General features: G+C 42.0%; 1 protein-coding gene and 1 long non-coding RNA gene across 3 annotated transcripts; both read right to left on the minus strand.

Annotated features, from left to right (window-relative positions):
* Positions 1-1317: 1317 nt before the first annotated feature.
* LOC127927784 (uncharacterized) lies at positions 1318-1743 on the minus strand. The gene is made up of 3 exons (XR_008129053.1): positions 1595-1743; positions 1451-1558; positions 1318-1414 (listed from the first exon to the last, which is right to left on the minus strand). It is a non-coding gene; the product is annotated as an uncharacterized LOC127927784 (long non-coding RNA).
* A 6681-nt stretch (positions 1744-8424) lies between these two features.
* Positions 8425-45642, minus strand: LOC118381227 (serine protease FAM111A-like). Of its 2 annotated transcripts, XM_052514463.1 has the most exons (6): positions 45478-45641; positions 36483-36551; positions 34965-35036; positions 25968-26039; positions 22532-22603; positions 8425-11831 (listed from the first exon to the last, which is right to left on the minus strand). In XM_052514463.1, the coding sequence occupies exons 2-6, from the start codon at positions 36504-36506 to the stop codon at positions 9858-9860; spliced, it is 2214 nt and encodes a 737-aa protein (XP_052370423.1). In that variant the 5' UTR covers positions 36507-36551; positions 45478-45641; the 3' UTR covers positions 8425-9857. The 2 variants fall into 2 exon arrangements, with proteins under 2 accessions (XP_052370423.1, XP_052370424.1); XM_052514464.1 differs by lacking the exon at positions 34965-35036 and having other exon boundaries at positions 45478-45642.
* Between the last annotated feature and the right edge of the window lie 17550 nt (positions 45643-63192).

The following is a 63192-nucleotide window of genomic DNA, read 5'->3' on the forward strand; positions in this document are numbered from 1 at the left end:
GGGTTATGTAATGTGTTAATCTATACAGTAGGACCTGGGTTATGTAATGTGTTAATCTATACAGTAGGACCTGGGTTATGTAATGTGTTAATCTATACAGTAGGACCTGGGTTATGTAATGTGTTAATCTATACAGTAGGTCCTGGGTTATGTAATGTGTTAATCTATACAGTAGGACCTGGGTTATGTAATGTGTTAATCTATACAGTAGGACCTGGGCTATGTAATGTGTTAATCTATACAGTAGGACCTGGGTTATGTAATGTGTTAACCTATACAGTAGGTCCTGGGTTATGTAATGTGTTAATCTATACAGTAGGACCTGGGCTATGTAATGTGTTAATCTATACAGTAGGACCTGGGTTATGTAATGTGTTAATCTATACAGTAGGACCTGGGCTATGTAATGAGTTAATCTATACAGTAGGACCTGGGCTATGTAATGAGTTAATCTATACAGTAGGACCTGGGCTATGTAATGAGTTAATCTATACAGTAGGACCTGGGCTATGTAATGTGTTAATCTATACAGTAGGACCTGGGCTATGTAATGAGTTAATCTATACAGTAGGACCTGGGCTATGTAATGAGTTAATCTATACAGTAGGACCTGGGCTATGTAATGTGTTAATCTATACAGTAGGACCTGGGCTATGTAATGTGTTAACCTATACAGTAGGTCCTGGGTTATGTAATGAGTTAATCTATACAGTAGGACCTGGGTTATGTAATGTGTTAACCTATACAGTAGGTCCTGGGTTATGTAATGAGTTAATCTATACAGAAGGACCTGGGCTATGTAATGTGTTAATCTATACAGTAGGACCTGGGCTATGTAATGTGTTAATCTATACAGTAGGACCTGGGCTATGTAATGTGTTAATCTATACAGTAGGACCTGGGTTATGTAATGAGTTAATCTGTACAGTAGGACCTGGGCTATGTAATGTGTTAACCTATACAGTAGGTCCTGGGTTATGTAATGTGTTAATCTATACAGTAGGACCTGGGCTATGTAATGTGTTAATCTATACAGTAGGACCTGGGCTATGTAATGTGTTAATCTATACAGTAGGACCTGGGTTATGTAATGTGTTAATCTATACAGTAGGTCCTGGGCTATGTAATGTGTTAATCTATACAGTAGGTCCTGGGTTATGTAATGTGTTAATCTATACAGTAGGACCTGGGCTATGTAATGTGTTAATCTATACAGTAGGACCTGGGCTATGTAATGTGTTAATCTATACAGTAGGACCTGGGCTATGTAATGTGTTAATCTATACAGTAGGACCTGGGCTATGTAATGTGTTAACCTTTACAGTAGGACCTGGGTTATGACCTACTGTATAGGTTATGTAATGTGTTAGCCCAGGACCTACTGTATAGATTATGTAATGTGTTAGCCCAGGTCCTACTGTATAGATTATGTAATGTGTTAGCCCAGGACCTACTGTATAGATTATGTAATGTGTTAGCCCAGGTCCTACTGTATAGATTATGTAATGTGTTAGCCCAGGTCCTACTGTATAGATTATGTAATGTGTTAGCCCAGGTCCTACTGTATAGATTATGTAATGTGTTAGCCCAGGACCTACTGTATAGATTATGTAATGTGTTAGCCCAGGTCCTACTGTATAGATTATGTAATGTGTTAGCCCAGGTCCTACTGTATAGATTATGTAATGTGTTAGCCCAGGTCCTACTGTATAGATTATGTAATGTGTTAGCCCAGGTCCTACTGTATAGATTATGTAATGTGTTAGCCCAGGTTCCATGTTCTCTGCCGGTTAAATGATCCGACACACCCCTGTGTGGTCACAGTCATGTGATCAGACACACCATTGTTTGGTCCACTTGCAATAAGAAGCAATAAGAAAGCTGTAATTGTCAACACAGTCATGTGATCAGACACATCATTGTTTGGTCACAGTCATGTGATCAGACACATCATTGTGTGGTCAGTCATGTGATCAGACACACCATTGTTTGGTCCACTTGCAATAAGAAAGCTGTAATTGTCAACACATTTATTGATTAGTCACTAGTTTTATACATGTTATCTTTTTCATTTAATGAGTTTAGTTTATAATAATTTCAAAATGATACAGAATCCCAATGTAAAAACAATTTACCACGTTATACAAGGAAATGATGAAGACATTCTCAGAAGAGTACAAAAGTATTGTTGAAACCAACATTGAAAAAGTAGAGCTATTATCTTTAACAAAAATGTGTGACAATTGAAACCAAAGACAAGCGATCAAAATTCAACAGTAACAAAAACGTAGAACACAATAGTACATTTTATGAATGATATGTTGACAGTTGTGTTGTGTGTGTTGTGTGTTACGTGTGTTGTGTGTTACGTGTGTTGTGTGTGTTACATGTGTTGTGTGTTACGTGTGTTGTGTGTGTTACGTGTGTTGTGTGTGTTGTGTGTTACGTGTGTTGTGTGTTACGTGTGTTGTGTGTTACGTGTGTTGTGTGTTACGTGTGTTGTGTGTGTTACGTGTGTTACGTGTGTTGTGTGTGTTACGTGTGTTGTGTGTTACGTGTGTTGTGTGTGTTACGTGTGTTGTGTGTTACGTGTGGTGTGTGTGTTACGTGTGTTGTGTGTGTTACGTGTGTTACGTGTGTTACGTGTGTTGTGTGTTACGTGTGTTGTGTGTTACGTGTGTTGTGTGTTACGTGTGTTGTGTGTTACGTGTGTTGTGTGTTACGTGTGTTGTGTGTGTTACGTGTGTTGTGTGTTACGTGTGTTGTGTGTTACGTGTGTTGTGTGTTACGTGTGTTACGTGTGTTGTGTGTGTTACGTGTGTTGTGTGTTACGTGTGTTGTGTGTTACGTGTGTTGTGTGTGTTACGTGTGTTGTGTGTGTTACGTGTGTTGTGTGTGTTACGTGTGCTGTGTGTGTTACGTGTGCTGTGTGTGTTACGTGTGTTGTGTGTGTTACGTGTGTTGTGTGTGTTACGTGTGTTGTGTGTTACGTGTGTTGTGTGTGTTACGTGTGTTGTGTGTTACGTGTGTTGTGTATTACATGTGTTGTGTGTTACGTGTGTTGTGTGTTACGTGTGTTGTGTGTTACGTGTGTTGTGTGTTACGTGTGTTGTGTGTGTTACGTGTGTTGCGTGTGTTACGTGTGTTGTGTGTTACGTGTGTTGTGTGTTACGTGTGTTGTGTGTGTTACGTGTGTTGTGTGTTACGTGTGTTGTGTGTTACGTGTGTTGTGTGTTACGTGTGTTGTGTGTTACGTGTGTTGTGTGTTACGTGTGTTGTGTGTTACGTGTGTTACGTGTGTTGTGTGTGTTACGTGTGTTGTGTGTTATGTGTGTTGTGTGTTACGTGTGTTGTGTGTGTTACGTGTGTTGTGTGTGTTACGTGTGTTGTGTGTGTTACGTGTGTTTGTGTGTTACGTGTGTTGTGTGTTACGTGTGTTGTGTGTTACGTGTGTTGTGTTTACGTGTGTTGTGTGTTACGTGTGTTACGTGTGTTGTGTGTTACGTGTGTTGTGTGTGTTACGTGTGTTGTGTGTTACGTGTGTTGTTGTGTTACGTGTGTTGTGTGTTACGTGTGTTGTGTGTTACGTGTGTTGTGTGTTACGTGTGTGTTACGTGTGTTACGTGTGTTGTGTGTTACGTGTGTTGTGTGTTACGTGTGTTACGTGTGTTGTGTGTTACGTGTGTTGTGTGTGTTGTGTGTTACGTGTGTTGTGTGTTACGTGTGTTGTGTGTGTTGTGTGTTACGTGTGTTGTGTGTGTTACGTGTGTTGTGTGTTACGTGTGTTGTGTGTGTTACGTGTGTTGTGTGTTACGTGTGTTGTGTGTGTTACGTGTGTTGTGTGTGTTACGTGTGTTGTGTGTTACGTGTGTTGTGTGTTACGTGTGTTGTGTGTTGTGTGTTACGTGTGTTGTGTGTTACGTGTGTTGTGTGTGTTACGTGTGTTGTGTGTTACGTGTGTTGTGTGTGTTACGTGTGTTGTGTGTTACGTGTGTTGTGTGTTACGTGTGTTACGTGTGTTACGTGTGTTGTGTGTTACGTGTGTTGTGTGTTACGTGTGTTACGTGTGTTGTGTGTGTTACGTGTGTTGTGTGTTACGTGTGTTGTGTGTTATGTGTGTTACGTGTGTTACGTGTGTTGTGTGTGTTACGTGTGTTACGTGTGTTGTGTGTGTTGTGTGTGTTACGTGTGTTGTGTGTTACGTGTGTTACGTGTGTTACGTGTGTTGTGTGTTACGTGTGTGTTGTGTGTTACGTGTGTTACGTGTGTTGTGTGTGTTACGTGTGTTGTGTGTTACGTGTGTTGTGTGTTACGTGTGTTGTGTGTTATGTGTGTTGTGTGTTACGTGTGTTGTGTGTTATGTGTGTTACGTGTGTTACGTGTGTTGTGTGTGTTACGTGTGTTGTGTGTGTTACGTGTGTTACGTGTGTTGTGTGTGTTACGTGTGTTGTGTGTGTTACGTGTGTTGTGTGTGTTACGTGTGCTGTGTGTGTTACGTGTGCTGTGTGTGTTGTGTGTGTTACGTGTGTTGTGTGTTACGTGTGTTGTGTGTGTTACGTGTGTTGTGTGTTACGTGTGTTGTGTATTACATGTGTTGTGTGTTACGTGTGTTGTGTGTTACGTGTGTTGTGTGTTACGTGTGTTGTGTGTTACGTGTGTTGTGTGTGTTTCGTGTGTTGCGTGTGTTACGTGTGTTGTGTGTTACGTGTGTTGTGTGTTGTGTGTTACGTGTGTTGTGTGTTACGTGTGTTGTGTGTGTTACGTGTGTTGTGTGTTACGTGTGTTGTGTGTTACGTGTGTTACGTGTGTTACGTGTGTTGTGTGTTACGTGTGTTACGTGTGTTGTGTGTGTTACGTGTGTTGTGTGTTACGTGTGTTGTGTGTTACGTGTGTTGTGTGTGTTACGTGTGTTGTGTGTTACGTGTGTTGTGTGTGTTACGTGTGTTGTGTGTGTTACGTGTGTTGTGTGTTACGTGTGTTGTGTGTTACGTGTGTTGTGTTTTACGTGTGTTGTGTGTTACGTGTGTTACGTGTGTTGTGTGTTACGTGTGTTGTGTGTGTTACGTGTGTTGTGTGTTACGTGTGTTGTGTGTGTTACGTGTGTTGTGTGTTCCGTGTGTTGTGTGTTACGTGTGTTGTGTGTTACGTGTGTTGTGTGTTACGTGTGTTGTGTGTTACGTGTGTTACGTGTGTTGTGTGTTACGTGTGTTACGTGTGTTACGTGTGTTGTGTGTGTTACGTGTGTGTGTGTGTGTTACGTGTGTTGTGTGTTACGTGTGTTGTGTGTTGTGTGTTACGTGTGTTGTGTGTGTTACGTGTGTTGTGTGTTACGTGTTGTGTGTGTTACGTGTGTTGTGTGTTACGTGTGTTGTGTGTGTTACGTGTGTGTTACGTGTGTGTGTGTGTTACGTGTGTTTGTGTGTTACGTGTGTTGTGTGTTACGTGTGTTGTGTGTTGTGTGTTACGTGTGTTGTGTGTTACGTGTGTTGTGTGTTACGTGTGTTTGTGTGTTACGTGTGTTGTGTGTTACGTGTGTTGTGTGTTACGTGTGTTGTGTTACGTGTGTTACGTGTGTTGTGTGTTACGTGTGTTGTGTGTTACGTGTGTGTTGTGTGTTACGTGTGTTGTGTGTGTGTGTTGTGTGTTACGTGTGTGTGTTGTGTGTTACGTGTGTTACGTGTGTTACGTGTGTTACGTGTGTTGTGTGTGTTACGTGTGTTGTGTGTGTTACGTGTGTTGTGTGTTACGTGTGTTGTGTGTTGTGTGTTACGTGTGTTGTGTGTTACGTGTGTTGTGTGTTACGTGTGTTGTGTGTGTTACGTGTGTGTGTGTGTTACGTGTGTTTGTGTGTTACGTGTGTTGTGTGTTACGTGTGTTGTGTGTTACGTGTGTGTGTGTTACGTGTGTTACGTGTGTGTGTGTGTTACGTGTGTTGTGTGTGTTACGTGTGTTTGTGTGTTACGTGTGTTTGTGTGTTACGTGTGTTGTGTGTTACGTGTGTTGTGTGTTACGTGTGTTTGTGTGTTACGTGTGTTGTGTGTTACGTGTGTTGTGTGTGTTACGTGTGTTGTGTGTGTTACGTGTGTGTTGTGTGTTACGTGTGTTGTGTGTGTTACGTGTGTTGTGTGTGTTACGTGTTGTGTGTGTTACGTGTGTTGTGTGTGTTACGTGTGTTGTGTGTGTTACGTGTGTTGTGTGTTACGTGTGTTGTGTGTTACGTGTGTGTTGTGTGTTACGTGTGTTGTGTGTTACGTGTGTTGTGTGTTACGTGTGTTGTGTGTTACGTGTGTTGTGTGTTACGTGTGTTGTGTGTGTTACGTGTGTTGTGTGTGTTACGTGTGTTACGTGTGTTGTGTGTTACGTGTGTTTGTGTGTTACGTGTGTTGTGTGTGTACGTGTGTTACGTGTGTGTGTGTGTTACGTGTGTACGTGTGTTGTGTGTTGTGTGTTGTGTGTTACGTGTGTTGTGTGTGTTACGTGTGTTGTGTGTTACGTGTGTTGTGTGTTACGTGTGTTTGTGTGTTACGTGTGTTGTGTGTGTTACGTGTGTTACGTGTGTTGTGTGTGTTACGTGTGTTGTGTGTGTTACGTGTGTTGTGTGTGTTACGTGTGTTGTGTGTGTTACGTGTGTTGTGTGTGTTACGTGTGTTGTGTGTTACGTGTGTTGTGTGTTACGTGTGTTGTGTGTTGTGTGTTACGTGTGTTGTGTGTGTTACGTGTGTTGTGTGTGTTACGTGTGTTGTGTGTTACGTGTGTTGTGTGTGTTACGTGTGTTGTGTGTGTGTGTGTGTTACGTGTGTTGTGTGTGTTATGTGTGTTACGTGTGTTGTGTGTGTTACGTGTGTTGTGTGTTACGTGTGTTGTGTGTTACGTGTGTTGTGTGTGTTACGTGTGTTGTGTGTGTTATGTGTGTTGTGTGTTATGTGTGTTGTGTGTGTTACGTGTGTTGTGTGTTACGTGTGTTGTGTGTTACGTGTGTTGTGTGTTACGTGTGTTGTGTGTGTTACGTGTGTTGTGTGTTACGTGTGTTGTGTGTTACGTGTGTTGTGTGTTACGTGTGTTACGTGTGTTGTGTGTGTTACGTGTGTTGTGTGTTACGTGTGTGTGTGTTGTGTTACGTGTGTTGTGTGTGTTACGTGTGTTGTGTGTGTTACGTGTGCTGTGTGTGTTACGTGTGCTGTGTGTGTTACGTGTGTTGTGTGTGTTACGTGTGTTGTGTGTGTTACGTGTGTTGTGTGTTACGTGTGTTGTGTGTTACGTGTGTTGTGTGTGTTACGTGTGTTGTGTGTTACGTGTGTTGTGTGTTACGTGTGTTGTGTGTTACGTGTGTTGTGTGTTACGTGTGTTGTGTGTTACGTGTGTTGTGTGTTACGTGTGTTGTGTGTGTTACGTGTGTTGCGTGTGTTACGTGTGTTGTGTGTTACGTGTGTTGTGTGTTACGTGTGTTGTGTGTTACGTGTGTTGTGTGTTACGTGTGTTGTGTGTGTTACGTGTGTTGTGTGTGTTACGTGTGTTGTGTGTTACGTGTGTTGTGTGTTACGTGTGTTGTGTGTTACGTGTGTTGTGTGTTACGTGTGTTACGTGTGTTGTGTGTGTTACGTGTGTTGTGTGTGTTACGTGTGTTGTGTGTTACGTGTGTTGTGTGTGTTACGTGTGTTGTGTGTGTTACGTGTGTTGTGTGTTACGTGTGTTGTGTGTTACGTGTGTTACGTGTGTTGTGTGTTACGTGTGTTGTGTGTTACGTGTGTTGTGTGTTACGTGTGTTGTGTGTTACGTGTGTTGTTACGTGTGTTGTGTGTTACGTGTGTTGTGTGTTACGTGTGTTGTGTGTTACGTGTGTTGTGTGTTACGTGTGTTACGTGTGTTGTGTGTTACGTGTGTTACGTGTGTTGTGTGTTACGTGTGTTGTGTGTTACGTGTGTTGTGTGTGTTACGTGTGTTGTGTGTTACGTGTGTTTGTGTGTTACGTGTGTTGTGTGTTACGTGTGTTGTGTGTTACGTGTGTTACGTGTGTTACGTGTGTTGTGTGTTACGTGTGTTGTGTGTTACGTGTGTTACGTGTGTTGTGTGTGTTACGTGTGTTGTGTGTGTTACGTGTGTTGTGTGTGTTACGTGTGTTGTGTGTTACGTGTGTTGTGTGTTACGTGTGTTGTGTGTTACGTGTGTGTTGTGTGTTACGTGTGTTACGTGTGTTGTGTGTGTTACGTGTGTTGTGTGTGTTATGTGTGTTACGTGTGTTGTGTGTGTTACGTGTGTTGTGTGTGTTACGTGTGTTGTGTGTTACGTGTGTTGTGTGTGTTACGTGTGTTGTGTGTTACGTGTGTTGTGTGTGTTACGTGTGTTGTGTGTTGTGTGTTATGTGTGTTGTGTGTTACGTGTGTTGTGTGTTACGTGTGTTGTGTGTGTTATGTGTGTTACGTGTGTTGTGTGTTACGTGTGTTACGTGTGTTGTGTGTGTTACGTGTGTTACGTGTGTTGTGTGTTACGTGTGTTGTGTGTGTTACGTGTGTTACGTGTGTGTTACGTGTGTTGTGTGTGTTACGTGTGTTGTGTGTTACGTGTGTTGTGTGTGTTACTTGTGTTGTGTGTGTTACGTGTGTTGTGTGTTACGTGTGTTGTGTGTTGTGTGTTACGTGTGTTGTGTGTGTTACTTGTGTTGTGTGTGTTACGTGTGTTGTGTGTTACGTGTGTTGTGTGTTACGTGTGTTGTGTGTTGTGTGTTACGTGTGTTGTGTGTTAATTGTGTTGTGTGTTACGTGTGTTGTGTGTTACGTGTGTTGTGTGTCCACCTTGCAACCAGGCCCCGACATCCGACTGCCACTGTGGGTAGAGTTAAGTCACAGGGCCGTTTTTAAAAACCTTTATTTAACTAGGCAAATCAGTTAAGAACAAAATCGTATTTAAAACGACAGGCTACCCCGACGCTGGGCCAATTGTCATGCAGCCTGGATTCAAACCAGGTACTGAAGTGACATCTCGAGCCCTGAGATACAGTGTCTTAGACCGCTGTGCCACTCGGGAGCCCAAATGATAGAATAACAAACGTTGTACGGAGTTCCACACGACTGTATGGGCTGGTTATGTAGATATATAGAGGGCTGGTTATGTAGATATATAGAGGGCTGGTTATGTAGATATATAGAGGGCTGGTTATGTAGATATATAGAGGGCTGGTTATGTAGATATATAGAGGGCTGGTTATGTAGATATATAGAGGGCTGGTTATGTAGATATATAGAGGGCTGGTTATGTAGATATATAGAGGGCTGGTTATGTAGATATATAGAGGGCTGGTTATGTAGATATATAGAGGGCTGGTTATGTTGATATATAGAGGGCTGGTTATGTTGATATATAGAGGGCTGGTTATGTAGATATATAGAGGGCTGGTTATGTAGATATATAGAGGGCTGGTTATGTAGATATATAGAGGGCTGGTTATGTAGATATATAGAGGGCTGGTTATGTAGATATATAGAGGGCTGGTTATGTAGATATATAGAGGGCTGGTTATGTAGATATATAGAGGGCTGGTGGTGAGGCAAGCTGGTCTTCAAGAGAAAAAACATGTACCTTTGTCTGAGATCAGGTAATCTACCCTGAAATGCCTGAAAGACACTAAGGTTAGTGCAACATACATACAGACATACATCAGCATTTGAAAACAGTGGCCAGGTAAACAAGCTGTCATACCTTGTCCATTACAAGGTAAAGAAACCAATGTGTCATTTTGTCATTTAGGTGGACTATCCTTAAATGGACATAGTTGTGTTGTTCTCAATACAACTACTGGATGTATTTGCAACACAATCTCCTATTACTCATCCATGGGCTCACAATCATCATCATCATCATCATCAGTCTTGTAACTTGATAAGTTTGTTTTTCAACATGAACTCTTTCAAAGCTTCATTTCCTACACTGTGGATCTTTTCCAGGACCTCGTTTTCTGAAATGATCCATTTTCTAAGAGGTTCTTTCATTAGACGGTTCTCATTTTCCTCAACTGTTTCCCAGACTGCTGTCAAAGCTGCACTGAATGAGGGCTTCCATTCTGTTACCAGGTATCTGATAAAATTGTAAATGAAATCACGCAAATGGAAGCCTGTCAAGGCTTCTCTGGTGAACGTGGCCAGTATTTCAACATTGTTTCTGTCCTTCATGTTGATCAGAAAGTTCTCCAGTATGGTATAGAGAGGGATGGCATACTCAATCACACTCTTCACTCCTTCACATATGTAGGGAAACCCTCCAGTGTGCATGGCTATCACCTGGCAGGATTCATCAAAGACTGGGGAGCCAGAAGCTCCATGGAAGAAGCAGGTGTCATAAGTCACTTCAGTGCTGCCTTCTTTCAGGAGCATGTCATACTTATCTTCATTCTCGTCTATGGATGTTTTGATCAACATATCTATTCTGTCATTTTTCCCAGTCTCTCTTTGGAAAGCCTCACCTCTTCTTTCTCTCTCAATAATGGTGGTGCGGTCCATTTGTTTCACTACTCCACCTGGGTGTCCAATGAGACAGACTCTACCTGTCTTTGAATCTGGGCTAGATCTACAGAGAAGACCGGTGGAGGTGTTACCGTCCTGAAGCTCTAGTACAGCAAAGTCCACATATCGACTGCAGGTGTCAAGTCCCCATTGAATGTCAATGACCTTTGGTTTCACCTGAATCACAGTCACATCTGAACCATCGGGATTTTCTTTTTTGAATGTGGCAGTTACATTGGTTAAGATCTGGTAATTTCTATCAACATTCAAGATTTGATCTTTAATAAACAAATGTGCATTTGTCAGAATGTAATGATCGAACAGCAGGAAGCCAGTGCCTTGCCCGACCCCGTCGACAGTGATCATACAGACTGAGTCACTCAGTTCCATCAGCTTCTTTACTGTGTAGACTTCAGAGAACCCCTCGGTGCTCTTTCCAAATTCCCCCCTTAAATGACTCAGTACCCCAGAATATTTATTCTTGTTGTACCTCTTCTTCATCTGTTTCACCAAATCAGCAAACTGGTGGCGAAGAATCTTCAAAATCTCAGCAGAATCTGGCACTGTGACTGGATGTTTCTGTTTGTTGGGGGGTTCCCCTGCAGCTGATGTTTCAGTGCTTGTGTTAGACATGGGGAGTTGTATGGAGTTAGTCTCATCTTCGTTCTGAAGGTTAGAGCCATCTTGTGGAGGGGCAGTTGGAGCCTGTGTGGCTTTTCTCTCTTCCAGGATAATTTTGAAGGTTCGTTTATCCAGACAGTCAACTTGTACATTCATCTCAACATACGTCGTTGTATATGATTCCGATTCGTAGAGAATGCAAGTTTTAACGAACACATCGTCATGGAAGCGTCCATCTCTTGTTAGTGCCGCCTCCACTGTCTCTCCACAGACGGCGTAGATGCAAAGAGGGCTAAAAGGTTCTAGTTTTTTGTTTTTGAGCAGTTGCTTGATTTTGGTTTTCTTACCACCTTTACATTCAATGTAAAAAATGACATAATGCTTATATTCTGCATAAATCTGTGTGTGTTCAGTTGTGGCCTCTCCACTATCGTTGGAAACGGTTGATATGGTGAGTTTTTCACCTTTCTTAATCAGATGACAAGGGAAGTGTGTTGCTATTGGTTTCTTTCCTTTCACTGTTTGTATAACAAGGTCTTGTCTTTTCACTGACTTCTTTTGTTGTCTTGTCTTCTCCATTACATTATTTTCCTTTAGTTCACAGAATTTGCGACTTGTTTCAAGAGCCTGTAACACACTGCCAAGGCTTTTACAGCTCACTTCATACTGGCCTTCTTTATCAAGGAATTTGAAGAAAAAGCTGTGAAGATGTCCATTCTGTGAGGAAATCAATGAAAATTACATTATTGATTTATTTACCTAGGCAAGTCAGTTAAGAACAAATTCTTATTTTCAATGACAGCCTAGTGGGTTAACTGCCTGCCTGGGCAGAACGACAGATTTGTACCTTGTCAGCTCGGGGGTTTGAACTTGCAACCTTCTGGTTACTAGTCCAACGCTCTAACCACTAGGCTACCCTGTCGCCCCTCATTATTATGAATACACGTACAGTGCCTTCTGAAAGTATTCAGACCCCTTGACTTTTTCCACATTTTGTTACGTTTCAGCCTTATTCTAAAATGGATTAAATAAAAAAGATCCTCAGGAATCTACACACAATAACCCATAATGATGAAACAAAAACAGGCGTAGAATTTTTTGGGGCAAATTTGTGGAGAAAAAAACAACAGAAATACCTTATTTACATAAGTACCTTGTTCATAGCGCTGGCTGCGATGGCCAAACTGGCCCTTCTTTGGACACTGTGTTAACTAACCTCCAAACGAGCTTCAATGCCATACAACATTACTTTTGTGGCCACCAACTGCTCTTAAACGCTAGTAAAACCAAATGCATGCTTTTCAACCGTTCGCTGCCTGCACCTGCCCGCCCGACTAGCATCACTACTCTGGACGGTTCTGACTTAGAATATGTGGACAACTATAAATACCTAAGTGTCTGTCTAGACTGTAAACTCTCCTTCCAGACTCAATTTAAACATCTCCATCTCCATATTTCGCAACAAAGACTCCTTCACTCACACCGCCAAACATACCCTCGTAAAACTGACTATCCTACTGATCCTCGACTTCGGCGATGTCATTTACAAAATAGCTTCCAATACTCTACTCAGCAAACTGGATGCAGTCGATCACAGTGCCATCCGTTTTGTCAAAAAAGCCCCTTATACCACCGACCACTGCGACCTGTATGCTCTAGTCGGCTGGCCCTCGCTACATATTCGTTGCCAAATCCACTGGCTCCAGGTCATCTATAAGTCTATGCTAGGTAAAGCTCCGGCTTATCTCAGCTCACTGGTCACCATAACAACACCCACCCGTAGCACGCGCTCCAGCAGGTATATCTCACTGGTCATCCCCAAAGCCAACACCTCCTTTGGCCGCCTTTCCTTCCAGTTCTCTGCTGCTAATGACTGGAACGAATTGCAAAAATCGTTGAAGCTAGAGATTTATATTTCCCTCACTAACTTTAAACATCAACTAACCGATCGCTGCAGCTGTACATAGTCCATCTGTAAATAGCCCATCCAATCTACCTCATCCCCATATTGTTTTTATTGACTTTTCTGCTCTTTTGCACACCAGTATTTCTACTTGCACATCATCATCTGCTCATCTATCACTCCAGTGTTTATTTGCTCAATTGTAATTACTTTGCTACTATGGCCCATTTATTGCCTCCTCACGCCATTTGCACACACTGTATATAGACTTAATTTTTTTATATTGTGTTATTGACTGTACGCTTGTTTATTCCATGTGTAACTCTGTGTTGTTTGTTTACTCCATGTGTTTACTCTGTGTTGTTGTTTACTCCATGTGTAACTCTGTGTTGTTGTTTACTCCATGTGTAACTCTGTGTTGTTGTTTACTCCATGTGTAACTCTGTGTTGTTGTTTACTCCATGTGTAACTCTGTGTTGTTGTTTACTCCATGTGTAACTCTGTGTTGTTGTTTACTCCATGTGTAACTCTGTGTTGTTGTTTACTCCATGTGTAACTCTGTGTTGTTGTTTACTCCATGTGTAACTCTGTGTTGTTGTTTACTCCATGTGTAACTCTGTGTTGTTGTTTACTCCATGTGTAAACTCTGTGTAACTCTGTGTTGTTGTTTACTCCATGTGTAACTCTGTGTTGTTGTTTACTCCATGTGTAACTCTGTGTTGTTGTTTACTCCATGTGTAACTCTGTGTTGTTGTTTAATCCATGTGTAACTCTGTGTTGTTGTTTGTGTCGAACTGCTGTGCTTTATCTTGGCCAGGTCGCAGTTGTTCTCAACTAGCCTACCTGGTTAAATAAAGGTGGAATAAAAAAAAATAAATAAAAAAATTTCAGACCCTTTGGTATGAGACTCAAAATTGAGACAGAATTGTGTTGAAGCACAGATCTGGGGAAGGGAACCAAAACATTTCTGCAGCATTGAAGGTCCCCAAGAACACAGTGGCCTCCATCAATCTTAAATGGAAGAAGTTTGGAACCACCAAGACTCTTCATAGCGCTGGCAGCCCGGCCAAACTGAGCAATTGGGGGAGAAGGGCCTTGGTTAGGGAGGTGACCAAGAACCCTATGGTCACTCTGATAGAACTCTAGAGTTCCTCTGTGGAGATGGAGAACCTTCCAGAAGGACAACCATCTCTGCAGCACTTGACCAATCAGGCGCTTGGAGTTTGCCAAAAGGCACCTAAAGACTATTTGGCCTGAATGCCAAGCATCACTTCTGGAGGAAACCTGGCATCATCCCTACATGACCTCAGACTGGGGCGAAGGTTCACCTTCCAACAGGACAACGACCCTAAGCACACAGCCAAGACAACGCAGGAGTGGCGACTTGACAAGTCTCTGAATGTCCTTGAGTGACCCTGCCAGAGCCCGGACTTGAACCCGATCGAACATCTCTGGAGAGACCTGAAAATAGCTATGTGGCAACGCTCCCCATCCAACCTGACAGAGCTTGAGAGGATCTGCAGAGAAGAATGTGAGAAACTCCCCAAATACAGGTGTGCCAAGCTTGTAGCATCATACCCAAGAAGACTCGTTGCTGTAAACGCTGCCAAAGGTGCTTCAACAAAGTACTGAGTAAAGGGTCTGAAAACTTATGTAAATGTGATATTTCCGTTTTCTTTTTTTATATAAATTAGAAACAATTTTGAAAAACATTTTCACTGTTATTATGGGGTATTGTGTGTAGATCGATGAGAAGAAAAAAACGATTTAATCCATTTTAGAATAAAGCTGTTACCTACCAAAATGTGGAAAAGGTCAAGGGATCTGAACTTTCCGAATGCCCTGACTTACATTGACACTGAATATACATGACTACACAAAAATAAACAAATTGCAATGCACTTATTTTAACTCATATCTATAGTATTTATCGATAATATTTATATTGTAGACTGGCAAAAAAAATGTTATTTTTATTTTTATATTACTTAAAAGCAATATACTCAACAAATAGCACATTTTTTATTGCCCTCATACAGTTGAAATTGGAAGTTGACATACTTAGGTTGGAGTCATTAAAACTGGTTTTTCAAACACTCCACAAATGTATTGTTAACAAACTATAGTTTTGGCAAGTCGGTTAGGACATCTACTTTGTGCATGACACAAGTCATTTTTCCAACAATTGTTTACAGACAGATTATTTCACTTATAATTCACTTATAATTCACTGTATCACAATTCCAGTGGGTCAGAAGTTTACATACACTAAGTTGACTGCCTTTAAACAGCTTGGAAAATTCCTGAAAATTATGTCATGGCTTTAGAAGCTTCTGATAGGCTTATTGACTTCTGATAGGCTTATTGACATAATTTGAGTCAATTGGAGGTGTACCTGTCGATGTATTTCAAGGCCAACATTCAAACTCAGTGCCTCTTTGCTTGACATCATGGCAAATAAATAAAAAATCATCCAAGACCTCAGAAAAAAATTGTAGACCTCCAGAAGTCTGGTATATCATCCTTGGGAGCAATTTCCAAACGCCTGAAGGTACCACGTTCATCTGTACAAACAATAGTACACAAGTATAAACACCATGGGACCACGCAGCCGTTATACCACTCAGGAAGGAGACGTGTCTCCTAGAGATGAACGTACTTTGGTGCGAAAAGTGCAAATCAATCCCAGAACAACAACAAAGGACCTTGTGAAGATGCTGGAGGAAACAAATACAAAAGTATCTATATCCACAGTAAAACGAGTCCTATATCGACATAACTGGAAAGGACACGCAGCAAGGAAGAAGCCACTGCTCCAAAACCGCCATAAAAAAGCCAGATTACGGTTTGCAACTGCGCATGGTGTCGTGTCTTTGGCATCATTTAACTGAAGACTTGTTTTTTAATCGAAAATTCTCTGTAATTATTATAACGTGATTAAACGAATTAATCATGTAACTGTAATTAACTAGGAAGCCGGGGCACCAAGGAAAATATTCAGGTTACAAAGTTAACATTTTCCTAATATAACTTTCAGATATTTTAATATCTGATCAATTAGTCTTCGAATTAATAATTTATTCTTTACCTCACGTTAGTCTCATTCCAAACGTTTTAAATTGTTGGTCATCTGCACAAACCCTGTCTTCATTATGAGTCATCCATACATCAATTGTCTTAAATCATTTATTTATTAACTAACTAAATCATCACAGAAATGCACAAACAAACAAGTAGATATGGTTACAAGGGAATGTGCCCTAGTGGGTTAAACCGGCATGGCGGCTTGTTAGACAGAGGGACTGATTAGGGCGCGAAAGATAAGAGACACTACAAAGTTGATAATTATAACAATTGAAATGCTAATCCTTTGCACATGAACGCTCACTCATTCTGGAACCATTGCAATCAATATATATATTTACGCTAAAGACTATTTGGCCTGAATGCCAAGCATCACTTGTGTCGTCTTGATCGCTGGTGAAAAGTTTGTTTCTGTTGGAGAGTGTCCGTCCTCTCTCGCTCTCTCTCTCTGCCGTGGTAAGGATGAATGGTTCAGAGTAACATTCAGCAATGTCGTTATAGAATAGATGTTTCGGCGGTTGTCGGTCTTCGCGTTCAATGATACCAAATTCCTAGCTGCAGACTAGTAATTATTATCAAAGACTTGTTCTTATTCTGTCGGTATCAATAGTCTAAGAGTTTAACCATGTGGGAAGGTTAAAAGATTCAGCAATCTACTCAAACCCGTAGCCCTCTCGTAATTGAGGTAAGCTTGGTCTGAAGATAGAAAACCTAGGTGGGGGTTTTATTTGGAAGAGCAGAAAGGGGCTGTTCCATGACGCCAGATCCTGCTCATGGGCCGGTCCTCTGATTTAGTTAAACTCAAAAGGGAATTGTAGTTTCCTTCATTAAACAGTCTAAAATCAAATTACATAATTTCACAAATAGTTTCATCTTTACTCATTCATTTATACAACAATTAGATGTAACCTCATAACTGAGATTTTGGTATAAACAGGGTTATGGTAATGTGGCTGTATTGTCTCTCATGAGTTTCACAAAATTGTACCAAATGGACCAGTTCGTAGCTGGATTCTTCCCCGACAGTGTCTCCAGAACATGAATATTGAGTTCTCACGTTCTGTGCTGTGGAAGAAATTCCTTTGTTCTCTATGAAACTCACTCTCTCTCTATATTGTCTGGCCATGAGGAAGGATCTCCTCCAGGAATTTACGACCTGAGACAACAGCAGCCTGGGTGTTGGAGAGAGGGGGGGGGGGGTGCGGAGGGAGGGGGATGGTGCTCGCTGTACCCTAAAGAGGGCAACGTCCTGACAATGGGGACAAAGATCAAACTTTTTGGAGAAATGTCCTCTGGTCTGATGAAACAAAAATAGAACTGTTTGACCATAATGACCATCATTATGTTTAGAGGAAAAAGGGAGAGGCTTGCAAGCCGAAGAACACCATCCCAACCAAGAAGCACGGGGGTGGCAGCATCATGTTGTGGGGGTGCTTTGCTGCAGGAGGGTCAGGTGCACTTCACAAAATAGATGGCATCATGAGGAGGGAAAATTATGTGGATATATTGAAGCAATATCTCAAGACATCAGTCAGGAAGTTAAACTTGGTCGCAAATGGGTCTTCCAAGTGGACAATGACCTCAAGCATACTTCCAAAGTTGTGGGAAAATGGCTCAAGGACAACAAAGTCAAGGTATTGGAGTGGCCATCACAAAGCTCTGACCTCAATCCCATAAAACATTTGTGGGCAGAACTGAAAAAACGTGTGCGAGCAAGGAGGCCTACAAACCTGACTCAGTTGGCTCTAACCAATAGTGCAAAAAAGGTATTTGTCACGACTTCCGCCGAAGTCGGCTCCTCTCCTTGTTCGGGCGGCGTTCGGCGGTCGACGTCACCGGCTTTCTAGCCATCGGCGCTCCATTTTCTCACTGTCTCCATTTGTTTTGTCTTGTTCCCTGCACACCTGGTTTACATTCCCGAATCACACTGCATGTATTTAGTCCTCTGTTCCCCCCCCATGTCTTTGTGTGAAGTTGTTTCGTGTTATGTGTTTTATGTGACACACCAGGCTGGTTTTCCATGATCCGTGTTTATTTCACGAAGTATGTTTATTTGGTAACTATAGATTTTGTGACTGTTTTTGCGCTTTACACTTTTGCCATTTTTGCTGGAGGTTTTTGACGCAGTTGCGTCCGTCTGCTGTTTGCATCAATAAAGTGTGCCCTTGTTCACAACTCTCTGCTCTCCTGCACCTGACTTCGCAACCAGTACGCACACCCGTGACGGTATTAGGTGAACAAGAAATTAAACAACAGTAAAAAGACAGGCTATATACAGTAGAGAGGCTATATACAGTAGAGGCTATATACAGTAGAGAGGCTATATACAGTAGAGGCTATATACAGTAGAGGCTATATACAGTAGAGAGGCTATATACAGTAGAGGCTATATACAGTAGAGGCTATATACAGTAGAGAGGCTATATACAGTAGAGGCTATATACAGTAGAGGCTATATACAGTAGAGAGGCTATATACAGTAGCAAGGCTATAAAAGTAACGAGGCTACATACAGACACCGGTTAGTCAGGCTGATTGAGGTAGTATGTAAATCTAGATATGGTTAAAGTGACTATGCATATATGATGAACAGAGAGTAGTGTAAAAGAGGGGGTGGTGGGTGGCGGGACACAATGCAGATAGCCCGGTTAGCTAATGTGCGGAAGCACTGGTTGGTCGGCCCAATTGAGGTAGTATGTACATGAATGTATAGTTAAAGTGACTATGCATAAATGATGAACAGAGTAGCAGCAGCGTACAAAGAGGGGTTGGGGGCACACAATGCAAATAGTCCTGGTAGCCATTTGATTACCTGTTCAGGAGTCTTATGGCTTGGGGGTGAAAACTGTTGAGAAGCCTTTTTGTCCTAGACTTGGCACTCCGGTACTGCTTGCCATGCGGTAGTAGAGAGAACAGTCTATGACTGGGGTGGCTGGGGTCTTTGACAATTTTAGGGCCTTCCTCTGACACTGCCTGGTGTAGAGGTCCTGGATGGCAGACAGCTTAGCCCCAGTGATGTACTGGGCCGTACGCACTACCCTCTGTAGCGCCTTACGGTCAGATGCCGACCAGTTGCCATACCAGGCAGTGATGCAACCGGTCAGGATGCTCTCGATGGTGCAGCTGTAGAACCTTTTGAGGATCTCAGGACCCATGCCAAATCTTTTTAGTTTCCTGAGGGGGACTAGGCTTTGGAATGGACAATGACCCCAAGCATACTTCCAAAGTTGTGGCAAAATGGCTTAAGGACAACAAAGTCAAGGTATTGGAGTGGCCATCACAAAGCCCTGACCTCAATCCCATAGAAAATTTGTGGGCAGAACTGAAAAAGCGTGTGCGAGCAAGGAGGCCTACAAACCTAACTCAGTTACACCAGCTCTGTCAGGAGGAATGGGACAAAATTCACCCAACTTATTGTGGGAAGCTTGTGGAAGGCTACCCAAATGTTTGACCCAAGTTAAACAATTTATAGGCAATGCAACCAAATACTAATTGAGTGTATGTAAACGTCTGACCCACTAGGAATGTGATGAAAGAAATAAAAGCTGAAATAAATCACTCTACAATTATTCTGACATTTTACATTCTTAAAATAAAGTGGTGATCCTGACTGATCTAAGAAAGGGAATTTTTATTGGGATTAAATGTCAGGAATTGTGAATAACTGAGTTTAAATGTATTTGGCTAAGGTGTAGGTAAACTTCCGACTTCAACTGTACATACTATTTGCATGGCTCTACTTCCTGCTAGAGAGTAGTATCTTCCTACTCATGGTGGAGTCCTTTAGATCTACAGAGCATTCAGAAAGTATTCTATTCATACCTATTGACTAATTCCACATTTAGTTGTGTTACAGCCTGAATTCAAAATGGATTCATTTGATGTTTTTTTCTCAACCATCTACACACAGTACCCCATAATGACAAAGTGAAAACATGTTTTTAGACATTTTTAACAATGTATTGAAAATGAAATACAGAAATCTCACTTATATGAGTATTCACACCCCTGAGTAAATACTTTGTAGAAGCACCTTTGGTGGATATTACAGCTTTGAGTCGTCTTGGATATGCCTGTATCAGCTTTGCAAATCTGGATTTGGGAATTGTCTCCCATTCTTTCTTGCAGATTTGCTCAAGCTCTGTTAAGTTAGATGGGGACGGCAGTGAACAGCAAATCTTCAAGTCTTTCCACCAATTTTCAATGGGATTCAAGTCTGGGCTGTGGCAGGGCCACTCAATGACTTTAACATTCTTGTTCTGAAGTCATTCCAGTGTTGCTTACAGCGTTGGCTGTATACTTGGGGTCATTGTCCTACTAGAACCTAAATCTTCGCCCCAGTTTAAGGTCATTTGCATTCTGAAGCAGGTTGTCATCAGGCCAAAGAGTAAACGGGTTTTCTTTCTTAATGAAGTCCAAACAATTGCATTGGCCACAGGTGGACTCCAATCAAGTTGTAGTGATCTCAAGGATAATCAAAGGAAATTGGATGCACCTGAGCTCAATTTGGAGTGTCATAGCAAAGAGGTGTGAATACTTACAGTATGTAAATGAGATTGTTCAGTATTATATTTTCAATCCATTTGTTTAAAAAAAATCAAAAACTTGTCTTCGCTTTGTCATTATGGGGTACTGTGTTTATATGGGTGAGAAACAACAACAATTTAATCCATTTTGAATTCAGGCTGTAATACAACAAAATGTGGAATAAGTCAAGGGGTATGAATACTTTCTGAAAGCTCTGTATATGTTTCCAGCTCATGCATATCAATATAGCATGTGCTTTCATAATATATGACATTTAGCAGAATATTGTATCCACAAAATATACATTTATCTCATTTAATAAAAAATTATCTGTTACTATTATTATGAAAACTGAAAACAAAACATAAATTGATTAAACCAATACATTGATTACAAATGAATGTGTTATAAACATTATACTGACCCTGCTATCATTAGGCTCAGTTATCTCCATCTTTATAAACATTATACTGACCGTGCTATCATTAGGCTCAGTTATCTCCATCTTTATAAACATTATACTGACCGTGCTATCATTAGGCTCAGTTATCTCCATCTTTATAAACATTATACTGACCGTGCTATCATTAGGCTCAGTTATCTCCATCTTTATAAACATTATACTGACCATGCTATCATTAGGCTCAGTTATCTCCATCTTTATAAACATTATACTGACCATGCTATCATTAGGCTCAGTTATCTCCATCTTTATAAACATTATACTGACCGTGCTATCATCAGGCTCAGTTATCTCCATCTTTATAAACATTATACTGACTATGCTATCATTAGGCTCAGTTATCTCCATCTTTATAAACATTATACTGACCGTGCTATCATCAGGCTCAGTTATCTCCATCTTTATAAACATTATACTGACTATGCTATCATTAGGCTCAGTTATCTCCATCTTTATAAACATTATACTGACTATGCTATCATTAGGCTCAGTTATCTCCATCTTTATAAACATTATACTGACCATGCTATCATCAGGCTCAGTTATCTCCATCTTTATAAACATTATACTGACTATGCTATCATTAGGCTCAGTTATCTCCATCTTTATAAACATTATACTGACTATGCTATCATTAGGCTCAGTTATCTCCATCTTTATAAACATTATACTGACCATGCTATCATTAGGCTCAGTTATCTCCATCTTTATAAACATTATACTGACCATGCTATCATTAGGCTCAGTTATCTCCATCTTTATAAACATTATACTGACCATGCTATCATTAGGCTCAGTTATCTCCATCTTTATAAACATTATACTGACCATGCTATCATTAGGCTCAGTTATCTCCATCTTTATAAACATGATACTGACCATGCTATCATTAGGCTCAGTTATCTCCTTCTTTATAAACATGATACTGACCATGCTATCATTAGGCTCAGTTATCTCCTTCTTTATAAACATGATACTGACCATGCTATCATTAGGCTCAGTTATCTCCATCTTTATAAACATTATACTGACCATGCTATCATCAGGCTCAGTTATCTCCATCTTTATAAACATTATACTGACCATGCTATCATCAGGCTCAGTTATCTCCATCTTTATAAACATTATACTGACCATGCTATCATCAGGCTCAGTTATCTCCATCTTTATAAACATTATACTGACCATGCTATCATTAGGCTCAGTTATCTCCATCTTTATAAACATTATACTGACCATGCTATCATCAGGCTCAGTTATCTCCATCTTTATAAACATTATACTGACCATGCTATCATCAGGCTCAGTTATCTCCATCTTTATAAACATTATACTGACCATTCTATCATCAGGCTCAGTTATCTCCATCTTTATAAACATTATACTGACCATTCTATCATCAGGCTCAGTTATCTCCATCTTTATAAACATTATACTGACCATTCTATCATTAGGCTCAGTCATCTTCAGGTTCTCCATCGTTGTAGCCATTTGATCTGACCGTGAATATCTCTGGATGAGAAAAATAACAGGAGTTTGAATGTTCTAAAGAAAATACAATCGGGACTTTCAGAATATGAAATACCATGTTTATCATGATAATATGGATACGCATACACTACATGGCCAAAAGTATCTGGACAACCCTTCAACATACTCTACATACAGTTGAAGTCGGAAGTTTACATACACCTTAGCCAAATACATTTAAACTCAGTTTTTCACAATTCCTGACATTTAATCCTTGTAAAAAATTCCCTGCCTTAGATCAGTTGGTATCACCAATTTATTTTAAGATTGTGAAATGTCAGAATAATAGTGGAGAGAATCATTTATTTCAGCTTTTATTTCTTTCATCACATTCCCAGTGGGTCAGAAGTTTACACACACTCAATTCGTATTTGGTAGCATTGCCTTCAAATTGTTTAACTTGGGTCAAACGTTTTGGGTAGCCTTCCACAAGCTTCCCACAATAAGTTGGGTGAATTTTGGCCCCGACTTCAACTGTACATACTATTTGCATGGCTCTACTTCCTGCTAGAGAGTAGCATCTTCCTACTCATGGTGGAATCCTTTAGAGCTACAGAGCATTCAGAAAGTATTATTTTCATACCTGTTGACTAATTCCACATTTAGTTGTGTTACAGCCTGAATTCAAAATGGATTCATTTGATGGTTTTTTCTCAACCATCTACACACAATACCCCATAATGACAAAGTGAAAACATGTTTTTAGACATTTTTACAAATGTATTGAAAATGAAATACAGAAATCTCACTTATATGAGTATTCACACCCCTGAGTAAATACTTTGTAGAAGCACCTTTGGTGGATATTACAGCTTTGAGTCGTCTTGGATATGCCTGTATCAGCTTTGCAAATCTGGATTTGGGAATTGTCTCCCATTCTTTCTTGCAGATTTGCTCAAGCTCTGTTAAGTTAGATGGGGACGGCAGTGAACAGCAAATCTTCAAGTCTTTCCACCAATTTTCAATGGGATTCAAGTCTGGGCTGTGGCAGGGCCACTCAATGACTTTAACATTCTTGTTCTGAAGTCATTCCAGTGTTGCTTACAGCGTTGGCTGTATACTTGGGGTCATTGTCCTACTAGAACCTAAATCTTCGCCCCAGTTTAAGGTCATTTGCATTCTGAAGCAGGTTGTCATCAGGCCAAAGAGTAAACGGGTTTTCTTTCTTAATGAAGTCCAAACAATTGCATTGGCCACAGGTGGACTCCAATCAAGTTGTAGTGATCTCAAGGATAATCAAAGGAAATTGGATGCACCTGAGCTCAATTTGGAGTGTCATAGCAAAGAGGTGTGAATACTTACAGTATGTAAATTAGATTGTTCAGTATTATATTTTCAATCCATTTGTTTAAAAAAATCAAAAAACTTGTCTTCGCTTTGTCATTATGGGGTACTGTGTTTATATGGGTGAGAAACAACAACAATTTAATCCATTTTGAATTCAGGCTGTAATACAACAAAATGTGGAATAAGTCAAGGGGTATGAATACTTTCTGAAAGCTCTGTATATGTTTCCAGCTCATGCATATCAATATAGCATGTGCTTTCATAATATATGACATTTAGCAGAATATTGTATCCACAAAATATACATTTATCTCATTTAATAAAAAATTATCTGTTACTATTATTATGAAAACTGAAAACAAAACATAAATTGATTAAACCAATACATTGATTACAAATGAATGTGTTATAAACATTATACTGACCCTGCTATCATTAGGCTCAGTTATCTCCATCTTTATAAACATTATACTGACCGTGCTATCATTAGGCTCAGTTATCTCCATCTTTATAAACATTATACTGACCGTGCTATCATTAGGCTCAGTTATCTCCATCTTTATAAACATTATACTGACCGTGCTATCATTAGGCTCAGTTATCTCCATCTTTATAAACATTATACTGACCATGCTATCATTGAGGCTCAGTTATCTCCATCTTTATAAACATTATACTGACCATGCTATCATTAGGCTCAGTTATCTCCATCTTTATAAACATTATACTGACCGTGCTATCATTAGGCTCAGTTATCTCCATCTTTATAAACATTATACTGACTATGCTATCATTAGGCTCAGTTATCTCCATCTTTATAAACATTATACTGACCGTGCTATCATCAGGCTCAGTTATCTCCATCTTTATAAACATTATACTGACTATGCTATCATTAGGCTCAGTTATCTCCATCTTTATAAACATTATACTGACTATGCTATCATTAGGCTCAGTTATCTCCATCTTTATAAACATTATACTGACCATGCTATCATTAGGCTCAGTTATCTCCATCTTTATAAACATTATACTGACCATGCTATCATTAGGCTCAGTTATCTCCATCTTTATAAACATTATACTGACTGTGCTATCATCAGGCTCAGTTATCTCCGTCTTTATAAACATTATACTGACCGTGCTATCATTAGGCTCAGTTATCTCCATCTTTATAAACATTATACTGACCGTGCTATCATCAGGCTCAGTTATCTCCATCTTTATAAACATTATACTGACCGTGCTATCATTAGGCTCAGTTATCTCCATCTTTATAAACATTATACTGACCATGCTATCATTAGGCTCAGTTATCTCCATCTTTATAAACATTATACTGACCATGCTATCATTAGGCTCAGTTATCTCCATCTTTATAAACATTATACTGACCATGCTATCATTGAGGCTCAGTTATCTCCATCTTTATAAACATTATACTGACCATGCTATCATTAGGCTCAGTTATCTCCATCTTTATAAAAATTATACTGACCGTGCTATCATTAGGCTCAGTTATCTCCATCTTTATAAACATTATACTGACCATGCTATCATTAGGCTCAGTTATCTCCATCTTTATAAACATTATACTGACCATGCTATCATTAGGCTCAGTTATCTCCATCTTTATAAACATTATACTGACCATGCTATCATTAGGCTCAGTTATCTCCATCTTTATAAACATTATACTGACCATGCTATCATTAGGCTCAGTTATCTCCATCTTTATAAACATTATACTGACCATGCTATCATTAGGCTCAGTTATCTCCATCTTTATAAACATTATACTGACCGTGCTATCATCAGGCTCAGTTATCTCCGTCTTTATAAACATTATACTGACCGTGCTATCATTAGGCTCAGTTATCTCCATCTTTATAAACATTATACTGACCGTGCTATCATTAGGCTCAGTTATCTCCATCTTTATAAACATTATACTGACCATGCTATCATTAGGCTCAGTTTTCTCCATCTTTATAAACATTATACTGACCATGCTATCATTAGGCTCAGTTATCTCCATCTTTATAAACATTATACTGACCATGCTATCATTAGGCTCAGCCATCTTCTTCCTCTTGCACTCATCAGTCATTAGAACTGACAATGAATCACTCTGGAAGAGAAAAATAACAGGAGTTTGAATGTTCTAAAGAAAATACAATCAGGACTTTCAGAATATGAAATACCATACTTTTATTATGAAAACTGAAAACAGAACATAAATTGATTAAACTAATACTTCGTGGTTGATTACAAATGAATGTGTTATAAACATTATACTGACCATGCTATCATTAGGCTCAGTTATCTCCATCTTTATAAACATTATACTGACCATGCTATCATTAGGCTCAGTTATCTCCATCTTTATAAACATTATACTGACAATAAGTTGGGTGAATTTTGCCCCCGACTTATGCTATCATTAGGCTCAGTTATCTCCATCTTTATAAACATTATACTGACCATGCTATCATTAGGCTCAGTTATCTCCATCTTTATAAACATGATACTGACCATGCTATCATTAGGCTCAGTTATCTCCATCTTTATAAACATTATACTGACCGTGCTATCATCAGGCTCAGTTATCTCAATCTTTATAAACATTATACTGACCATGCTATCATTAGGCTCAGTTATCTCCATCTTTATAAACATTATACTGACCATGCTATCATTAGGCTCAGTTATCTCCATCTTTATAAACATGATACTGACCATGCTATCATTAGGCTCAGTTATCTCCATCTTTATAAACATTATACTGACCGTGCTATCATCAGGCTCAGTTATCTCAATCTTTATAAACATTATACTGACCATGCTATCATTAGGCTCAGTTATCTCCATCTTTATAAACATTATACTGACCATGCTATCATTAGGCTCAGTTATCTCCATCTTTATAAACATTATACTGACCATGCTATCATTAGTGTAACGGCGTTCGTCTGTTGAATGAAGAGAGTCGGACCGAAACGCAGCGTGTAGGTTACTCATGACTTTAATGAAAGAAAACGCGGTACATGAAATAACTGAATACTAAATACAAAAACAACAGAACGGAACGTGAAACTAATTACAGCCTATCTGGTGACTACTACACAAAGACAGGAACAAACACCCACAAAATACAAAGCGAAAGTCAGGCTGCCTAAATACGGTTCCCAATCAGAGACAACGCGAAGCACCTGACTCTAATTGAGAATCGCCTCAGGCAGCCAAGCCTATTTTTTATTTATTTTATTTTTATTTCACCTTTATTTAACCAGGTAGGCTAGTTGAGAACAAGTTCTCATTTGCAACTGCGACCTGGCCAAGATAAAGCATAGCAGTGTGAACAGACAACACAGAGTTACACATGGAGTAAACAATTAGCAAGTCAATAACACAGTAGAAAAAATGGGCAGTCTATATACAATGTGTGCAAAAGGCATGAGGAGGTAGGCGAATAATACAATTTTGCAGATTAACACTGGAGTGATAAATGATCAGATGGTCATGTACAGGTAGAGATATTGGTGTGCAAAAGAGCAGAAAAGTAAATAAATAAAAACAGTATAAAAACAGTATGGGAATGAGGTAGGTGAAAATGGGTGAGCTATTTACCTATAGACTATGTACAGCTGCAGCGATCGGTTAGCTGCTCGGATAGCTGATGTTTGAAGTTGGTGAGGGAGATAAAAGTCTCCAACTTCAGCGATTTTTGCAATTCGTTCCAGTCACAGGCAGCAGAGTACTGGAACGAAAGGCGGCCGAATGAGGTGTTGGCTTTAGGGATGATCAGTGAGATACACCTGCTGGAGCGCGTGCTACGGATGGGTGTTGCCATCGTGACCAGTGAACTGAGATAAGGCGGAGCTTTACCTAGCATGGACTTGTAGATGACCTGGAGCCAGTGGGTCTGGCGACGAATATATGTAGTGAGGGCCAGCCGACTAGAGCATACAAGTCGCAGTGGTGGGTGGTATAAGGTGCTTTAGTGACAAAACGGATGGCACTGTGATAGACTGCATCCAGTTTGCTGAGTAGAGTGTTGGAAGTCATTTTGTAGATGACATCGCCGAAGTCGAGGATCGGTAGGATAGTCAGTTTTACTAGGGTAAGCTTGGCAGCGTGAGTGAAGGAGGCTTTGTTGCGGAATAGAAAGCCGACTCTTGATTTGATTTTTGATTGGAGATGTTTGATGTGAGTCTGGAAGGAGAGTTTGCAGTCTAGCCAGACACCTAGGTACTTATAGATGTCCACATATTCAAGGTCGGAACCATCCAGGGTGGTGATGCTAGTCGGGCATGCGGGTGCAGGCAGCGATCGGTTGAAAAGCATGCATTTGGTTTTACTCGCGTTTAAGAGCAGTTGGAGGCCACGGAAGGAGTGCTGTATGGCATTGAAGCTCGTTTGGAGGTTTGATAGCACAGTGTCCAATGACGGGCCGAAAGTATATAGAATGGTGTCGTCTGCGTAGAGGTGGATCAGGGAATCGCCCGCAGCAAGAGCAACATCATTGATATATACAGAGAAAAGAGTCGGCCCGAGAATTGAACCCTGTGGCACCCCCATAGAGACTGCCAGAGGACCGGACAGCATGCCCTCCGATTTGACACACTGAACTCTGTCTGCAAAGTAATTGGTGAACCAGGCAAGGCAGTCATCCGAAAAACCGAGGCTGTTGAGTCTGCCGATAAGAATATGGTGATTGACAGAGTCGAAAGCCTTGGCGAGGTCGATGAAGACGGCTGCACAGTACTGTCTTTTATCGATGGCGGTTATGATATCGTTTAGTACCTTGAGTGTGGCTGAGGTGCACCCGTGACCGGCTCAGAAACCAGATTGCACAGCGGAGAAGGTACGGTGGGATTCGAGATGGTCAGTGACCTGTTTATTGACTTGGCTTTCGAAGACCTTAGATAGGCAGGGCAGGATGGATGGATATAGGTCTATAGCAGTTTGGGTCCAGGGTGTCTCCCCCTTTGAAGAGGGGGATGACTGCGGCAGCTTTCAATCCTTGGGTATCTCAGACGATATGAAAGAGAGGTTGAACAGGCTGGTAATAGGGGTTGCGACAATGGCGGCAGATAGTTTCAGAAATAGCGGGTCCAGATTGTCAAGCCCAGCTGATTTGTACGGGTCCAGGTTTTGCAGCTCTTTCAGAACATCTGCTATCTGGATTTGGGTAAAGGAGAACCTGGAGAGGCTTGGGTGAGGAACTACGGGGGGCGGAGCTGTTGGCCGAGGTTGGAGTAGCCAGGCGGAAGGCATGGCCAGCCGTTGAGAAGTGCTTATTGAAGTTTTCGATAATCATGGATTTATCGGTGGAGACCGTGTTTCCTAGCCTCAGTGCAGTGGGCAGCTGGGAGGAGGTGCTCTTGTTCTCCATGGACTTCACAGTGTCCCAGAACTTTTTGGAGTTGGAGCTACAGGATGCAAACTTCTGCCTGAAGAAGCTGGCCTTAGCTTTCCTGACTGACTGCGTGTATTGGTTCCTGACTTCCCTGAACAGTTGCATATCACGGGGGCTATTCGATGCTATTGCAGTCCGCCACAGGTTGTTTTTGTGCTGGTCGAGGGCAGTCAGGTCTGGAGTGAACCAAGGGCTGTATCTGTTCTTGGTTCTGCATTTTTTGAACGGAGCATGCTTATCTAAAATGGTGAGGAAGTTACTTTTAAAGAATGACCATGCATCCTCAACTGACGGGATGAGGTCAATGTCCTTCCAGGATACCCGGGCCAGGTCGATTAGAAAGGCCTGCTCACAGAAGTGTTTTAGGGAGCGTTTGACAGTGATGAGGGGTGGTCGTTTGACTGCGGCTCCGTGGCGGATACAGGCGATGAGGCAGTGATCGCTGAGATCCTGGTTGAAGACAGCGGAGGTATATTTGGAGGGCCAGTTGGTCAGGATGACGTCTATGAGGGTGCCCTTGTTTACAGAGTTAGGGTTGTACCTGGTGGGTTCCTTGATGATTTGAGTGAGATTGAGGGCATCTAGCTTAGATTGTAGGACTGCCGGGGTGTTAAGCATATCCCAGTTTAGGTCACCTAACAGAACAAACTCTGAAGCTAGATGGGGGCGATCAATTCACAAATGGTGTCCAGGGCACAGCTGGGAGCTGACGGGGGTCGGTAGCAGGCGGCAACAGTGAGAGACTTGTTTCTGGAGAGAGTAATTTTCAAAATTAGTAGTTCAAACTGTTTGGGTATGGACCTGGAAAGTATGACATTACTTTGCAGGCTATCTCTGCAGTAGACTGCGACTCCGCCCCCTTTGGCAGTTCTATCTTGACGGAAGATGTTAGTTGGGTATGGAAATCTCTGAATTTTTGGTGGCCTTCCTGAGCCAGGATTCAGACACGGCAAGGACATCAGGGTTAGCAGAGTGTGCTAAAGCAGTGAGTAAAACAAACTTAGGGAGGAGGCTTCTGATGTTGACATGCATAAAACCAATACTTTTTCGATCACAGAAGTCAACAAATGAGGGTACATGGGGACATGCAGGGCCTGGGTTTACCTCCACATCACCCACGGAACAGAGAAGGAGTAGTATGAGGGTGCGGCTAAAGGCTATCAAAACTGGTCGCCTAGAGCGTTGGGGGCAGAGGATAAGAAGAGCAGGTTTCTGGGCATGGTAGAATATATTCAGGGCATAATGCGCAGACAGGGGTATGGTGGGGTGCGGGTACAGCGGAGGTAAGCCCAGGCACTGGGTGATGATGAGAGAGGTTGTATCTCTGGACATGCTGGTTGTAATGGGTGAGGTCACCGCATGTGTGGGGGTGGGACAAAGGAGGTAACAGGGGTATGCAGAGTGGATCTAGGGGCTCCATTGTGAACTAAAACAATGATAACTAACCTGAACAACAGTATACAGGGCATATTGACATTTGAGAGAGACATACAGCGAGGCATACAGTAATCACAGGTGTTGAATTGGGAAAGCTAGCTAAAAACAGTAGGCGAGGCTAATCAGCTAGCACAACAAACAGCAGGTAAAATGGCGTTGACTAGGCAACTGGGCCGACAGATAAACAAACAAGCAGAATGGGGTACCGTGATTAATGGACAGTCCAGCGTGCGTCAGCTATGTAGCCAAGAGATCAGTGTCCAGGGGGCAGCGGTGGATGGGCAGGGAAGCTTGGCTGGCGAGTGTTATCCAGGTTTAAAAAAAACGAACAATGACTAAATAGCTTGTAGCTAGTTAGCTGGTTAGCGTCTGGAGGTTCTTGAGTGTGTCATAAAAATAAAAATTAAAAGTAATAGCGATTCCGTATCACAGTGGGTGAGGCAGGTTTCCGGAAGGTATAAACAAAATAAAAATCAAAGAGAGATAGAAAGTAAATGGGTTCAGAGTGATTGGGATGCGGTGATTCAGATGGTTAGCAGGCCTGTGCTAACAAGCTAACAGTTCGTAGGCCCGGGCTAGACAAGCTAGCCGTTAGCAGGCCGAATTAGCAAGCAGGGAGATAGCGAGGGCTAGAGAGCTAACCTTTGGGGGACGTCGCGATGGGGTGAGTCTGTTTATTCCTCTTCATGCGGTGACATCGACAGACCGGTCGTGGGCCCGTGTAATTGTAGCACAGGAGTATGCTACAGGTGCTCTAGTACGCTAGGTGAGCTGGAGACACAGCGTTTCAGAAAGCTCGCGGGCCTTGGCCAGCAGATGGATCTTTGGCGATGTCGCAACGAAAAAGCCTGTTGAAACCACCTCGGACGATTATGTCGGCGGACCAGTCGTGATGGATCGGCGGGGCTCCGTGTCGGCAGTAAAGGGTCCAGGCCAATTGGCAAAAGAGGTATTGTTGGGCCTCTTCGGCTAGTCGGGAGATGGGCTTAGCTCAAGGCTAGCTGGTGCTTGTTTTTGGGACAGAGACGTTAGCCAGGAGTAGCCACTCGGATTGCAGCTAGCTAGTTGCGATGATCCGGTGTAAAGGTTCAGAGCTTGCGGTAGGAATCCGGAGATGTGGTAGAGAAAGAGCAGTCTGATATGCTCTGGGTTGATGTCGCGCTGGTGTCCTAGTTAGCTTTGAAGACCGCTAGCAATGGCTAACTGAGTACTAGCTAGTAGCTAGTTAGCTGGCTAGCTTCTGATGGTGGTTCCGGTTCTAAAGTAAAGTATAGAAAAAGCAGATCCGTACCACATTGGGTAATGCGGGTTGCAGGAGAGTATATTCAGCTCTAGTTGGAAAGTGAGATTAAAATATGTACGAAATATATACAGAAAAAAAAAAAAAAAAAAAACGAAGAAAACTATATTTACACTAGACAGGACGGGACAAGACAAAACACACGTCCGACTGCTACGCCATCTTGGATTTAGAAACCACACCCCTAATCAGCCGCGATCCCAAATACTACAAACCCCAATACGAAAACAACATATAAACCCATGTCACACCCTGGCCAACCCAAACATATACCAAAAACACAAAATACAATGACCAAGGCGTGACAGAACCCCCCTAAGGTGCAGACTCCCGGACGCACCTCAAGAGCATAGGGAGGGTCCGGGTGGGCGTCTGTCCATGGTGGCGGTTCTGGCTCGGGACGTGGACCCCACTCCATTAATGTCCTATTTCCTCCCCTTCGCGTCCTGGGATAATCCACCTTCTCCGCCGACCATGGCCTAATAGTCCTCACCCTGATCCCCACATAACTGAGGAGCAGCTCGTGACAGAGGGGCAGCTCGGGACAGAGGGGCAGCTCGGGACAGAGGGGCAGCTCGGGACAGAGGGGCAGCTCAGGACAGAGGGGCAGCTCAGGACAGAGGGGCATCTCGGGACAGAGGGGCAGCCTGGGACAGAGGGGCAGCCCGGGACAGAGGGGCAGCCCGGGACAGAGGGGCAGCTCGGGACAGAAGCAGCCCGGGACTGAGGGGAAGCCCGGTACTGAGAGGAAGCCCAGTACTGAGAGGAAGCCCAGTACTGAGAGGAAGCCCAGTACTGAGAGGAAGCTCAGGCAGGTAGTAGGCTCCGGTAAATCCTGGCTGGCTGGCGGAACTGGAAGATTCAGGTTGTCTAGCAGATCTGGAAGAGACTGGTTGTCTGGCAGATCTGGAAGAGACTGGTTGTCTGGCAGATCTGGAAGAGACTGGTTTTCGGGCAGATCTGGAAGAGACTGGTTGTCGGGCAGATCTGGAAGAGACTGGTTGTCTGGCAGATCTGGAAGAGACTGGTTGTCTGGCAGATCTGGAAGAGACTGGTTGTCGGACAGATCTGGAAGAGACTGGTTGTCTGGCGGCGCTGGGCTGACTGGCGGCACTGGCGGCGCTGGGCAGACTGGGAGCACTAGCGGCGCTGGGCAGACTGGGAGCACTGGCGACGCTGGGCAGACTGGCGGCGCTGGGAAGACTGGCGGCGCTGGGCAGACTGGGAGCACTGGTGGCGCTGGGCAGACAGGAGACTCCGGCAGCGCAGGAGAGGAGAAAAGCTCTGGCTGCGCTAAACAGGCGGGAGACTCCGACAGCGCAGGAGAGGAGAAAAGCGCTGGCTGCGCTGAACAGGCGAGGCGCACTGGAGGCCTGGTGCGTGGTGCTGGAACTGGTGGTACTGGATTGAGGATACGCACAGGAAGCCTGGTGCGGGGAGCTGCTACCGGAGGACTGGTGTGTAGAGGTGGCTCTGGATAGACCGGACCGTGCAGGCGCACTGGAGCTCTTGAGCACCGAGCCTGCCCAAGATTACCTGGCTCGATGCCCACTCTAGCCCGGCCAATAGGAAGGGCTGGTATGTGCCGCACCGGGCTATGCACCCGCACTGGAAACACCGTGCGCTCCATAGCATAACACGGTGCCTGCCCGGTCTCTCTAGCCCAACGGTGAGCATAGGGAGTTTGCGCAGGTCTCCTACCTGGCATAACTATTCTCCCTTCTAGCCCCCGCCCAATAATTTTTTTGGGCTGCTTTTCAGGTTTCCTTGCCAACCGTGTTCCCTCGTATCGTTGGCTCCTATCTCCGGCTGCCTCTGCTCTCCTTAGTGCCTCCACCTGTTCCCATGGGAGGCGATCTCTTCCGGCCAATATCTCCTCCCAAGTGTAACAACCTTTACCATCCAACACGTCTTCCCATGTCCATTCTCCGAATAATTCGTCCTCCTTTTTCTGCTCCAGCTGTCTACGTCGTTGCCAGTTTACACGTTGCTCGGTCCGTGAACGGTGGTGGGTGTTTCTGTAACGGCGTTTGTCTGTTGAATGAAGAGAGTCGGACCGAAACGCAGCGTGTAGGTTACTCATGACTTTAATGAAAGAAAACGCGGTACATGAAATAACTGAATACTAAATACAAAAACAACAGAACGGAACGTGAAACTAATTACAGCCTATCTGGTGACTACTACACAAAGACAGGAACAAACACCCACAAAATACAAAGCGAAAGTCAGGCTGCCTAAATACGGTTCCCAATCAGAGACAACGCGAAGCACCTGACTCTAATTGAGAATCGCCTCAGGCAGCCAAGCCTATACCACACCCCTAATCAGCCGTGATCCCAAATACTACAAACCACAATACGAAAACAACATATAAACCCATGTCACACCCTGGCCAACCCAAACATATAACAAAAACACAAAATACAATGACCAAGGCGTGACAATTAGGCTCAGTTATCTCCATCTTTATAAACATTATACTGACCGTGCTATCATTAGGCTCAGTTATCTCCTTCTTTATAAACATTATACTGACCATGCTATCATTAGGCTCAGTTATCTCCATCTTTATAAACATTGTACTGACCATGCTATCATTGAGGCTCACTTATCTCCATCTTTATAAACATTATACTGACCATGCTATCATTAGGCTCAGTTATCTCCATCTTTATAAACATTATACTGACCATGCTATCATTAGGCTCAGTTATCTCCATCTTTATAAACATTATACTGACCATGCTATCATCAGGCTCAGTTATCTCCATCTTTATAAACATTATACTGACCATGCTATCATTAGGCTCAGTTATCTCCATCTTTATAAACATTATACTGACCATGCTATCATTAGGCTCAGTTATCTCCATCTTTATAAACATTATACTGACCATGATATCATCAGGCTCAGCCATCTTCTTCCTCTTCCACTCAACAGTCATTAGATCTGACAATGAATATCTCTGGATGAGAAAAATAACAGGAGTTTGAATGTTCTAAAGAAAATACAATCAGGACTTTCAGAATATGAAATACCATACTTTTATTATGAAAACTGAAAACAGAACATAAATTGATTAAACTAATACTTCGTGGTTGATTACAAATGAATGTGTTATAAACATTATACTGACCATGCTATCATTAGGCTCAGTTATCTCCATCTTTATAAACATTATACTGACCATGCTATCATTAGGCTCAGTTATCTCCATCTTTATAAACATTATACTGACCATGCTATCATTAGGCTCAGTTATCTCCATCTTTATAAACATTATACTGACCATGCTATCATTAGGCTCAGTTATCTCCATCTTTATAAACATTATACTGACCATGCTATCATTAGGCTCAGTTATCTCCATCTTTATAAACATTATACTGACCATGCTATCATTAGGCTCAGTTATCTCCATCTTTATAAACATTATACTGACCATGCTATCATTAGGCTCAGTTATCTCCATCTTTATAAACATTATACTGACCATGCTATCATTAGGCTCAGTTATCTCCATCTTTATAAACATTATACTGACCATGCTATCATTAGGCTCAGTTATCTCCATCTTTATAAACATTATACTGACCATGCTATCATTAGGCTCAGTTATCTCCATCTTTATAAACATTATACTGACCATGCTATCATTAGGCTCAGTTATCTCCATCTTTATAAACATTATACTGACCATGCTATCATTAGGCTCAGTTATCTCCATCTTTATAAACATTATACTGACCATGCTATCATTAGGCTCAGTTATCTCCATCTTTATAAACATTATACTGACCATGCTATCATTAGGCTCAGTTATCTCCATCTTTATAAACATTATACTGACCATGCTATCATTAGGCTCAGTTATCTCCAGCTTTATAAACATTATACTGACCATGATATCATCAGGCTCAGTTATCTCCATCTTTATAAACATTATACTGACCATGCTATCATTAGGCTCAGTTATCTCCTTCTTTATAAACATTATACTGACCATGCTATCATTAGGCTCAGTTATCTCCATCTTTATAAACATTATACTGACCATGCTATCATTAGGCTCAGTTATCTCCATCTTTATAAACATTATACTGACCATGCTATCATTAGGCTCAGTTATCTCCATCTTTATAAACATTATACTGACCATGCTATCATTAGGCTCAGTTATCTCCATCTTTATAAACATTATACTGACCGTGCTATCATTAGGCTCAGTTATCTCCATCTTTATAAACATTATACTGACTATGCTATCATTAGGCTCAGTTATCTCCATCTTTATAAACATTATACTGACCATGCTATCATTAGGCTCAGTTATCTCCATCTTTATAAACATTATACTGACCATGCTATCATTAGGCTCAGTTATCTCCATCTTTATAAACATTATACTGACCATGATATCATCAGGCTCAGCCATCTTCTTCTTCCTCTCAAAAGTAATTTGATCTGACCGTGAATATCTCTGGAAGAGAAAAAAACAGGAGTTTGAAGGTTCTAAAGAAAATACAATCGGGACTTTCAGAATATGAAATACCATGTTTATCATGATAATATGGATACGCATACACTACATGGCCAAAAGTATCCGGACAACCCTTCAACATACACACCAAAATATGTGGACACCCCTTCAAATTAGTGGAATCGGCTATTTCAGCCACACTTTTTACTGACAGGTGTATAAAATTGAGCAAACAGCCATTCTATCTCCATAGAGAAACATTGGCAGTAGAATGGCCTTATTGAAGAGCTCAGTGACTTTCAACGTGGCACCGTCATAGGATGCCACCTTTCCAACAAGTCAGTGTGTCAAAATTTCTGCCCTGCTAGAGCTGCCCCGGGTCAACTGTAAGTGCTGTTATTGTGAAATGGAAACAGCTAGGAGCAACAACGGCTCAGCCGCGAAGTGGTAGGCCACACAAGCTCACAGAACGGAACACATAAAAGCACGTAAAAATATTACTCTCCCTAGCAGAGCTGGTTAGGCTGTTTTCATGTTGTCCAGAGCGTTGCTGACGGTAAGTGTTGGTGTAACGGATGTGAAACGGCTAGCTTAGTTAGCGGTGGTGCTGGTGTAACGGATGTGAAACGGCTAGCTTAGTTAGCGGTGGTGCTGAGTTAACGGATGTGAAACGGCTAGCTAGTTAGCGGTGGTGCTGAGTTAACGGATGTGAAACGGCTAGCTAGTTAGCGGTGGTGCTGAGTTAACGGATGTGAAACGGCTAGCTAGTTAGCGGTGGTGCTGAGTTAACGGATGTGAAACGGCTAGCTAGTTAGCGGTGGTGCTGAGTTAACGGATGTGAAACGGCTAGCTAGTTAGCGGTGGTGCTGAGTTAACGGATGTGAAACGGCTAGCTAGTTAGCGGTGGTGCTGAGTTAACGGATGTGAAACGGCTAGCTTAGTTAGCGGTGGTGCTGAGTTAACGGATGTGAAACGGCTAGCTTAGTTAGCGGTGGTGCTGAGGTAACGGATGTGAAACGGCTAGCTTAGTTAGCGGTGGTGCTGAGGTAACGGATGTGAAATGGCTAGCTTAGTTAGCGGTGGTGCTGATGTAACGGATGTGAAACGGCTAGCTTAGCTAGCGGTGGTGCTAAGGTAACGGATGTGAAACGGCTAGCTTAGTTAGCGGTGGTGCTAAGGTAACGGATGTGAAACGGCTAGCTTAGTTAGCGGTGGTGCTGAGGTAACGGATGTGAAACGGCTAGCTTAGTTAGCGGTGTGCTCTAAATAGCGTTTCAATCGGTTACGTCACTTGCTCTGAGACCTTGAAGTAGTAGTTCCCCTTGCTCTGCGAGGGCCGTGGCTTTGTGGAGCGATGGGTAACGATGCTTCGAGGGTGACTGTTGTCGTTGTGCGCAGAAGGTCCCTGGTTCGCGCCCGGGTATGGGCGAGGGGACAGTTTAAAATTATACTGTTACATTGGCAACAATAAATACTATGTTTTGTTTGTTTTATTCAATGGGTGTTGAGCGTTCGTAAATTCATCAGTTCATCAGTCAGACGACTCTGTTATCGGAGTAGATAGCCAGAGTGATTTTACAAAACGCACCGTTAATGTGACATTCAGGTCTCTATCTGAACAAACCTAAAGCTAATGGTAAATCTCAGCGCTGGCGGTAGCGTTATAGGTTCAGGAGTGTCCTTAATATTTGTTTATATTTTCACAACCTGAAAGAGCTGGGTTTTCACTAAAGAGCTGGGTTTTGCATTAAATAGGCGCAATATTTTGAATGGTGCATTTGGCGATGTTCAATTGATTCGTACATAAGGTAAACCAAATCGTTCACTGTGACTGTTGGTACATGTAGGCTCTTCATATAAAGGCCATGCCCAGCACTTTGTTCAATTAATCAAATCAGTTATTGTTTTCTTGCTCAAACAGTGACTTTGCAGCTGGTGGTGTAAAGTACTTAAGTAGAAATACTTTTAAGTACTACTTAATCATTTTTTCGGGTATCTGTACTTTACTATTTATATTTTTGACAACTTTTACAATTACTTCACTACATTCCTAAAGAAAATGTGGTACTTTTTTTACTCCATTCATTTTCCATGACACGTAAAATATCGTTACATTTAGAATGCTATGCAGGACAGGAAAATGGTCCCATTCACACTGATCAAGAGAACATCCCTGGTCATCCCTACTGCCTCTGATCTGGAGGACTCACTAAACAGAGAACATCCCTGGTCATCCCTACTACCTATGATCTGGAGGATTCACTAAACAGAGAACATCCCTGGTCATCCCTACTTCCTCTGATCTGGTGGACTCACTAAACAGAGAACATCCCTGGTCATCCCTACTGCCTCTGATCTGGAGGACTCACTAAACAGAGAACATCCCTGGTCATCACTACTGCCTCTGATCTGGTGGACTCACTAAACAGAGAACATCCCTGGTCATCACTACTGCCTCTGATCTGGAGGACTCACTAAACAGAGAACATCCCTGGTCATCCCACTACTGCCTCTGATCTGGAGGACTCACTAAACAGAGAACATCCCTGGTCATCCCTACTGCCTCTGATCTGGAGGACTCACTAAACAGAGAACATCCCTGGTCATCCCTACTGCCTCTGATCTGGAGGACTCACTAAACAGAGAACATCCCTGGTCATCCCTACTGCCTCTGATCTGGAGGACTCACTAAACAGAGAACATCCCTGGTCATCCCTACTGCCTCTGATCTGGAGGACTCACTAAACAGAGAACATCCCTGGTCATCCCTACTGCCTCTGATCTGGAGGACTCACTAAACAGAGAACATCCCTGGTCATCACTACTGCCTCTGATCTGGAGGACTCACTAAACAGAGAACATCCCTGGTCATCCCTACTGCCTCTGATCTGGTGGACTCACTAAACACAAATGCTTTGTTTGTGAATGATGTTTGAGTGTTTAACTGTGCCCCTGGCTATCCCTAAATAATAATAATAAAAATCGTTGCTTAATATAATAAATGTTTAATGATTTATACTTTTACTTGTGATACTTAAGTTCATTTTTTTTTTTTTTTTTTTTTTTTCACCTTTATTTAACCAAAGTTGAGAACAAGTTCTCATTTGCAACTTACCTGGCCAAGATAAAGCATAGCAGTGTGAACAGACAACACAGAGTTACATGGAGTAAACAATTAGCAAGTCAATAACACAGTAGAAAAAATGGGCAGTCTATATACAATGTGTGCAAAAGGCATGAGGAGGTAGGCGAATAATACAATTTTGCAGATTAACACTGGAGTGATAAATGATCAGATGGGCATGTACAGGTAGAGATATTGGTGTGCAAAAGAGCAGAAAAGTAAATAAATAAAAACAGTATAAAAACAGTATGGGAATGAGGTAGGTGAAAAAGGGTGAGCTATTTACCTATAGACTATGTACAGCTGCAATCGGTTAGCTGTCGGATAGCTGATGTTTGAAGTTGAGAGGAGATAAAAGTCTCCAACTTCAGCGATTTTTGCTCTCCAGTCACAGGCAGCAGAGTACTGGAACGAAAGGCGGCCAAATGAGGTGTTGGCTTTAGGGATGATCAGTGAGATACACCTGCTGGAGCGCGTGCTACGGATGGGTGTTGCCATCGTGACCAGTGAACTGAGATAAGGCGGAGCTTTACCTAGCATGGACTTGTAGATGACCTGGAGCCAGTGGGTCTGGCGACGAATATGTAGTGAGGGCCAGCCGACTAGAGCATACAAGTCGCAGTGGTGGGTGGTATAAGGTGCTTTAGTGACAAAACGGATGGCACTGTGGTAGACTGCATCCAGTTTGCTGAGTAGAGTGTTGGAAGCCATTTTGTAGATGACATCGCCTGTCGAGGATCGGTAGGATAGTCAGTTTTACTAGGGTAAAGCGTGAGTGAAGGAGGCTTTGTTGCGGAATAGAAAGCCGACTCTGGATTTGATTTTTGATTGGAGATGTTTGATGAGTCTGGAAGGAGAGTTTGCAGTCTAGCCAGACACCTAGGTACTTATAGATGTCCACATATTCAAGGTTGGAACCATCCAGGGTGGTGATGCTAGTCGGGCATGCGGGTGCAGGCAGCGATCGGTTGAAAAGCATGCATTTGGTTTTACTAGCGTTTAAGAGCAGTTGGAGGCCACGGAAGGAGTGCTGTATGGCATTGAAGCTCGTTTGGAGGTTGGATAGCACAGTGTCCAATGACGGGCCGAAAGTATATAGAATGGTGTCGCTCTGCGTAGAGGTGGATCAGGGAATCGCCCGCAGCAAGAGCAACATCATTGATATATACAGAGAAAAGAGTCGGCCCGAGAATTGAACCCTGTGGCACCCCCATAGAGACTGCCAGAGGACCGGACAGCATGCCTCTGATTTGACACACTGAACTCTGTCTGCAAAGTAATTGGTGAACCAGGCAAGGCAGTCATCCGAAAAACCGAACTGAGTCTGCCGATAAGAATTTGGTGATTGACAGAGTCGAAAGCCTTGGCGAGGTCGATGAAGACGGCTGCACAGTACTGTCTTTTATCGATGGCGGTTATGATATCATTTAGTACCTTGAGTGTGGCTGAGGTGCACCCGTGACCGGCTCGGAAACCAGATTGCACAGCGGAGAAGGTACGGTGGGATTCGAGATGGTCAGTGACCTGTTTGTTGACTTGGCTTTCGAAGACCTTAGATAGGCAGGGCAGGATGGATATAGGTCTATAGCAGTTTGGGTCCAGGGTGTCTCCCCTTTGAAGAGGGGGATGACTGCGGCAGCTTTCCAATCCTTGGGGATCTCAGACGATATGAAAGAGAGGTTGAACAGGCTGGTAATAGGGGTTGCGACAATGGCGGCAGATAGTTTCAGAAATAGCGGGTCCAGATTGTCAAGCCCAGCTGATTTGTACGGGTCCAGGTTTTGCAGCTCTTTCAGAACATCTGCTATCTGGATCTGGGTAAAGGAGAACCTGGAGAGGCTTGGGTGAGGAACTACGGGGGGCGGAGCTGTTGGCCGAGGTTGGAGTAGCCAGGCGGAAGGCATGGCCAGCCGTTGAGAAGTGCTTATTGAAGTTTTCGATAATCATGGATTTATCGGTGGAGACCGTGTTTCCTAGCCTCAGTGCAGTGGGCAGCTGGGAGGAGGTGCTCTTGTTCTCCATAGACTTCACAGTGTCCCAGAACTTTTGGAGTTGGAGCTACAGGATGCAAACTTCTGCCTGAAGAAGCTGGCCTTAGCTTTCCTGACTGACTGCGTGTATTGGTTCCTGACTTCCCTGAACAGTTGCATATCACGGGGCTATTCGATGCTATTGCAGTCCGCCACAGGATGTTTTTGTGCTGGTCGAGGGCAGTCAGGTCTGGAGTGAACCAAGGGCTGTATCTGTTCTTGGTTCTGCATTTTTTGAACGGAGCATGCTTATCTAAAATGGTGAGGAAGTTACTTTTAAAGAATGACCAGGCATCCTCAACTGACGGGATGAGGTCAATGTCCTTCCAGGATACATGGGCCAGGTCGATTAGAAAGGCCTGCTCACAGAAGTGTTTTAGGGAGCGTTTGACAGTGATGAGGGGTGGTCGTTTGACTGCGGCTCCGTGGCGGATACAGGCGATGAGGCAGTGATCGCTGAGATCCTGGTTGAAGACAGCGGAGGTATATTTGGAGGGCCAGTTGGTCAGGATGACGTCTATGAGGGTGCCCTTGTTTACAGAGTTAGGGTTGTACCTGGTGGGTTCCTTGATGATTTGAGTGAGATTGAGGGCATCTAGCTTAGATTGTAGGACTGCCGGGGTGTTAAGCATGTCCCAGTTTAGGTCACCTAACAGAACAAACTCTGAAGCTAGATGGGGGGCGATCAATTCACAAATGGTGTCCAGGGCGCAGCTGGGAGCTGACGGGGGTCGGTAGCAGGCGGCAACAGTGATAGACTTGTTTCTGGAGAGAGTAATTTTCAAAATTAGTAGTTCAAACTGTTTGGGTATGGACCTGGAAAGTATGACATTACTTTGCAGGCTATCTCTGCAGTAGACTGCGACTCCGCCCCCTTTGGCAGTTCTATCTTGACGGAAGATGTTATAGTTGGGTATGGAAATCTCTGAATTTTTGGTGGCCTTCCTGAGCCAGGATTCAGACACGGCAAGGACATCAGGGTTAGCAGAGTGTGCTAAAGCAGTGAGTAAAACAAACTTAGGGAGGAGGCTTCTGATGTTGACATGCATAAAACCAAGACTTTTCGATCACAGAAGTCAACAAATGAGGGTACCTAGGGGCATGCAGGGCCTGGGTTTACCTCCACATCACCCGCGGAACAGAGAAGGAGTAGTATGAGGGTGCGGCTAAAGGCTATCAAAACTGGTCGCCTAGAGCGTTGGGGGCAGAGGATAAGAGGAGCAGGTTTCTGGGCATGGTAGAATATATTCAGGGCATAATGCGCAGACAGGGGTATGGTGGGGTGCGGGTACAGCGGAGGTAAGCCCAGGCACTGGGTGATGATGAGAGAGGTTGTATCTCTGGACATGCTGGTTGTAATGGGTGAGGTCACCGCATGTGTGGGGGGTGGGACAAAGGAGGTGACAGGGGTATGCAGAGTGGATCTAGGGGCTCCATTGTGAACTAAAACAATGATAACTAACCTGAACAACAGTATACAGGGCATATTGACATTTGAGAGAGACATACAGCGAGGCATACAGTAATCACAGGTGTTGAATTGGGAAAGCTAGCTAAAAACAGTAGGCGAGGCTAATCAGCTAGCACAACAAACAGCAGGTAAAATGGCGTTGACTAGGCAACTGGGCCGACAGATAAACAAACAAGCAGAATAGGGTACCGTGATTAATGGACAGTCCAGCGTGCGTCAGCTATGTAGCCAAGAGATCAGTGTCCAGGGGGCAGCGGTGGATGGGCAGGGAAGCTGGGCTGGCGAGTGTTATCCAGGTTTTTTTTTTTTTTTTTTTTTTTTAAACTAACAATGACTAAATAGCTTGTAGCTGGTTAGCGTCTGGAGGTTCTTGAGTGTGTCATAAAAATAAATAAAAATTAAAAGTGATAGCGAATCCGTATCACAGTGGGTGAGGCAGGTTTCCGGAAGGTATAAACAAATAAAAATCAAAGAGAGATAGAAAGTAAATGGGTTCAGAAGTGTTTGGGATGAGGTGAGTCAGATGGTTAGCAGGCCTGTGCTAACAAGCTAACAGTTCGTAGGCCCGGGCTAGACAAGCTAGCCGTTAGCAGGCCGAATAGCAAGTAGGGAGATAGCGAGGGCTAGAGAGCTAACCTTTGGGGGACGTCGCGATGGGGTGAGTCTGTTTATTCCTCTTCTTGCGGTGACATCGACAGACCGGTCGTGGGCCCGGGTAATTGTAGCCCAGGATTATGCTACAGGAGCTCTAGTGCGCTGGGTGAGCTGGAGACACAGCGTTTCAGAAAGCTCGCGGTCCTTGGCCAGCAGATGGATCTTTGGCGATGTCGCAACGAAAAAGCCTGTTGAAACCACCTCGGACGATTATGTCGGCGGACCAGTCGTGATGGATCGGCGGCGCTCCGTGTCGGCAGTAAAGGGTCCAGGCCAATTGGCAAAAGAGGTATCGTTGGGCCTCTTCGGCTAGTCGGGAGGTGGGCTTAGCTCAAGGCTAACTGTAGCTTGTTTTGGGCCAGAGACGTTGGCCAGGAGTAGTCACTCGGAATTGCAGCTAGCTAGTTAATGATCCGGTGTAAAGGTTCAGAGCTTGCGGTAGGAATCCGGAGATGTGGTAGAGAAAGAGCAGTCTGATATGCTCTGGGTTGATGTCGCGCTGGTGTTCTAGTTAGCTTAGAAAGCAATGGCTAACTGAGTACGAGCTAGTAGCTAGTTAGTTGGCTAGCTTCTGATGGTCGGTTCTAAAGTAAAGTATAGAAAAGGCGGATCCGTACCACATTGGGTGATGCGGGTTGCAGGAGAGTATATTCAGCTCTAGTTTGAAAGTGAGATTAAAATATGTACGAAATATATACAGAAAAAAACGAAGAAAACTATATTTACACTAGACAGGACGGGACAAGACAAAACATACGTCCGACTGCTAAAATACTTTTAGACTTTTACTCAAGTAGTATTTTACTGGGTGACTTTCACTTTTTCTTGAGTAATTATCTTTACTTTTACTCAAGTATGTGCAACGGATGTGAAACGGCTAGCTAGTTAGCGGTGGTGCGCGCTAAATATCGTTTCAATCGGGTGACGTCACTTGCTCTGAGACCTTGAAGTAGTAGTTCCACCTTTGCTCTGCAAGGGCCTCGGCTTTTGTGGAGCGATGGGTATAACGATGCTTCGTGGGTGACTATTATTGATGTGTGCAGAGGGTCCCTGGTTCGCGCGACTGGTTCCCCTTCACATTTACAGCTTCCCGGTAATCACTCCTTTCAATGGCGCCCTGTTCTTAAGGACAAATCAAACAACCGATCTTGTACCGAATTGCGCGATATTAAGCGCCAGCTCCCTCCAAGGCGGAAGAAGAACACATCACAAGCCCACTACAGATTACCTTCACCGACTCAACTCATTTTACAGCCACGCTGAAACTACAAATGGACCCGCCCAAAAATAAAATGGCCCCGCCAAAAAGGCCAGGATCTACTCTCCAAAAATGTCCCTCCTACTGGACCAGATACTTCTTTAACATGTCCGTTTATGTGAGGCTCCGGTTCCCGAGCTCTTCACGTAACTCGTCCTCACTCATTTCCATTTCATTTCCAGCCCTCGACATTGTGTTTCTACTTGACGCCAGTCTCCCCCCCCCCACTTTCACAACAACTCGCCTACAAGTCCGGAAAACTAAGCCTTGTTCTACTCGGTTATATTAACCAGTACACACTTCACAACTCCTATACAGACTCGTCTACATTTAGCTAACCTTCTCGAATTACTATTATGTGACATTGTGTGTTTGTTAATAGTACCAACCTGTAAAACAGGAGACAAGATGCGGCAGGATAACGTTTGCGTCTGTCCGGTTAGGCTTCTCTCAGAAGAATGAGGAAGTTACAGCAGTTCATTTAAAAAAAACAAGTGACCAGGTGTGAAGACAAAACGTACTATTTGCCTCCGACTCCTGGCAACAATAGGTATAAATGCATTTCAATAGGAAACCACTGGGAGGACTCGTCATATACGGAATGAATCAGAAATGAAAATATTCCTCTTAAAAATGAAAGAAAAACACAAATGTGACCATAGATTTAACTTGTATCACAAATGCAATTGATATCTGCAATTGTTCTGTATAGTGTAGGCTACTCTTCACTGATAAACTGTGTTCTGTATAGTGTAGGCTACTCTTCACTGATAAACTGTGTTCTGTATAGTGTAGGCTACTCTTCACTGATAAACTGTGTTCTGTATAGTGTAGGCTACTCTTCACTGATAAACTGTGTTCTGTATAGTGTAGGCTACTCTCCACTGATAAACTGTTCTGTACAGTGTAGGCTACTCTTCACTGATAAACTGTTCTGTATAGTGTAGACTACTCTTCACTGATAAACTGTGTTCTGTATAGTGTAGGCTACTCTTCACTGATAAACTGTGTTCTGTACAGTGTAGGCTACTCTTCACTGATAAACTGTTCTGTATAGTGTAGACTACTCTTCACTGATAAACTGTGTTCTGTATAGTGTAGGCTACTCTCCACTGATAAACTGTGTTCTGTATAGTGTAGGCTACTCTTCACTGATAAACTGTGTTCTGTATAGTGTAGGCTACTCTCCACTGATAAACTGTGTTCTGTATAGTGTAGGCTACTCTTCACTGATAAACTGTGTTCTGTACAGTGTAGGCTACTCTTCACTGATAAACTGTGTTCTGTATAGTGTAGGCTACTCTTCACTGATAAACTGTGTTCTGTATAGTGTAGGCTACTCTTCACTGATAAACTGTGTTCTGTATAGTGTAGGCTACTCTTCACTGATAAACTGTGTTCTGTATAGTGTAGGCTACTCTTCACTGATAAACTGTGTTCTGTATAGTGTAGGCTACTCTTCACTGATAAACTGTGTTCTGTACAGTGTAGGCTACTCTTCACTGATAAACTGTGTTCTGTATAGTGTAGGCTACTCTTCACTGATAAACTGTGTTCTGTATAGTGTAGGCTACTCTTCACTGATAAACTGTGTTCTGTATAGTGTAGGCTACTCTCCACTGATAAACTGTGTTCTGTATAGTGTAGCTACTCTTCCACACTGTGTTCTGTATAGTGTAGGCTACTCTTCACTGATAAACTGTGTTCTGTACAGTGTAGGCTACTCTTCACTGATAAACTGTGTTCTGTATAGTGTAGGCTACTCTTCACTGATAAACTGTGTTCTGTATAGTGTAGGCTACTCTTCACTGATAAACTGTGTTCTGTAAGTGTAGGCTACTCTTCACTGATAAACTGTGTTCTGTATAGTGTAGGCTACTCTTCACTGATAAACTGTGTTCTGTATAGTGTAGGCTACTCTTCACTGATAAACTGTGTTCTGTATAGTAGTGTAAACTGTGCTACTCTTCACTGATAAACTGTGTTCTGTATAGTGTAGGCTACTCTTCACTGATAAACTGTTCTGTACAGTGTAGGCTACTCTTCACTGATAAACTGTGTTCTGTATAGTGTAGGCTACTCTTCACTGATAAACTGTGTTCTGTATAGTGTAGGCTACTCTTCACTGATAAACTGTGTTCTGTATAGTGTAGGCTACTCTTCACTGATAAACTGTGTTCTGTATAGTGTAGGCTACTCTTCACTGATAAACTGTGTTCTGTATAGTGTAGGCTACTCTCCACTGATAAACTGTGTTCTGTATAGTGTAGGCTACTCTCCACTGATAAACTGTGTTCTGTATAGTGTAGGCTACTCTTCACTGATAAACTGTGTTCTGTATAGTGTAGACTACTCTTCACTGATAAACTGTGTTCTGTATAGTGTAGACTACTCTTCACTGATAAACTGTGTTCTGTATAGTGTAGACTACTCTTCACTGATAAACTGTGTTCTGTATAGTGTAGACTACTCTCCACTGATAAACTATGTTCTGTATAGTGTAGACTACTCTTCACTGATAAACTGTGTTCTGACTCTTCACTGATAAACTGTGTTCTGTATAGTGTAGAGGCTACTCTTCACTGATAAACTGTGTTCTGTATAGTGTAGGCTACTCTTCACTGATAAACTGTGTTCTGTATAGTGCTACTCTTCACTGATAAACTGTGTTCTAGGCTACTCTTCACTGATAAACTGTGTTCTGTGCAGTGTAGGCTACTCTTCACTGATAAACTGTGTTCTGTATAGTGTAGGCTACTCTTCACTGATAAACTGTGTTCTGTATAGTGTAGACTACTCTCCACTGATAAACTGTGTTCTGTGCAGTGTAGGCTACTCTTCACTGATAAACTGTGTTCTGTGCTGTGTAGACTACTCTTCACTGATAAACTGTGTTCTGTAAATGGTCTGTGTTCTATTGAAGATGGTCTGTGTTCTGTTGGGGATGGTCTGTGTTCTGTTGGGGATGGTCTGTGTTCTGTTGGGGATGGTCTGTATTCTGTTGAAGATGGTCTGTGTTCTGTTGGAGATGGTCTGTATTCTGTTGAATATGGTCTGTATTCTGTTGAAGATGGTCTGTGTTCTGTTGAATATGGTCTGTGTTCTGTTGGGGATGGTCTGTATTCTGTTGGGGATGGTCTGTATTCTGTTGAAGATGGTCTGTATTCTGTTGAAGATGGTCTGTGTTCTGTTGAATATGGTCTGTGTTCTGTTGGGGATGGTCTGTGTTCTGTTGAAGATGGTCTGTGTTCTGTTGAAGATGGTCTGTGTTCTGTTGGGGATGGTCTGTATTCTGTTGGGGATGGTCTGTGTTCTGTTGAAGATGGTCTGTGTTCTGTTGAAGATGGTCTGTGTTCTATTGAGGATGGTCTGTGTTCTGTTGGGGATGGTCTGTGTTCTATTGAAGATGGTCTGTGTTCTGTTGGGGATGGTCTGTGTTCTGTTGGGGATGGTCTGTGTTCTGTTGGGGATGGTCTGTGTTCTGTTGAGGATGGTCTGTGTTCTGTTGGGGATGGTCTGTGTTCTGTTGAAGATGGTCTGTGTTCTGTTGAAGATGGTCTGTGTTCTGTTGAAGATGGTCTGTGTTCTGTTGGGGATGGTCTGTGTTCTATTGAAGATGGTCTGTGTTCTGTTGAAGATGGTCTGTGTTCTGTTGAAGATGGTCTGTGTTCTGTTGGGGATGGTCTGTGTTCTGTTGAAGATGGTCTGTGTTCTGTTGGGGATGGTCTGTGTTCTGTTGGGGATGGTCTGATGGTTCTGTTGAAGATGGTCTGTGTTCTGTTGGGATGGTCTGTGTTCTGTTGGGGATGGTCTGTATTCTATTGAGGATGGTCTGTGTTCTGTTGGGGATGGTCTGTATTCTGTTGGGGATGGTCTGTGTTCTGTTGAAGATGGTCTGTGTTCTGTTGAGGATGGTCTGTGTTCTGTTGAAGATGGTCTGTGTTCTGTTGGGGATGGTCTGTGTTCTGTTGAAGATGGTCTGTGTTCTGTTGGGGATGGTCTGTGTTCTGTTGAAGATGGTCTGTGTTCTATTGAGGATGGTCTGTGTTCTGTTGAAGATGGTCTGTGTTCTATTGAGGATGGTCTGTGTTCTGTTGGGGATGGTCTGTGTTCTATTGAGGATGGTCTGTGTTCTGTTGGGGATGGTCTGTATTCTGTTGGGGATGGTCTGTGTTCTGTTGGGGATGGTCTGTGTTCTATTGAGGATGGTCTGTGTTCTGTTGGGGATGGTCTGTGTTCTGGGGATGGTCTGTGTTCTGTTGAAGATGGTCTGTGTTCTGTTGAAGATGGTCTGTGTTCTGTTGGGGATGGTCTGTGTTCTGTTGGGGATGGTCTGTGTTCTATTGAAGATGGTCTGTGTTCTGTTGGGGATGGTCTGTGTTCTGTTGAAGATGGTCTGTGTTCTGTTGGATGGTCTGTGTTCTGTGATGGTCTGTTGAAGATGGTCTGTGTTCTGTTGAAGATGGTCTGTGTTCTGTTGGGGATGGTCTGTGTTCTGTTGAAGATGGTCTGTGTTCTGTTGAAGATGGTCTGTGTTCTGTTGGGGATGGTCTGTGTTCTGTTGGGGATGGTCTGTGTTCTGTTGGGGATGGTCTGTGTTCTGTTGAAGATGGTCTGTGTTCTGTTGGGGATGGTCTGTGTTCTGTTGAAGATGGTCTGTGTTCTGTTGGGGATGGTCTGTGTTCTGTTGGGGATGGTCTGTGTTCTGTTGGGGATGGTCTGTGTTCTGTTGAAGATGGTCTGTGTTCTGTTGGGGATGGTCTGTGTTCTGTTGAAGATGGTCTGTGTTCTGTTGGGGATGGTCTGTGTTCTGTTGGGGATGGTCTGTGTTCTGTTGGGGATGGTCTGTGTTCTGTTGAAGATGGTCTGTGTTCTGTTGAAGATGGTCTGTGTTCTGTTGGGGATGGTCTGTGTTCTGTTGGGGATGGTCTGTGTTCTGTTGAAGATGGTCTGTGTTCTGTTGAAGATGGTCTGTGTTCTCTGTTGGGGATGGTCTGTGTTCTGTTGGGGATGGTCTGTGTTCTGTTGGGGATGGTCTGTGTTCTGTTGGGGATGGTCTGTGTTCTGTTGGGGATGGTCTGTGTTCTGTTGGGGATGGTCTGTGTTCTGTTGGGGATGGTCTGTGTTCTGTTGGGGATGGTCTGTGTTCTGTTGAGGATGGTCTGTGTTCTGTTGGGGATGGTCTGTGTTCTGTTGGGGATGGTCTGTGTTCTATTGAAGATGGTCTGTGTTCTATTGAGGATGGTCTGTGTTATGGCAGCGTCCAAATTAAAAGTACACAACGCAGAACGAACCACACTACATTTACACACACCTGCGTCTCATCATCAGTCACACCTGGACTTCATTACTTCCTGATTACCTACCCTTTATGTTGCACTCTGTTATTATCAGTCAGCAGGTAATACTGGTTATGTTTCCTTGTCAGACGTTTCTCTTGGTTTGCATCGTTCAATGTTCGTTGTTATTAAACTCACTAACTGCACCTGCTTCTTGACAATCTGCGTTGACGTTACACAGACACATTGCATATGCTACGGAACAACAAAATGGAGCCCTTTACATAGCCCTTCTCCCCTTGTCTATAGCAGGGACACAATCTGTTTAAATGGCCCAAATGTTGATTTAGACGTTGACAAATGTAACAGATTTTGACGATCACTGATGTCATTATATGTTTGGTAAAGTCATAGAAGAAGGTGAAATATTTTGGGTAGATGTTCCGAAAACATGACACATACAATGGGGCAAAAAGTATTTAGTCAGCCACCAATTTTGCAAAATACTTATTTTTCACCATAATTGGCAAATAAATTCATTAAAAATCCTACAATGTGATTTTCAGGACTTTTTTTTTCTAATTTTCTCTGTCATAGTTGAAGTGTACCTATGATGAAAATTACAGGCCTCTCTCATCTTTTTAAGTGGGAGAACTTGCACAATTGGTGGCTGACTAAATACTTTTTTGCCCCACCTGTATATGGACATATTATAAAGTATGAAAAGGCTTTTTTTAAATATATATTTGTAAATGTTTAATTTTACTTTTATTGTGTACTAGATCGTATGGGTTGAAGTGTTTATTGTGTACTAGATCATATGGGTTGAAGTGTTTATGCACTAGATCATATGGGTTTAAGTGTTTATGTACTAGATCATATGGGTGTTTATTGTGACTAGATCATATGGGGTGTTTATTGTGGACTAGATCATATGGGTTGAAGTGTTTATTGTGGACTAGATCATATGGGTTGAAGTGTGTACTAGATCATATGGGTTGAAGTGTTTATTGTGGACTAGATTTGAAGTGTTTATTGTGTACTAGATCATTGGGTTGAAGTGTTTATTGTGTACTATGGTCTGTGTTCTGTTGATCATAATGGGTTGAAGTGTTTATTGTGGACTAGATCATATGGGTTGAAGTGTTTGTGGACTAGATCATTGTGGACTAGATCATATGGGTTGAAGTGTTTATTGTGTACTAGATCTAGATCATATGGGTTGAAGTGTTTATTGTGTACTAGATCATAGGGTTGAAGTGTTTATTGTGTACTAGATCATATGGGTTGAAGTGTTTATTGGACTAGATCATATGGGTTGAAGTGTTTATTGTGTACTAGATCATATGGGTTGAAGTGTTTATGTACTAGATCATATGGGTTGAAGTGTTTATTGTGTACTAGATCATATGGGTTGAAGTGTTTATGTGTACTAGATCATATGGGTTGAAGTGTTTATGTACTAGATCATATGGGTTGAAGTGTTTATTGTGTACTAGATCATATGGGTTGAAGTGTTTATGTACTAGATCATATGGGTTGAAGTGTTTATGTACTAGATCATATGGGTTGAAGTGTTTTGTGGACTAGATCATATGGGTTGAAGTGTTTATTGTGGACTAGATCATATGGGTTGAAGTGTTTATGTGGACTAGATCATATGGGTTGAAGTGTTTAAGTGTTTAGGGTTGTGTACTAGATCATAAGGGTTGAAGTGTTTATTGTGTACTAGATCATAAGGGTTGAAGTGTTTATTGTGTACTAGATCATATGGGTTGAAGTGTTTATTGTGGACTAGATCATATGGGTTGAAGTGTTTATTGTGGACTAGATCATATGGGTTGAAGTGTTTATTGTGGACTAGATCATAAGGGTTGAAGTGTTTATGTACTAGATCATATGGGTTGAAGTGTTTATGTACTAGATTATATGGGTTGAGGTGTTTATGTACTAGATCATATGGGTTGAAGTGTTTATGTACTAGATCATATGGGTTGAGGTGTTTATGTACTAGATCATATGGGTTGAAGTGTTTATTGTGGACTAGATCATATGGGTTGAAGTGTTTATTGTGTACTAGATCATAAGGGTTGAAGTGTTTATTGTGTACTAGATCATAAAGGTTGAAGTGTTTATTGTGGACTAGATCATATGGGTTGAAGTGTTTATTGTGGACTAGATCATATGGGTTAAAGTGTTTATTGTGTACTAGATCATAAGGGTTGACGTGTGTTTATTGTGTACTAGATCATATGGGTTGAAGTGTTTATGTACTAGATCATATGGGTTTAAGTGTTTATTGTGTACTAGATCATAAGGGTTGAAGTGTGTTTATTGTGTACTAGATCATAAGGGTTGAAGTGTGTTTATTGTGTACTAGATCATATGGGTTGAAGTGTTTATGTACTAGATCATATGGGTTGAAGTGTTTATTGTGGACTAGATCATATGGGTTGAAGTGTTTATTGTGGACTAGATCATATGGGTTTAAGTGTTTATTGTCTACTAGATCATATGGGTTGAAGTGTTTATTATGTACTAGATCATAAGGGTTGAAGTGTTTATTGTGTACTAGATCATAAGGGTTGAAGTGTTTATTGTGTACTAGATCATATGGGTTGAAGTGTTTATGTACTAGATCATATGGGTTGAAGTGTTTATGTACTAGATCATATGGGTTGAAGTGTTTATGTACTAGATCATATGGGTTTAAGTGTTTATTGTGGACTAGATCATAAGGGTTGAAGTGTTTATTGTGGACTAGATCATATGGGTTTAAGTGTTTATTGTGGACTAGATCATATGGGTTGAAGTGTTTATGTACTAGATCATAAGGGTTGAAGTGTTTATTGTGTACTAGATCATAAGGGTTGAAGTGTTTATTGTGTACTAGATCATAAGGGTTGAAGTGTTTATTGTGTACTAGATCATATGGGTTGAAGTGTTTATTGTGGACTAGATCATATGGGTTGAAGTGTTTATTGTGTACTAGATCATATGGGTTGAAGTGTTTATTGTGTACTAGATCATATGGGTTGAAGTGTTTATGTACTAGATCATATGGGTTGAAGTGTTTATGTACTAGATCATATGGGTTGAAGTGTTTATGTACTAGATCATATGGGTTTAAGTGTTTATTGTGGACTAGATCATAAGGGTTGAAGTGTTTATTGTGGACTAGATCATATGGGTTTAAGTGTTTATTGTGGACTAGATCATATGGGTTGAAGTGTTTATGTACTAGATCATAAGGGTTGAAGTGTTTATTGTGTACTAGATCATAAGGGTTGAAGTGTTTATTGTGTACTAGATCATAAGGGTTGAAGTGTTTATTGTGTACTAGATCATATGGGTTGAAGTGTTTATTGTGGACTAGATCATATGGGTTGAAGTGTTTATTGTGGACTAGATCATATGGGTTGAAGTGTTTATTGTGGACTAGATCATAAGGGTTGAAGTGTTTATGTACTAGATCATATGGGTTGAAGTGTTTATGTACTAGATTATATGGGTTGAGGTGTTTATGTACTAGATCATATGGGTTGAAGTGTTTATGTACTAGATCATATGGGTTGAGGTGTTTATGTACTAGATCATATGGGTTGAAGTGTTTATTGTGTACTAGATCATAAGGGTTGAAGTGTTTATGTACTAGATCATATGGGTTGAAGTGTTTATGTACTAGATCATATGGGTTGAAGTGTGTTTATTGTGTACTAGATCATATGGGTTGAAGTGTTTATTGTGTACTAGATCATATGGGTTGAAGTGTTTATTGTGGACTAGATCATATGGGTTGAAGTGTTTATTGTATACTAGATCATATGGGTTGAAGTGTTTATGTACTAGATCATAAGGGTTGAAGTGTTTATTGTGGACTAGATCATATGGGTTGAAGTGTTTATTGTGTACTAGATCATAAGGGTTGAAGTGTTTATGTACTAGATCATAAGGGTTGAAGTGTTTATTGTGTACTAGATCATATGGGTTGAAGTGTTTATGTACTAGATCATATGGGTTGAAGTGTTTATGTACTAGATCATAAGGGTTGAAGTGTTTATTGTGTACTAGATCATAAGGGTTGAAGTGTTTATGTACTAGATCATAAGGGTTGAAGTGTTTATTGTGGACTAGATCATATGGGTTGAAGTGTTTATTGTGTACTAGATCATATGGGTTGAAGTGTTTATTGTGTACTAGATCATAAGGGTTGACGTGTGTTTATTGTGTACTAGATCATATGGGTTGAAGTGTTTATGTACTAGATCATATGGGTTGAAGTGTTTATTGTGTACTAGATCATATGGGTTGAAGTGTTTATTGTGTACTAGATCATATGGGTTGAAGTGTTTATGTACTAGATCATATGGGTTGAAGTGTTTATGTACTAGATCATATGGGTTGAAGTGTTTATTGTGTACTAGATCATATGGGTTGAAGTGTTTATGTACTAGATCATATGGGTTGAAGTGTTTATTGTGTACTAGATCATATGGGTTTAAGTGTTTATGTACTAGATCATATGGGTTGAAGTGTTTATGTACTAGATCATATGGGTTGAAGTGTTTATTGTGTACTAGATCATATGGGTTGAAGTGTTTATGTACTAGATCATAAGGGTTGAGGTGTTTATGTACTAGATCATATGGGTTTAAGTGTTTATGTACTAGATCATATGGGTTTAAGTGTTTATGTACTAGATCATAAGGGTTGAAGTGTTTATGTACTAGATCATATGGGTTTAAGTGTTTATGTACTAGATCATAAGGGTTGAAGTGTGTTTATTGTGTACTAGATCATATGGGTTGAAGTGTTTATGTACTAGATCATATGGGTTGAAGTGTTTATGTACTAGATCATATGGGTTGAAGTGTTTATGTACTAGATCATAAGGGTTGAAGTGTTTATTGTGTACTAGATCATATGGGTTGAAGTGTTTATTGTGTACTAGATCATATGGGTTGAAGTGTTTATGTACTAGATCATATGGGTTGAAGTGTTTATGTACTAGATCATATGGGTTGAGGTGTTTATGTACTAGATCATATGGGTTGAAGTGTTTATTGTGGACTAGATCATAAGGGTTGAAGTGTTTATTGTGTACTAGATCATAAGGGTTGAAGTGTTTATGTACTAGATCATATGGGTTTAAGTGTTTATGTACTAGATCATAAGGGTTGAAGTGTTTATTATGTACTAGATCATATTGGTTGAAGTGTTTATGTACTAGATCATATGGGTTGAAGTGTTTATTATGTACTAGATCATATTGGTTGAAGTGTTTATGTACTAGATCATATGGGTTGAAGTGTTTATTGTGTACTAGATCATATGGGTTGAAGTGTTTATTGTGGACTAGATCATAAGGGTTGAAGTGTTTATTGTGTACTAGATCATATGGGTTGAAGTGTGTTTATTGTGGACTAGATCATATGGGTTTAAGTGTTTATGTACTAGATCATAAGGGTTGAAGTGTTTATGTACTAGATCATATGGGTTTTAGTGTTTATGTACTAGATCATAAGGGTTGAAGTGTTTATTGTGGACTAGATCATAAGGGTTGAAGTGTTTATTGTGTACTAGATCATATGGGTTGAAGTGTTTATTGTGTACTAGATCATATGGGTTGAAGTGTTTATTGTGTACTAGATCATAAGGGTTGAAGTGTTTATTGTGTACTAGATCATAAGGGTTGAAGTGTTTATGTACTAGATCATAAGGGTTGAAGTGTGTTTATTGTGTACTAGATCATATGGGTTGAAGTGTTTATGTACTAGATCATATGGGTTTAAGTGTTTATTGTGGACTAGATCATAAGGGTTGAAGTGTTTATGTACTAGATCATATGGGTTGAAGTGTTTATTATGTACTAGATCATATGGGTTGAAGTGTTTATTGTGGACTAGATCATATGGGTTGAAGTGTTTATTGTGTACTAGATCATATGGGTTGAAGTGTTTATTGTGTACTAGATCATAAGGGTTGAAGTGTTTATGTACTAGATCATATGGGTTGAAGTGTTTATTGTGTACTAGATCATATGGGTTGAAGTGTTTATTGTGTACTAGATCATATGGGTTGAAGTGTTTATTGTGGACTAGATCATAAGGGTTGAAGTGTTTATGTACTAGATCATATGGGTTGAAGTGTTTATTGTGTACTAGATCATATGGGTTGAAGTGTTTATTGTGGACTAGATCATAAGGGTTGAAGTGTTTATGTACTAGATCATATGGGTTGAAGTGTTTATGTACTAGATCATATGGGTTGAAGTGTTTATTGTGGACTAGATCATATGGGTTGAAGTGTTTATTGTGGACTAGATCATATTGGTTGAAACGTGTTTATTTCTCAGTGCATTTTGGAAAGTATTCAGACCCCTTGACTTTTTACACATTTTGTTACGTTACAAAATGTTTTCCCCCCTCACCAATCTACACACAATACCCCACATACAAATGTATTAAAACAAAAAAACTCCATAATTCTTCAATGGAAGAAGTTTCAAACCACCATGACTCTTTCTAGAGCTGGCCGCCCGGCCAAACTGAGCAATCGGGGGAAAGGGGCATGGTCAGGGAGGTGACCAAGAACCAGATAGTCACTGACAGAGCTCCAGAGTTCCTCTGTGGAGATGGGAGAACCTTCCAGAAGGACAACCATCTCTACAGCACTCCACCAATCAGGCCTTTATGGTAGAGTGGCCAGACGGATGCCACGCCTCAGTAAAAGGCACATGACAGCCTGCTTGGAGTTTTCCAACAGGACAACGACCCTAAGCACACAGACAAGACAACGCAGGAGTGGCTTTGGGACAAGTCTGTGAATGTCCTTGAGTGGCCCAGTCAGAGCCCAGACTTCAACCCGATCTAACATCTCTGGAGACACCTGAAAATATCTGTGCAGCTCCCCATCCAACCTGACAGAGCTTGAGAGGATCCGCAGAGAAGAATGTGAGAAACTCCCCAAATACAGGTGTGCCAAGCTTGTAGAGTCATACCCAAGAAGACTCGAGGCTGTAATCACTGCCAAAGATGTTTCAACAAAGTACTGAGTAAAGGGTCTGAATACTTATGTAAATGTGAGGTTTCAGTTTATTTATATATATTTTTTTACCTGTTTTTGCTTTGTCATCATGAGGTATTTTGTGTCGATTGTTGAGGATTTTTGTAATCAATTTTTAAACAAGGCTGTAACGTAACAAAATGTGGAAAAAGTCAAGTGGTCTGAATACTTCCCGAATGCCCTGTATATGAATCCTTTTTCAGATAATGCACGTCATAAAGATGTCCTAGCGCTTCAAGCCTCCCCCTCAACCCTCTCTCGCTCTCTCCCCACCCGCAAAATTTCAGTCACATGCCTTCCCAGATATAATTTGTTGACCTCTTGTGTTTTCTTTGGAAAGATGGGCCTAGCTGAGAATAGAACATTCGGTTTTCTGCCTCAGTGTGGCGCTGTTCACCGTAATTTTATGGGTTTTATTGTGACCAGAAGAAAACGACTGATTTTACTCAACTAGAGATTTAAATAAATGGTGTTTCTTTAAAAAAAAGATGTGCCTGGTTGACATCAAAAATACATTAAAGGCACATCTCTTTATTTACAATGTCCGGTTGCCTTGGTTAACACAAACGCAGGACAGTATGGCAGACAGACACATCTCTTTATTTACAATGTCCGGTTGCCATGGTTAACACAAACGCAGGACAGTATGGCAGACAGACACAACTCTTTATTTACAATGTCCGGTTGCCATGGTTAACACAAACGCAGGACAGTATGGCAGACAGACACATCTCTTTATTTACAATGTCCGGTTGCCATGGTTAACACAAACACAGGACAGTATGGCAGACAGACACATCTCTTTATTTACAATGTCCAGTTGCCATGGTTAACACAAACACAGGACAGTATGGCAGACAGACACATCTCTTTATTTACAATGTCCGGTTGCCATGGTTAACACAAACACAGGACAGTATGGCAGACAGACACATCTCTTTATTTACAATGTCCGGTTGCCATGGTTAACACAAACGCAGGACAGTATGGCAGACAGACACATCTCTTTATTTACAATGTCCGGTTGCCATGGTTAACACAAACACAGGACAGTATGGCAGACAGACACATCTCTTTATTTACAATGTCCGGTTGCCATGGTTAACACAAACACAGGACAGTATGGCAGACAGACACATCTCTTTATTTACAATGTCCGGTTGCCATGGTTAACACAAACGCAGGACAGTATGGCAGCCAGACACATCTCTTTATTTACAATGCCCGGTTGCCATGGTTAACACAAACACAGGACAGTATGGCAGACAGGCACATCTCTTTATTTACAATGCCCGGTTGCCATGGTTAACACAAACACAGGACAGTATGGCAGACAGGCACATCTCTTTATTTACAATGCCCGGTTGCCATGGTTAACACAAACGCAGGACAGTATGGCAGCCAGACACATCTCTTTATTTACAATGCCCGGTTGCCATGGTTAACACAAACACAGGACAGTATGGCAGACAGACACATCTCTTTATTTACAATGTCCGGTTGCCATGGTTAACACAAACACAGGACAGTATGGCAGACAGGCACATCTCTTTATTTACAATGCCCGGTTGCCATGGTTAACACAAACACAGGACAGTATGGCAGACAGACACATCTCTTTATTTACAATGTCCGGTTGCCATGGTTAACACAAACGCAGGACAGTATGGCAGACAGACACATCTCTTTATTTACAATGCCCGGTTGCCATGGTTAACACAAACACAGGACAGTATGGCAGACAGGCACATCTCTTTATTTACAATGCCCGGTTGCCATGGTTAACACAAACACAGGACAGTATGGCAGACAGGCACATCTCTTTATTTACAATGCCCGGTTGCCATGGTTAACACAAACACAGGACAGTATGGCAGACAGACACATCTCTTTATTTACAATGCCCGGTTGCCATGGTTAACACAAACACAGGACAGTATGGCAGCCAGACACATCTCTTTATTTACAATGCCCGGTTGCCATGGTTAACACAAACACAGGACAGTATGGCAGCCAGCATTGTAAATAAAGAGATGTCCAGAAAGATAATCAGCTTCCGGGTCTGTGGATCCTTTCCCATTAATGTAGTTGTAATGTCAGACAGGCACATCTTTTCAAAGAAACACCATTTATTTAAACCTGTAGTTGAGTACGGAGGCTACTGCTTCAGCCCTTGTATTAGTTACCTGGTTAATAACCAACAACCATGGGACAACCACATGGAGAATAACGTGAGGAAACAGTCGAGGTCAGTCAGGCACATCTTCTTTAAGAAACACAATTTATTTAAACCTGTAGTTGAGTACGGAGGCTACTGCTTCAGCCCTTGTATTAGTTACCTGGTTAATAACCAACAACCATGGGATGACCACATGGAGAATAACGGTGAGGAAACAGTCGAGTTCAGTCAGGCACATCTTCTTTAAGAAACACAATTTATTTAAACCTGTAGTTGAGTACGGAGGCTACTGCTTTAGCCCTTGTATTAGTTACCTGGTTAATAACCAGGACAACCATGGGACAACCACATGGAGAATAACGGTTGAGGAAACAGACAGTATGGTCAGTCAGCACATCTTCTTTATTTACAAACACGGTTGCCATTTAAACCTGTAGGACAGTATGGCAGCCAGCTACATCTCTTCATTGTACAATTAGTTACCTGGTTAATAACCAACAACCATGGGACAACCACATGGAGAATAACGTGAGGAAACAGTCGAGGTCAGTCAGGCACATCTTCTTTAAGAAACACAATTTATTTAAACCTGTAGTTGAGTACGGAGGCTACTGCTTCAGCCCTTGTATTAGTTACCTGGTTAATAACCAACAACCATGGGACAACCACATGGAGAATAACGTGAGGAAACAGTCGAGGTCAGTCAGGCACATCTTCTTTAAGAAACACCATTTATTTAAACCTGTAGTTGAGTACGGAGGCTACTGCTTCAGCCCTTGTATTAGTTACCTGGTTAATAACCAACAACCATGGGACAACCACATGGAGAATAACGTGAGGAAACAGTCGAGGTCAGTCAGGCACATCTTCTTTAAGAAACACAATTTATTTAAACCTGTAGTTGAGTACGGAGGCTACTGCTTCAGCCCTTGTATTAGTTACCTGGTTAATAACCAACAACCATGGGACAACCACATGGAGAATAACGTGAGGAAACAGTCGAGGTCAGTCAGGCACATCTTCTTAAAGAAACACCATTTATAGGTACAGGTGTCTTCTTCTTCTTTAAGCCCATAACCGTGTGTGTGAGGTGGATACTTTAGTTTAAGTAGATGTGTTTAGGACGACCAAGAATCACTCTGTGTGACCCTGATTTAGCCCAATGTAAAAATTAACATGGCAGTGTAACGGCTTTCTTCTATCTCTGACGAAGAGGTGTAGCAAGGATCGGACCAAAATGCAGCGTGGTAGTTACTCATGTTCTTTAATGAAAAAATGAACTATACATGAAATAACAAATATACAAAACAACAAACGGAAAGTGAAAACCTATACAGCCTATCTAGTGGAAACACAAAGACAGGTACAATCACCCATGAAACACTCAAAGAATATGGCTGCCTAAATATGGTTCCCAATCAGAGACAACGAAAATCACCTGCCTCTGATAAAGAACCGCCTCAAGGCAACCATAGACTTTCCTAGACAACCCTACTCAGCCACAATCCATTCAATACCTACTAAAACCACAATACAAAAACACACCACAAAATAAACCCATGTCACACCCTGGCCTGAACAAATAAATGAAGACAAGCATACATACATCGACCAGGGCGTGACAGGCAGAGTGCGTTTATAACTGAACGCAACAACAAAACAATTTGGAGCTTGAAAAAACTGAAAGCTTTTGAAAAACTAAGAACACGGACAAAAATGTCAAGTTTCAAGTTATAATTGACTGTTTCTAACAGCTCTGGAGCTTTTAGTGCCCAGTACATTATTAGGAGAACATTCACCATTTTGATGTAATTCGATCTTTTAAAGGCCCAAATGCATCTGTTTTTATATCAATATCAAATTATTTCTGGGGAACAATTAGGTACCTTACTGTAATAGATTTCCATTCAAATGGGCCAAAAAAATAGCATTTTAGCAGATGTCTGGGTTTTGGTCTGACTGGGGAGGGGCTAAACGGAAAACTAGCTGTTATTGGCAGAGTGGTTTGGATCTCTCTTTCTTATTGGTCTACTAACCAGTTTACTGCGTGGTGATGTCACCACGGGAAGCTAAAAGTCCCGCCCATGCAAACCTACTGATTAGAGGGTCCTGTGTAGATTGTATTTTCAACCTGCAACTATCAGGAAATAAAACTGTTTTTTTTTTTTTTTAAATACAACTTTTTACAGTGTGTTGAAACTAACACTGTCTTCATTCACCAGCTGTTGTACAATATGATCCAAAACACAGGAAAAACAGCATTCTGACTGCACACAAACGTTCCCTTCACACCTCACACTCGCTCCACCTTTTCACACTAATGTTCCTTATTAACAGGTTGTCTTTGATTCTCCATAACTCTGTTTGACATCTCTCTGGCCCTCAGGTGGTCTTAGGGCTCCCGTGTGGACACAGAGGTCTAAGACTCTGCATCTCAGTGCTAGAAGCATCACTGCAGTACCTGGTTCTTATCCAGGCTGCATCACATCTGGCTGTGATTGGGAGTTCCATAGGGCGGCGCACAATTGGTCCAGCGTGGCAAAGTTGAGGTCTCTCAGACAGCCTTATGACACTGTTAAGGTCTCTCTGGCCTCTCAGACAGCCTTATGACATCGTTGATGTCTCTCTGGCCTCTCAGACAGCCTTATGACATCGTTGATGTCTCTCTGGCCTCTCAGACAGCCTTATGACATCGTTGATGTCTCTCTGGCCCCTCAGACAGCCTTATGACATCGTTGATGTCTCTCTGGCCCCTCAGACAGCCTTATGACATCGTTGATGTCTCTCTGGCCCCTCAGACAGCCTTATGACATCGTTGACGTCTCTCTGGCCCCTCAGACAGCCTTATGACATCGTTGATGTCTCTCTGGCCCCTCAGACAGCCTTATGACATCGTTGATGTCTCTCTGGCCCCTCAGACAGCCTTATGACATCGTTGACGTCTCTCTGGCCCCTCAGACAGCCTTATGACATCGTTGATGTCTCTCTGGCCCCTCAGTCGTCAACGATGTCATAAGGCTGCCTGAGGGGCCAGAGAGACTGTCTGAGGGGATTATATAGTCCCATAGGACTCTGGTTAAAAGTTGTGGATTATATACTCCCATAGGACTCTGGTTAAAAGTAGTGGATTATAGGATTATATAGGCCCATAGGACTCTGGTCAAAAGTAGTGGATTAAATATAGTTCCAGAGGACTCTGGTCAAAAGTAGTGGATTATATAGTGGGTTTCAGGCTAGACCAGTAGAGCAGTATGAAGGGGAACAGAGTGATGTTCAGAGTTTCAGGCTAGACCAGTAGAGCAGTATGAAGGGGAACAGATGTGGGTTCAGACTAGACCAGTAGAGCAGTATGAAGGGAGAACAGAGTGATGTTCAGACTAGACCAGTAGAGCAGTGTGAAGGGGAACAGAGTGATGTTCAGACTAGACCAGTAGAGCAGTGTGAAGGAGAACAGAGTGATGTTCAGACTAGACCAGTAGAGCAGTGTGAAGGGGAACAGAGTGATGTTCAGACTAGACCAGTAGAGCAGTGTGAAGGGGAACAGAGTGATGTTCAGACTAGACCAGTAGAGCAGTATGAAG

This window comes from Oncorhynchus keta, unplaced genomic scaffold (genome assembly GCF_023373465.1).
Source record: "Oncorhynchus keta strain PuntledgeMale-10-30-2019 unplaced genomic scaffold, Oket_V2 Un_scaffold_17573_pilon_pilon, whole genome shotgun sequence".
Classification (NCBI taxonomy): Eukaryota; Metazoa; Chordata; class Actinopteri; order Salmoniformes; family Salmonidae; genus Oncorhynchus; species Oncorhynchus keta.

Bases quoted from the DNA above. Each gene is read 5' to 3' on its own strand.
- LOC118381227 (XM_052514463.1), bottom strand. From the start codon at position 36,506: ATGGCTGAGCCTGATGATATCATG. The intron at 22,604-25,967 runs GTCAGTATAATG...TTTCTCATCCAG, and splicing joins CTGAGCCTAATGATAGCATG to AGATATTCACGGTCAGATCA. The intron at 11,832-22,531 runs GTCAGTATAATG...ATTTCCTCACAG, and splicing joins CTGAGCCTAATGATAGAATG to AATGGACATCTTCACAGCTT.